The sequence below is a fragment of the Phascolarctos cinereus genome, unplaced genomic scaffold (assembly GCF_003287225.1).
Source record: "Phascolarctos cinereus isolate Bilbo 61053 unplaced genomic scaffold, phaCin_HiC Scaffold_4;HRSCAF=312, whole genome shotgun sequence".
Classification (NCBI taxonomy): Eukaryota; Metazoa; Chordata; class Mammalia; order Diprotodontia; family Phascolarctidae; genus Phascolarctos; species Phascolarctos cinereus.
The window spans coordinates 709604792-709674116 of NW_027555847.1; the positions used below are offsets into that span (position 1 = coordinate 709604792).

Sequence of the window (69325 nt, forward strand, 5' to 3'; positions counted from 1 at the left end):
GGCGCCCTTCTCCCCCTATTCTAAGGAGGGCGCCCATGCTTCCTGACTGCGTCATGTGCCCCTGGCAGCCACACCACTGCCTGGCAGGAGGATTCTACCCTTCTTCCCAGCCCCCGAGGTGCCCCCCGGTCCGCCTTCCCGGGCTCCTGCCAGCAAACCCCCCCGCTGTTAAGCGCTACCCAGAAACTCCAAACCTCGTGCAGCGGGAAAAGCAAGGGGAGGGGCCCGCTCCCTAGACCGTCGCCGTGGCAACCGACGCCGTCAGCGGTGCATTGTGGTCTGCAACAAAACGCGGGCGAAGGAGCCCGCGGGAACCATTGAGGTCGTCCGCCAATGAGAGGCGGGCAGGCAGCTAGGGCGGGCCAATGGGCGCGCGGTGTAGGGGCGGGGCGGGCGGAGAGCAGGGGGCGGGGCCGGGCTCTAGGCGGCGGCATCTGGCGTGGGGTGCCTTAGATGCGCAACGGCTTAAGCAGTGGAAGCACCTGCGAGGTCGGACGGAGTGCCTGAGCCGCGCCGCCGCCGCCGCCGCCCCCTCCCGCCGGGACCCGCCGCCAGCGCCCGCGACCCGCGGTGAGGAGCCGTGCTTGGCGCCTGCCCCTGCAGAGCGCGCGGACCCCGGGCGGGGGGGCCGGACCCCGGAGCGGGGCAGGGCGGGCGCGAGACGGCGGCGCGTGCCCCGGGCCCGTGCAGGGGGGGCGCGCGGGGAGGCCTCCGGCTAGCACGTGCCCCTGCCCCCGGCTCCCGTTTCCGGGCCCGTTCCGCGAGCGAGCGAGCGAGGCGGCGCCTAGCGTTCCAGCCCGAGCCGCCCCCTCCCCCCACCCCGGGCCGTTGCAAGGGGGGGGAAACTGAGGCCAGAGCGGGGGGAGGGCATGAGCTGGCGTTGCCGCGCCCGGGCTTCCCCGGTGGGGCGTAGCCGACCTGGGCACGAGCTTTAAAGCCCAGAAGCGCTGCGAGATGTTGTGGGCGAATTCCATCCCCTCTCTTTTTGCAGGTGGAGAAACTGAGGCAGGAGAGGGCAGGGGCTGCTGATAGTCTCGTGTCAAATATCTCTCTCCCCTTCCCTTCTCGTTTTTTGCAGGTTGGGGAAACTTAGGGCGGGGGGGAGGGGGCAGAGTTCGTAGATTTTTCTAGTCTGAGTTCCCCCCCCGCCCCCTCCTCCCGTCCCATTTTTGCAAGTGGAGAAACTGAGGGCTGGAGGGAGGGCGAGGGTCGCCGGAGTTTGCAAATATTTCTGGTTAGATTCCTCCCTCCCACCCATGCCTGTTTTTTTGCAGATGGAGAAACTGAGCGCAGGAAAGGGTTAAGGGGGTGCCTAAGTTGGTAGATGTTTCTAGCGGGGTTTCTGTTTCCCCGCCCCCTTCTGCAGAGGGGGGAAGCCTGAGGGCCGGCGAGAGAGCGGGCCGGGGTCCCGGGAGGGGCGGGGGCGGGGGGGGGGGTGCCCGGGCTGGGCTGCCAGACAAACCCCGGCAGAGTTTGGCGCCGAGTGGCGCAATCGGGGATGAATCCGAGGAGCGTTTGAAACTCTGGCGTCTTTCTTGTGATTTGGCCCCTGGTAGACTGGAACCTTCCTGAGGGCAGGGGCCTCTCCCTCCTGTTTCTGTAATGGGGGTGCTTTCAATTAAATGGGGCGGGGAGGTGGGGGATGCCTCAGTTTCAGACATCCCTTCTGATTTCCTAAACTTGGACCCCCTTCGTCCCCCGCCCTCTTCTTTGTTCCTCCCCCTCCCCTAGGTAACCATGTGTGACCGCAAAGCCGTAATCAAAAATGCGGACATGTCGGAGGAGATGCAGCAGGACTCCGTGGAGTGTGCCACCCAGGCCCTGGAGAAGTACAACATCGAGAAGGACATAGCAGCCCATATCAAGAAGGTGAGTGGTTGATGGGGGAGGGGCCAGATTTGGGATCTCGGAACAGGAAAGCTGCCAGAGGGGAGCCCCACCCTCCCCTGTTACAGATGAGGAAGCCCGAAGTCTTGGCGCTGGTCAGGTGGTCCACACAAGGAGCTGGAGAGAGAGGGGTAGCTTGAGTCTGGACTCAGTTTCTGCTGTTCACTGGGGAAGCCATTGGGGAGGGGCTGGCTACTGCTTTAATTTGCATACCCCTGTAAACATTTCTTTAACTGGTCAAATTTAAGATAGAATCACTCCTTAAAGTGAATGCTTATTTCCCTTCTGTGAACCTAAGGGAGGTGGGAAATCCCAGTTAGGAGGGCTTGGGAATTTCTAGGGTGTGAGACTAGGTCGTGGTTGGCCCTGTGAATCTTGCAAAGAACATAAGTGACATGGGTCCTTCAATACAACACCAGAAAATGCCACCTAGCAACTGTTTCTAGGTTCAGGACCGAGCAGTCCCCTCTTTCTTCTTGCATCGAAGACCCATCTGTGTGAGATCTGTTAGGAAAAACTGTGTGGGTGTTCCCAACAGAACCCTAGGGAAATCTTGTCAGCTCTCCAGTGGGGAGAATTAGCCTGCTCTGCAGGGTTTAAGAGAAAGTGGGTGGGTGATTTTGGGGGGGGGGTGTTGCTGATGGCAGTCTGTAAAAACCTAGTAAAACTGCCAAGCTCTCAGGCTTGGAAGGCAAGGAGGCTGCCAGTCTCAGCAGTGGGAGGGAGGGTTCAGTAGAGATGTGAGATAAAAGATGTTAGAACAGAAATAAATACCATTTCTGATAAACACCAGTTTGTAGCCCTTACGTAAAGGACAGCTTGTAGCTGAAAGAGAAGAGACTTAACAAGAAGGAAAAAGCAGGTTAATATGAGTGAGAGTCCCCATTGGGCAGGCACACCTGTCACCCTGTGGAACTAGGCATCGAACTGCTTTTAGGATATGTAGAAATAATACGTGGGTGTCATCCCATTAATGGCCTTAGAGCTCTGTAAAGTGAAGTGAGCTATTGAGGGTTGGCTTAATTATGTTAATCTTATGAATAGCTTAATAGAGGACATTCTCAAGTCACTGAGTTTATGAGGGATTCTTTTTCAAACCTGTTTAGTGAGTGGAGTTAATATATGTGATGAAGTGGTGTTTGTATTAAAGTTTGCAGTATCTGCATTTGATGTCATATCAGAGGCTTGTGAGATAAGTGATGGCCAGCATTATTACCTAGTTTAGCAAACCAGAAAACTTTAAAGTTTGAAATAAATAAATTTTATGTTATGGGACCATGGCTACCCAGCTAACAGATATTCGGGTTTCTCCCTTGGTGATTGAAGTCTGAAAACTGAGTTTTTAGGAGAAGTTTCTCCTTCTGATTGCAGTAGGTGGTGTAAATGGGGTAGAGTGCTTGGACCTGGAGTCAGGAAGACCCGAGTTCAAATTTTGCCTGACAACTTAACTAGCCGGGTGATCCTGGGCACACTTGTCGCTTCATCCTCTCCGCTTTAGTTACTGTGAAAGGGGGAAGGATAATCTTAGCATCTTGTTGGGTTGTTGTGAGGGGCCAAAGGAGTTAATATTTGCAAGGTTGCTTTGAAGTTCAGGTGTGCTCTATCTAGCTATCATTGTGAGGTAATTCTCTCCTATTAAAAAAAAGAATGCGAGATTTCTCAAGGATTAGCTTACCGTATTTTATATATATATATATTATCTCAGTCCTTACAACCACCCTGTGAGTTTTGGTAGAAGCAGGAATGGATGGTAAAAATAATTACCTAGAGGGCAGCTGGGTGGCACAGTGGATAAAGCACTGGCCCTGGAGTTCAAATCCAGCCTCAGACACTAGCAGTGTGCCCTAGGCAAGTCACTTAACCCCCCAGTTGCCTCCCCAAAAAAAGAAAATCACCTAAAGTAGCAAGTACTGTTTGAAACATACTTCCCTATTAAGGGTTTTGGTGGTAGCTGTGTGAACATCACTTACTCATGTTTTTGTTGTTGTTTTTTGCTTTTTAAGTGAGGTGTGATCAGGGTTAAGTGACTTGCCCAGGGTCACACAGATAGTAAGTGTTAAGTGTCTGAGGCTGGATTTGAACTTGGGTCCTCCTGACTCCGACACCAGAGCTCTGTTGACTGTGCCTCCTAGCTGCCCCCATGTGTTCTTGTGTCTGTTTTTTTCTTTAAAATCTGTGGAACCCCTTGTAATTGAAGGTGTTTGGTAGTATGACTAGCTAATGGGTAACAGGCCTTGCTAAATTTAATCTGTGGACTCCAACGAGCTGCTGCTACTAGTCACCATTCCTGCCAAGCAGTGTTGCCTGGGGCTAGTGAGAGGAACCACTAAAGAAATGGAGGTCCTGGTGCAGAAAAGCCTTGCACGCAGACGCATTGACTTGCGTGATTGTCCCCACCCACCCTCCCATGTTGCAGCCGAGCTCAGGCTTGCAAGTATGTTTGCTCGAATGCGGTATGTAGGCGCCCGGGAGCCGAGGAACATTCCTGAATACCCGGGCCCTTGGGGATGGGGGTGATGGCCAGCCGCCCTCCGCCTCTGAGGGCTGGCCCTCCTCCTTGCTCAGCCTGGCTGGTGTTGCCTTTCCAGGAGTTTGACAAGAAGTACAACCCCACCTGGCACTGCATCGTGGGGAGGAACTTCGGCAGCTACGTGACACACGAGACGAAGCACTTCATCTACTTCTACCTGGGCCAGGTCGCCATCCTCCTCTTCAAGTCTGGTTAGAGCATGGCCTGTGCCTCCTGCCCCGAGAGCCATCCAGATCACAAGGACTGCAGCCTAAATTCCAAATACCAGAGACTGAACTAGCTTCAGCATTGCCATGGGAACACCTCCAGCTTTAAGCCTTTATCGTGTTGTTGTTGTACAGGGCATCCTATGTACTAGTTTGTTGTGGTTATAAAACAGTTAGCAAAACACTGCTTACCTTGCCTATTTATTTTCTATTCCATACTCCGCTCTTCTCTCCTCACTCCAGAAAAAGCTCAGCTCCTCTTTTAAAAATAAACCTGTTGGAGACTCGTGTTACCTTTAAGAATCTTTTTAAATAATATCTAGTTAGAGCTGCTGAGGGACTGACTGCCATGTCCGGCCTGCTGCCTCTTTGTCTCTCTCCTCTTTAGTTTTTTTTACCCTGCGTATTTGTAATGCGTAATGGAGGAAGCCTTCAACCAAATAGGACCCCTTCGGAAGGGCAACTGCCAATCTGAGCTTGGACAGATTTTTGGGAGATAATGGATGATAGAAGGATCTGGTGTGCAAGGTTGTCCGTGGGTCGGGTGTCTGCACAACAAAACAATAAAAAATGGGTGTTAGGGGGTGGGGAGTGAAGGCTATTCCTAATTAGAGAGAGAGAGAGAGAGCCGTACAGCCCAGGCCTACCTTCTGTTGAGATGGGTTTTTGCTGGTGCAGTGTTCTGGGCACTGTGCCCAAGGGAGGGGAAGAGGACAGGGCAGGCGAGGCTGGAGCGACAAATGAACTCCTTCCAACTGGCCGTGTGGCTGCTCCTACCTCTGACGTCTGTAGAATGGGGATGAAATCAGGGCTGAGGAGCTGTGACAATGAGATCATGGGGGAAGTGCTTTGAGATTGGAAGATGGCTGTTCTGAAGATATCCAGGGAGAAGGAGGTCTTTAATAGGTTCCCTTTTAATCCACTGGCAGCATTGCGTACGCAGTATTGTTGATGGTAAGTCCTGGCAGGATTTTAAAACTTGCAGCCTGCTGTTAGCAGCTTTGCAGCTCGAGTCAAACCTCTAGCAACTGAGAACTGAGGGTTGGTCATCAGAGCCCAAGCATCTGAACGGTGGCTGGGGCTGAGTAACTAGTTTAAAAACTTCCTGCTCTCTATGCCATGAAGACCTCCAAGTCGTCTGCCCCTGTCCCTTTCCCAGCAATAAATGTGGGAGCAGACTAGGTGGCTGAGAGTGCAGGGGAAGGGGCTGGTCATCCTATTTTTTCTTCTCCAATTTGGGCATTTTTGCTCTGGTACTTGTCAGTTTAGATATATGCCGGAGAAGCTAGATTTGCAAAGGTTAAGCCCTGTCGCCAGAGCAAAGTGACGCTTCAAGTTGGGGCACTTACCAGATGGAAATGTTTCAAACGGTGGTCTGGTTGGTAGCTATTAACCCAAGTGTTCTTCCAGCACTGAACTTGGGGCCAGTGAAAAAGAACGGGGGCAGGATCAATTTCTTGTGGGAGTGTTAGGGGAGCGGTGACCCTGGGTCCCTGAAGACCAGTGCAGTTCATTCTCTGGGTTTTGTAATGGGGCTATGGACGTTCCTTGTCCAGTCTAGGCCGGGCTGGTTGCAAAGTGATGCTTTTTTTGGCCATGGTAATTTGTCTCAAAATCAGGAGACTGCTTTTGCTGCCTTGTGGATGGATCAGCGATCCTGAGAGAACCCTCATTTTCCATACGAGGAAACAAGCCCTGAGAAGCTGTGCCTTGGTTGCTCGTGGTGGGAGCTGGCAAGTTTTTTAGGCAGATATCGAACCCGGTGAGGATACCTATGCTTCCTGTCCCTGTTCTGCTACAAACTGCCCATCGAGGTTCCCTGAAGTGGATCAGCTACAGGAGTAATAGAAATGTGCAGATCTGCGTGGTCTTAGAACCAAATCCCCTTTCTCACTGAATCTCCTACAGCTTGGCTGTTAGGGAAAAGCACTTGCTTACTGAGTGAGCCAGCAAGGCCATCGCTATCTATAGGCTCAAAGAATCGAGGGGCTTCACGTCCATTCGCTCGTTGGAATGTAGAATGGCTCTGCTACCCAATCCAGCAATCCACTAGGTAGGCACGAGCTAGGTTTCTCAGCATACAGCCCAAATACCAATGAACCCCATCTCCGCAACACCCCTGCGAATTGAGATTTTGATGTGACCTTAGTCTGTTTCTTGCCAGCAAACGGGGGCAGATCACTAAAATCTATTTTTGATTCTGATGTGAGAATATATGTTCCCCTGGAGATGAGACAGGGCTGCCTGCTCTTCCCTGTCACGAACGCCCAGAGGGGTTGGAGCAGAAGACTTTTAAACAGAGTCACAGCCTATTAATATCTGATCGAGATTTAATTGCTGTTCTGTGGTCAACATGTTGGAAAGGAATCTTGACATCTTCCTTCGCTGGCGTTCCATGATACAGGTATGACAAGCTCTGGTTTTGAAATGATTATCACGGGCTGGAATTTGGTGTTGGGTGTAAGGATGGGACCAGCAACAGTGGGGTAGGTCCTGGCTAGGGTGCAGCACATCTCTATGCACTTTCAAGCATGATTACACTATTATTCACCACAAGGAAGCTGCTAAACAGGTCATACCCAGGTGACTTTCTCTAACTTTCTTAGTCAAAGAACCTCAAACTAGGAACTCAAAATGCAAAGTGCTCTTCACGGCACTGGGAGCCGCCTGTTGAAAGCTTTCAATCTGATGAAAGACAGGACAGGGGGTCAGGTTAGAGATTCTGAGGGTGTCTGGCCTACTCTCGACATTTTACAGGGGAGGAAACTGGCCCAGGGAGTATAGAAATGACTTGGCCAAGGTGTAACACTGACAACGAGTCACAGAGCTGGAATGCGAATTCTGGGCTCTTCCTACAACTCCGTGTTGCCTTGCCAGAAGTATCCAGAATTCAGTCTAACTTCTTTAAAGAAGGTAGCCCTGATGGCAAGATGAGCTGTCATATTTTCCAGGCCATTATTAATCTTGATTACCAGTATGGAGTTAGGTATCTTCACCTGGGAAAGACCTAAGCCCTCCTGGCACCTGTGAAAAGTGTAAAGGACAGCAGAGAAGTCAGACACAAGTCAACTCTTTAATCTGCCATCCAGGCTCAGACCTCACATCGCAGCCCAGGCACAGTCAGCTCACCCTTTGACTTGGGCAGATTACACAGGCCTAGGACTTAAGGAGGACCTAGGCGTGTCCTTGGGAGGAGGTTCCACCTTTCCATTCACCCATGAGGCATGAAGGTCTACTTATTTCCCTTTTGGTATGACGTGGTGGGGAGGCAGAGGCCACAAAACCTGTTTCAGTCTGAATTTCTGGGCTCATTCCCCCCTCCCCCCCACCGCACATCCAAGAAAAACGAACAGAAGGCGTTCTATGGCAAATTAACCAAATGCCACCCTGGGAAAAGGTCCCAGATAGCACCAGCTGATTGTCAGAGAAATACCGTGCCTTCTTCCCCAGCAGGCCGGGGATCACTTCAGCCCCCTGCGCCTGAGGCTGGAGCTCTGAAGGAGCAGCGCACACCCTAGTCTTTTCTACGGGACTGCCACAGGAAGAAGTGTGCTGTGCTGGAGTCACAGCTTGAAGCCTGAGTGTATTGCCACGATGCCTGATGTGAGGCTCTCATAGGTCACCTTCTGAAAGCCAGCATCTTCGATCATCTCCTTGAATTCTTCCTAAAATGCAGGAGAAAAAAATTAGAAGACCTCGAATTTGGCTCCTCTGCTTTTTAGGGGAGTGGGTGGGGTTACTCACTTGTGGGGGGAAACGTCGGATGCTCTCCACAAGGTACTGGTACGACTTCCAGTCCCCTGCAATGACTTCTCCCATGACTGGAATGACCTGGAAGCTATACAGGTCATAGAGCCTGAACAGAAAGGCAAATGGCAAAGGTTGGGCTGAGCCCCACTGACTCCCCACCTCCTCAGGAATCTTCAGGCTCTGTGTCAGTACAAATACCTGTCTGCTATGACTCTCCTGCTCTTGAAGGGCCTTGGACTGAAAAGGAGGTAGTGACTCTCCCTGTCATGCCAGGGGATGCCTGGGCCATCAGCTCCTCCCTCCACCAGCATTATCTAAGGGCCTACTATGTACTAGAACCTAGCCCAGGGAGTAGACTGTGCCTACCTGGAGATGATGGGGTTGCTCACTTGGCTAAACTCCAGACACAGAAACCGGCCTCCTGGTTTCAGGACCCGATAGGCCTCTTGAAGTGCCTAAGAGGGACAAGAAAACAAGAGAGTCCTTTTAGGGGGAGGCCTCACTCAATGCCATGAAGGTGAAGCCGAAGCCAGACAGTCCCTCCACCATGTGTCTGGAAAGAAGGAAACTACGCTCTTTCCCGTGCCACCCAGATTCTTCCAAAGGGTGACAGAGGGGAGGACAAGCAGGTGGGCTTAAAACACAATCCTGTCCCTCCAGGCTCAGAGTGACTCTAGTCTCCCACAGCTCCAAGATTCCATGAGTCTAGTCGAGGACCAGACCATCCTACGGGGCTTGGCAAAGGATTCCGTTTCTAGTTTTGGAGCGAAGATAGTGACAAATCTACTGGGATCACTTAAAAAATCACTGAGTCAGCCAAACTGACTTAGTGAAGCAACCACCTGAAGTTACAGGCTAGAATCTATAGTACAAGTCAAGAAATGAGCCCAGCTGTGGCTGTGCTTGTCGGTGTGGGACACTGAAGACGTGGGACATGACTGACCCTTCAGAGTTTGGCTGATAATCCTTCTTTCTCCCAGTCATGACTAAGTCTGCTGATCAAGTCTACCACACAGGCCCCAAGCATCCCTCCAGGCTCACCCTGTCGATGTGTGTGACATTTCGGATCCCAAAAGCAATGGTGTAAACATCGAACTTGTCATCATCAAAGGGCAGCTCCTCGGCATCGCCCACCACCCAAGCCAGGCCTGAAAGAGAACAACCGGTGAGCTGCACCCCAGCCCCAGGAGCTCCCCTCTGTCCCCAGGAAGATGATCTGTGGTCAGTGCTGCCCTTCCCCTTAAGGACTACAGTCCACCTGGAATTTGTTTTATGTGATCCACTCATGAAACAAACATTTATTAAGGGTCTGCCCAGTGAGGGCAGACCCTCAGGTCGGAAAGGACCCAGGGCCAGCTAAGGCCAGTCCACATCTGACCCAGAAGTTCCTGATGGATCCAATCATCTCCGTCTAGTTAAAGACCTCTAGAGGAAGGGAGAACCCATTTCCTAGAGGCAGCCAATTCCACTTTGGACAGCTCTGTTAGAAACGTTTTTCTTTTATTGTATCTCAATCTGCCTTTCTGCAATTCGATCCCACTGCTGATCACGAGATCACAGATCACTAGAGCGGAAATCTGGGGCCACCTGGTCTAACACCTTCATTCTATGGACGAGGAAACTGACTTGTCTGTGACTCAGCACATGATCCCACTGGCGGTAATCATCAAGGTCAGGGCAGGGCTCTTCCACCACACTACATGGTCCCTCCTCCTGTCCTCGGGGGTCAAGCAGAATCATCCAGACCCTCCTTCAGCATCATGCCCCTTCCCTCGTCTCCATGTGCCCAGAATAAACTTCACCTGGGCTCCTTTCAATGGTTGAGGTGCCACGTGACCCTCCCCCATCACTGCTGGCCCCATGGACATTTCAGGCAATGCTCTGGTTCTCCAGATGTGCTCCATGGGGCAGGCACCCTGTTTCTAGCCCCTAGTAAGGCCTCGATTAATGCAGCCCCAGATGGCACTGACTCTTCTGGACGCCCAGAGGTTAGCGCTAAGCACTAAGCAAGACACGAGGTTAGGCAGAACATGACCCTGCAGGCCCCCGGGGTCATCAGAACCTAGTAGAGGGCGAAGACACCAACACCGATAACCACAACAAACAATCTAATAAGATACATGGCCTTGCTCTGATTCCAGCTGACTCAGAAGGTCCCTAAACCTGGAGATCTCACCAGCAAACATGGGGCTTGCCCTTTACTAGGCAGCGGCTAAGCCAGATTACTGTATTTCCATCTTATGAAATATGAGTTGTGTTGGAAACTCCATTAACAACCCAGAAAACCATAGGCTCTTCCTCCAGTGCTTCTACCCCAGGAGTAAGATATACTACCATGGACACAGACATAGTTTTCTCATACCTTTTTAAAAAAAAATAATTTCTACTCCATGCTCTTATCTCATCCCCACTTTACTTGGATTGGGCTTATTTTTGGCAAGGGATGTGTGTACTATAAAAGGACAGGTGATGGGGCGAAGGAGAAAAGTGAAAGGGGAGTTATGTGCCAAGGTGGATAGAGCTCTGGACTTGGGAGTCAGGAAGTCCTGAGTTCAAATCAGACCCCACACACTTACTGGCTGTGCAAATCTGAATAAATCTCTTAACCTGCTTCTGTTTCTTGATCTGTAAAACGGGGATAATAACAGCATCTACTCAAATAAGCCAATAGTCACAAAGTACTTTGAAAACCTTAAAATGCTATAGAAATGCTAGCTACTATTAAGTAGCAAGGCCTACAATATTAAATCAATCTCTGACACTGTGATTTAGAGACCTATGACGATGTATACCACACAGAAGTCGGTTTAGAGAAGCTTAGAGTTCACGTGATCTATGTTCCCATCATTTTACATATGAGGAAATGGAGGCACAGAGAGCAGCTGTGACTTAGCCATGCTCATTCAGTGAATTCATGGGTGGCAGAGGCCAGAGCAGAAGCCCCATCTCCAGACTCCCAGCCCCATCACAGGAAAGGGACACAGGTCCATGGGATGTACCTTTCATTTCCTGAGGCTGGCCACCTTAGGAGCCAAGTCCAAAGCACAGAGCTTCACAGGGGGTCATATTCTGCTAGACTCCTCCTCTAGACACCCCAAAGCTATGTTCCAGAGATGAGATAATAGTCAGCATTTCGGCACTCTTGACACCAGGAAGGTAGAAGGGCAGGCGCCTCATTCCTCATGGAGGAACTCCACAGAGGAGGGAAACACAGTGCTTTTGTCTAAATACACTAGCAACTGTCCATCTTCTGAACGGTGTTGAAGGGTAACAAAAGAATCCTTCATCCTTGGGACTAAGTGGGCTGATACTGAGACAAGCGGGTGGCCCAGGGCTTGCAGAAGCAGTTCCTGCTGGGGGTGGTAGGAGGAGAAAGAAGGACTGACATAAACAAGGAGCAAAGGCAAATGCAGAAGGAAAGGCCCTAGGCATGGCTAATGTTTGTGTACGACGTGCCCCCCACAACAAAGGTCCAATGGGACCAGCTGGGCAATGGGGGGCACGTGCAGATGGAATTCATGTGACAAGCACCAGTAAACTGGGTCATCAGGGTGGCTTGGAATTGGAACCAGACCCTTCTCTGGCTTCACAGAGCCAGGTCACCCTTTCACCTATAACTCCTCCCTGTGGGGACTCCCCCATGAGTCTAAAATTCAACACATTCCAATCCTTTGATGATATTCCCAGAGTTTTCCCTCCCCAGAATTCCCTTCACCTACTTCTGGCAGGACCCACCTCTTTTGTGGCCTAATGTCTGTGCCTTCTTCTTTCCAACCTTGAGCATTTCCTTGTTAATGTCACAGATGACCACATGGGATTCCCCTAAGGGACTCCGGCTGTTCTGGTACCACTTGCCAATCTCTTCCCAGGATAAATTTTGGTGGGATTTCAGCTCCCTCTGCTGCTGCCTCTGGTTCTGAGCTTTGATGTAATTAAGGAATCGGAAGGCAATGTCTCCTGTGTAACCAAACAAAAGGAGGGGTGAATCAGAGCGCTCTCTGAACATGGGATGGACCATTCAAAAGTCTGTGGGAGCTCAAGGCCCTCTCCGCACCAAACTAATTTCTTAATCTATATGACTTTCTACAGATCTGAGATAAACTTATTTGTTGCCAGTTAATAGCATTTTAAAAAGCTGTTAGTAAATGGACTAGCATATTTAGTCCCAAACTCCTGGGATGAACTATTTGTAGAAAATACTGGGATGAAACAAGGCCATAATAGGTACAATGTTTGAATCCCTGCTTAGACACTTAAAAGCTGTGTGATTGTGAGCAACCTCTCTCAGCCCTAGACATCTCTTCTGCAAAAGTGATAATGGTATCTTTGGCATGCACCACCCCGGGCTGTAGTAAGGATCTCAAGAGATAAGGTAAATAAGGCATTTTGTACAGTGGCTTTTTCAGACCAGACTGCTGGCATTCTGGCCATTATCAGGATCCCCCTCCCACCAGAACACTGGACTCTGCCCCTGAAACCACCATGGCTTTGATAGGCGAGCACAGCCTGGCCCCTCGGACATGCTGAGTAAACACATTTGATCACTTATCCATTCCTATCATCCAGGATGAGGAGAATGAAGCCAGTGATAGCTTTTAAAGATTTACCAAGTACCTATTTTCCTCACAGCCACCTTCTAGTCCCAGCTCTCAGGTACAAGTATCCTTATTTTTCAAAACACTGCATTATGTGATGGATACAAAGGAATTTTAGGATAGCTGGTTATATCAGAAAAGGCAACCAGGAAAGGAAATGTAATATAATAACAATAATGCTTTACTATTTTTTTCCTTCTGTTTTTGTTTTGTTTCCTCTTTCTGGTGGTTCCTCCTATTGGTTCTAATTCTTCCTTATAAACATGACTAATGTGAAAATGCTTTATACAGAGTCTTACACATAACAAACACTTAGTAAACATCTGCTGAGTTGTACTGACAGCTTAAAAGAGCTGTGACTTCAGTGGTGCGGATTACAGAATCTGAAATAAGTAAAGGCACCCCCATTATCTCAAGTGTGGCAATTATCAATTGAAAAAAACAAAGTCAGATCTGGTGGTCAACCAGTGATAAGCCTGGAGGAGCTTAGCCAGATTTATCTTGACACGCCTTATGTCAATCACTGGGTCTATACTAGGAGCCTTTCTGACTAGGTAAGGTGGGCCAGGGTCATGCTTTTCAAGTTGTCACGCCCTCTGAGAAGCCAAGCCACCTCCAGGCCACAAGGGGGTGGCTGGTATGGGTGAGGAGGATGAAGAATATCATGACGATGATATACACACTGCCTATCTACAGAGAGTGCCTAATGGCTTACCAAAGTATCCCCTGAAATCAATGCCCAGAGACTCACCCAACGCCGCCTAGCTAGAAGGCCTGGCTCCAAATATGCCTCTTTCTACTATATTACAATGGCCAATAAGGGTGAAGAAACAATAAAAAATAAAACAAGTTATGTTAAAAAATGAAACAGAAGAATAATAACTTAGTTTGAAAGCTTTTGTGGGAATAAAAACGACTGTTTTGTTTTATAATTCTGTCACCACTAACACCGCTCCGAGCACACAGCAGACTCCTCCATTTTGGTCCACACCACTCAACTCAACACCTACAAAAGGAAGGCTTTGTAGTTTAGGTTAGAGGCACCAAAATGAAGGTGCTTAAAGTCCCTGCCCTTAAAAAGCTTCTGTCTGAAGGGAAAGAATAATTAATAGCTTATCCCATTTCTATGGGGCATTCCTATTGAACAGACTTTCTATTTCCAGCTCTGGCCTAATAGTAGATGAATGAGGCTACTCCAAGAGGGACCCACTTATCTGAACAAGATAAGTCACGGTACAAAATCAGGTAGTACCTGTGCCTCCAGCCACATCAAGGAGCTTGGTCCCAGAAAAAGGGTGCATCTTCTGTAGCAACAAATCCTTCCAAACCCGGTGAAGCCCCAGACTCATTGAGTCGTTCATCACGTCGTACTTTTCGGCCACACTTTCAAACACCTGGTAAACTAAAGTGGGTTAAAAAACAGCCCATCACAAGTGTGTTACTGAGAGGCAATTAATTGAGAAGTTTTTTTTCATGAAAAAGACTTAGATAAGACCATTTGTGTCTGGACACTTGTCAGTCTGGTACCCCCAGGCAGTCCCTTCATATATCTGCTCTCCAGCTCACCTCACTGCCAACAGCCTGACCAAGAATGTTCTTTTGGATCAGACCTGAAATTTCAGGGATTCCCGAGAAGAAAACTTCTCAACCAACGCAAATCAGCAACAAGGTCTTAAAAGAACTTTCAACTCTTTCCTCAAATGCTACTGCTTTCACCAAAGGTCCTCCCCGACAGCGCGCTTCTCCTTCCTCTAAACAAAGCACTTCATACCACTCTTACTGTGGTCAAAGGCAGTCACAGAATCTGAGAGATGGAAGGAGCCTTGGCACTCATCCTGTCTGACCCGCACCTAGTACAAGACACCTGACAAGTGGTCATCCGGCATTTGCTTGGAGACCTCTAATGAAGAAGCCATGACGCTCCATGCCAGCTCATTCCCAATCATTAGGAAGTTGTTCCAGCCATCCAGCCTAAATTTTCCTCTTTTAACTGTCTCCCCACCCCCCATTTCTTCCAGTTCTGTTCTCTGAGGTCAAGCAAAATAAGACTAATCTCTCTTCTACATGATAACCATCTCCTTTATTACTCCGTAAGTTTCAGGGGGCCGGGGACTATTCTCTGTCCTTTCTCTCCTTTAAGCCCAAACACAGTAGGAACATAATAAACAGTCTTGAAAGAATGGCCCTAAGGCCTCTAGGTCCTCAAATGCAGCCCTTTGACTGAATCCAAACTTCACAGAACAAATCCCCTTAATAAAGGAACTGTTCTGTAAAACGGACTGGAGGACCTAGAAGACCAAATGTAGCCACAGGTTCCCCACCCCTGCTCTAGGCCAAGTCTATTTTTTTATTTTGCTGCACTTTTAAAACACAAAACTTAAAAAGCCTAGATGCAAGGAATCAGACCCAGTGGGACAATTTTTACCTGCTTTTCATTAGCGGGCATTTTTTGTTTAGTTTCTTTAAGTCTATGATTGCTTGGCCTGCCCCACTCCACTCCTGACAGTCACTATCTAGATCTCTAGATACCACCTCAGGCCCTTTATCCAATCAAATAAGTAAATGAGATATCTGTAAAGCACTTTGCAAATCTTAAAGCATCATATAAATGCTATTATTACTATTATTCAGTTCCTCAGACTCCAGACTTCATCCCCTTAAACCCTTCACACAGCCTCTATCCCTTACCTGACCTCATTCAGACCCTTTTCTAGCCCCTCATGCTGCTTGGACACTCCCAGTGTCTCAGACTTCTCAATCCTGTCATCCCAAACCCTCATAACCTCAGACTCCTAATCCCTAGATCTCTCCCCCCATTCCCTTCAGACCCCTCATTCCTTACATTCTTTCTTTCTTTCTTTCTTTTTTTCCCCCTTTTTAGGCAATTGGGGTTAAGTGACTTGCCCAGGGTCACACAGCTAGTAAGAGTCAAGTGTTTGGTCTGAGGCTGGATTTGAATTCAGGTCCTTCTGATTTCAGGGCCGGTGCTCTATCCACTGTACCACCTAGCTGCCCCCATTCCTTACATTCTTGGCCCCTCACTTCAAACTCCTCTCCACTTCCCAGACCCTCAATGAGGGGAACTCATATTCCCAGGGCTTAGGTTCTTCATGCCTTTCACCCATAACTCCCCCCTCCTCCTCCCATCAGCCCCCTTCCCTATTCCTCTGGCCCCCTCCCCTCCAATCCACTAGGACCCTACCCATTCAAATGGGTTACTTATAAGGTGTTCAGCACAATGCCTAGCACACAGTAGGTCTCATACTTAAGGCTTAAGCCTTCTTTCTTGTTTCCTTCCCTGTCCCCAGCCCTTCAGCTCCCACAGACCCTCTCCCATCAGGCTTTTCCCCTTCCCCTTCAAGCCCCTCCCCATTCCTTGATCCTCCCCCTCTCCCATCCTCAAACTGTACTCTCGCCTTTGGGCCCCGTCCCTCGCTTGACGCAGACTCCGCCTCTCCCCCTTGGGCCCCGCCCCCCCACCCTTAGTCCCCGCCCCTTCCCTTCTTCACCTTTGCCCCCCTTCTCTTCCTCCGACACCGTTTCAAACCCAAAATGCGTGTGCGCCCCTGGCTTCTCGGTGGACATCGGCCGGGCCCAGCCCCAAGGCGGCCGCAGAGACAGCAGGGCCCGACTCCAGCCCCGGCCGCTCAGCTGCCACAGCGCCCGGCTCCTGCGCGCCGCCATGACGACCCAAGCACCAACACACTAGGCGGCACGGGGACGTTCGGACGCGTGACGTCATAGACAGTCCTGGCCAATCACCACGGGCTCCGGAGCCACCTCCCTGGAAATCAAGAGCCTGGGAAACAGGAAGCCTGGGGGCGGAGCTTAGAGGTGATGCTTCTGCCGCTCTTGTACGCTCTGAGAGTGTGGTCCTTCCAGAGGTTTGCACATCTGGATGGAGCTCTCGTCTGCCCTCTGCAGGGATGAGGCGGGTGCTGCCCATCCCATGGGGAGGCAGCGGTGAAAGCGCTTTGCAAATCCTACGCAGCATAGAAAAGCCGGCTTCCTAGGCTGATTGTTGCTTTATTCCTATCCTTATTACTCACCTCATCTTTTATTGGATTGAATTCAGATAGAAGTTGGTATCCTGGGACAAGACATAATACTATATTGTTCTTCTGTTCAATGTTGAGAGGTGACAGAGTGCTGGACCTCGAGTCAGGAAGACCTGATTTCAAATGCTGCCTCAGACAATTGCTGACTGTGTGACCCAGGGCAAGTCATTTAACTTGCCTGCCTCAGTTTCCCTACCTGTAAAATGGAGATAATAAAATGGTAACAACAACAACAATAATAACACCTCCCAGGGTAGTTGTGAAGGATAAATTTATATACTATTTGTGAAATGCACTTTGCAAACCTTAAAGCCTTCTACAAATGCTAGCATTGTTATTAATATTCTATGGACTGTTACATAGATGGATGGAATAACTGATTTTTTGTAACTGAATAAAAGTTGGGGTGCAAGTTTGTCTTCTTTAGGTCCACTGAAAGCATCTTCTATTGTTTTTACTGGTTTTTTTATATTTTGAAAGCTTTTCCACTTTATTTGGAGTTTACGAACGTTTGGGATGACAATAAGCATCTCTTTTTAAAAGCTGTCCTTAGATTTTGTATGTGTCATAAAGAGACGGCCTCATGATGCTGTGCTTTCAGTGGATTCTTTGTTGAATTCCCAAGCATATTTGGGGGCAGGGTTTGAATTTGTTGTCTTGTGATTTGACATGTTGGTGAGCTGCCTGTGTATATTCTGACCACTTGATAGTTTCTTCCCAGGTATTTTCTTGGTGTCATATTTTTGTAACTTGAAGAGATATGTTGCATGAAGAGAAATGTTCTACCATTTCCTTGAAAAATCAGTATCAAGCGATCTGGACTTCGTTAGGATGACCCTTCTGCAATTTCTGGGAGTAATGACCTGGTTTTATATGGCTATTGTTGTTGTTATTATTATTGATGGTCTTTCTATATATAGCCTATTTTTAGTGATATCTTGTTCACATCATCTTAGCATTGGAAAGGACCTCGAAGGCCATGTAGTCCAACATATACCTGCCCAAGAATTCCCATGACAATAGTCAGCCCATCAATAAGCATTTATTAAACTCCTGTATGCTAAATTCTAGCCATACATATAAAGGCATAAAACTGGTCCCTGCTCTCAAGGAGCTCACATTTTAATGTAGGAAGACAACATGCGAACAACTATGAACAGGTTACAGACAGGATATATTGGAGATAATCAGCAGAGATAAAGAGCATACTGACAAGGGGTCATTTAGCTTTTGCTGAAGTCTTCCAAGGAGGGGGAATTTACTATTGCCTGTGACATCACATTTCACTGTTGGATAGCTCTAAGAGGAAGTTTTTCTTTTCATATAGGAAATTTTCTGCTGGATTTGGCTTTGCTTCACAACCCACAATTTCAGTGGATTTGCCTTGTTACCTCCCAATGTATGCTTCCCCACAAATCTGCTGATTTGCATACCTCTGGGGAGGCTGATAAGTGGCATAGTAAATAGAGCACCTGCCTGGAGTCAGGAGGACCTGAGTTTCAAATCTGGTCTCAGATATTTCCTAGCTGGGTGGCCTTGGGCAAGTCACTTCACCCTGTTTGCCTCAGTTTCCTCATGTGTAGAATGAGCTAGAGAAGGAAATGGTACACCACTAGCTGTGTGGCCCTGGGCAAGTCACTTCACCCTGTTTGCCTTAGTTTCCTCATCGGTAAAATGAGCTGGAGAAGAAAATGGCAAACCACTGCAATATCTTTGCCAAGAAAAACTCCAGAGTTGGGTGCTACTGAACACTGGGAGGCTGACTGGTATTGGTGATTCCTTTAGGGTGTTCTACAGTTATTAATTCTCATCACAGCATTTCTCCTACCAGCTCATTTTATCCTCATTATACCTTTCAGAAACAGATAGGGTTTTGGGGTAGCTAGGTGGTACAGTGGATAGAGCACCGGCCCTGAATTCAGGAGGACCCGAGTTCAAATCTGGTCTCAGACACATAACACTTAGCTGTGTGACCCTGGGCAACTCACTTAACTCCATAGTGTAGCCAAAAAGAAAAAAAAAAGAAATGGATAGGTTGTTTGTTTGTTTGTTTTTGCTATGAGTTTGTCCAAAGGGAAATCGAGGTTTAGTGACTAGAGCTTAGTACAATGCCTGGAACACAGTAGGTGCTTAATAAATGCTTGTTGGCTATAGCTAAGATCAGATCATTGTCACAGTATCCTTACCCCATCCATGAGGCCAGTCATTGGATTTAGAGCTGGAAGAACTTTAGATTATCCTTTTCAACCCCTTCATTTTATTTTTCACATAGCTGAAGCCCGGAGAGGGGACGTGATTTGGCTAAAATCATCCCGGTAGTGCGTGTAGAGGTAAGTATTGAACTAAGGTTTTCCTACTGCAAATTCACTGCCTCCCACTCTTCCTTCTGAAGGTGGCACAGTGGATAGGATGCTAGATCTGAAGTCAGGAAGACCTGTGAGCTGGACCCTGGGTAAGTCACTTAACCTCTGCCTGCCTCAGTCTCCTCATCTGTAAAAGGGGGAATCATAATAATATCCTTGTTTCTTGTGAGAATAAAATGAGATGATATTTGTTAAGCTCTTTGCAAGATTTAAAGAACTGTGTAAGTGCTGTTGTTATTTCCCCAATCAGTCTTTCCCCAATCAGAATGTTTTCTGCTTCCAAAAAAAAAAAAAAGTCTGGACAACAATACTCCTTGAACAGAGTGGTTACAAGTGTCCCACCTCCTTTATGAGGTTTCCTGGGTGGGCAGGGGCTGGATGTGTGGTGTGCCAAGCACTAGCCGCGTGGTTTTCCATTTACAAGTTCGAACCAGCCAGCACATATCCTCCCACGCCCATTTCCTGCTGCCACAAGCTTGCATCTTCAGCTCCACTTGGCTCTGTATAGGCGTTTTCCTCACCCCCATCCTTTTCACATTCTGTGTTTATGGAAGGGAGGGTGCAGACCATCTTGAGCGAAAGGAGGAAGGGGGTGGCGAGTTTTGTCTACTTTTCCATGTGTTTCCTTTCTGAGTCTTGTTTTTGATATATGTATGTTGTAAATGTTTCTCAGAGTTCTTAGAGAAAGCGCACAAGACCCCAAGAGCTTATTGTGAAATGGAAAAAAAAACTTCTGGAAGACAGATACAATCTGTCTTGATTTGCAGAGACGAGAAACGAGGCAAAAGAAAAACCAGCTGTAACTAGCACTTTTTGCAGCTGGGGAGAGCGGCTGGAGGCAGCATCAGCTGTGGAGGTGTGCCCTCCTCAGGGGCGGGACGCAGGATTAACTCCGGGATGAGGCAGCCACTGCTCCTGCCATCCCTGGGGTGGGGGAGGATGGTCCTGTAGGTATCTTGTAAATTGCTTCCTGTGCTGAGCCTGCTGGCACATCCCTGCAATGCCTGCTACTGCGAAGACTGAGGCTGCTGGGTATCTTGAGCTGCAGTGGGTGGCCACTGAGAGTCTGCACCAAGCTCAACGTGAATGTGATGAAAGCCGGGAAGGAGAGGGCCACAAGGGTGCCTAAGGAGGGGGGAACCAGCCTAGATCGGAAGTGGAATGGGACTCATGAGTGAAGTTCCTGCACTTCCAGCCTGGGCAAGATCAAGAAACCTGGCTATTCATAGCTAGATGGAGCGATAGGCAGAGATGGATAGATAGCCAACCCAAGGCAAACAAAGGTCTTGTCTGGGGCAGCTAGGTGGTGTAGTGGATAGAACACCAGCCCTGGCTTCAGGAGGACCAGAGTTCAAATTCGACCTCAGACACATAACACTTACTAACTGTGTCACCCTGGGCAAGTCGCTTAACCCCACTGCCTAGCCAAAAAAAAAAAATAGTTCTCATCCTCTTGCTCTGGTTATGGGACTGACACCTTCCAAGTCATTTTGGAAATGATTTGGGAGAGAATCATTTAACTAAATCAAGTTGAATTGTTTTGGGGGAAGGTGCGGTGGGAGATGAGGAGAGAAGGAAGAAGTCTGATTCTTCTTTTTCAATTGTCTGTTAAAAGAAAGAGAAACCAGCCAGGGTGCCCTAATCGTCGAATCTAATCATAGATCTAGAGTTTGAAGAGCCTTTACAAAAACAAAACAATTCCTGCTCCCAAGTCACTTACTTTTAATGGAAGAGACAATAGGTACAGTACACAGTTAATGCACTTGCATGCACACATACATGTATATCCAAACAAATTAGTTAAATACAAGGTAGTTTTTGGAGGGGACTGATAGCTGGGGGTGGTCAGGCAATCAGCCCCTTTATTTTACTTGAGATTTATTTAGATTTTTAGATCTTTAGGTTTTTACTTTAGATTTGTTTTATTTTAGGGGATGATACTGAGTCCCCAGACAGGTGAAGAGTCTGGTCCAGGGTCACAGAGGTGTGTGAGAGGTAAGATTAGAACTCGAGTCTTCCTGGCTGTATTAGGTCCAAAACTTCAGTCATAAAGCCTCGTTGCCTCTTAGACATAATAGAGGAACAATTCAAAACAGAAAGGCAGAGACACCTAGACCTTGGGCCTCTTGGCTGTATCTTTTGAGGGTGGAATAAGTTTCCAGAGGACTCAGGATGCAGCTATGGGCTTCTTTCATTGTCCTTTATAGATGGAACTGGATAAAATGGAAGTGGCCAAGCAGAATAAGCCCCTGCCATTCCTACTGAGCTGAAGAGGTTTTGTAGTTCCTGGCAGTAGACTGTGTTTATCAATCAATAATCAATAAACATTTATTAAGCACCTACAGTGTGTCAGGCACTGTGCTAAGCATGTTTGTTGAATGAGGACAAGCCTCTGCTAAATCTGGGGAACCTTATCACTGTAAGGTTGGCTACAAGATTTCTTTTTTTTGGGGGTGGAAGGGGGAGGAAATCAGGTTAGATGACTTGTCCAGGGTCACACAGCTAATAAATGTTTGTGATTAGATTTGAACTCAGGTCCTCCTAACTCTAGAGCTGGTACTCTATCACCTAGCTACCCTTAAGATGGGTTCTTTATTCGGCCACATCAGTTTAATGAATACTATTTACTAAGTAAGGCATTGAAGAAGTGCCCACATTGATGGTGAAATCACTCATTCTCCTTAGGTCTAAATTCCTTCATTTTAAAAATGAAGGGGACTTGGACCAGATTCCCCCAAGCACCCCAGAGGGGGGGTCTTCCAGCTCTAGAGCTAAGATCTTGGGATGAAATCTAGGCTCCTTGAAATACTGAAGTGCAGATCAGTGGAAGCCCTGACTTCATGGTTAAGCTTTCATTCATTAGCATCATTTGCCTTAAAAAGTTGGTGTACAGGGGGCAGCCAGGTGGCGCAGTGGATAAAGCACTGGCCCTGAAGTCAGGAAGACCTGAGTTCAAATTTGACCTCAAACACTTGACACTTACTAGCTGTGTGACTCTGGTTAAGTCACTTAACCCTAATTGCCCCAAAATAAATAAGTAAATAAATGAATGTATGAATAAATAAATAAAAAGTTGGTATACAGGAGAAGGATTCAGCTCAACAGGTCAATGAACATTTATTGTTGAATTCAGCTGATCATTTCTGAATTCAGATGGCATAATGCCTTTGTTAATGCCTCTTGTCTCTAATGTATCACAAGCTCCAGAGATCAGTTAGGTATATTGGACAAGAAGCTAGGTGGCACTGTAGTGGAGAGTAGACACTCAACTAGCATGTGACCCTGGGCAAGTCATGTAGCCTCTGTCTGCCTCAGTTTTCTCATATGTAAAATGGGAATAATAATAATAATAATACTTACCTCCCAGGTTTGTTGTAAGGATCAAATGAAATATCTGTAGAGAGCTTTTTTAGCCTTAAACTGTTATGCAAAGGCTATCAGTGAGAGAGTCATTCTTTTCCTCTTCCTTTGTAGCAATCCCACTGTCTGGTGGTTTTGAATGGACTTGCTAATGTCTTCCAATGAATGGGGAGAAGTTGGTCCTTCCCTATGATTTCATTAGTGTGACCCAAACTTTCTGCTGTCGAAACTCCTTCTATTTCTAATGAAGATTACCCACTTCATCTGGAGTTGACAGTCTTAGCTGCCTGGAGTCACAGAAATGACTCGCCCAGGGTCACACAGATAATATGTGTCAGAGAAAGGACTTGAACCCGGGTTTTCCAGAATCCAAAGCCAGTTATCAACTATGACATGGTCTTTCTTTTGGTCATGTAACTTCTAAGTCATTTATTTTCTTTTGAAAATATTTAAATATTTAAAAAATATTTTGATAGCTTTTTTTTTTGCATCACCTGTCATTTTCCAGCGTACGTCCCTCCCCTTCCCACCAGTCTAAAAGAATGAAAAAGAGGTGGAAGGAATGCAGCTCAGCAAAATTAACAACCATCAACCTCACAGAGCACTGCATGCAACATTCCACCCCCATGGTCCTCCACCTCTGCAAAGAAGAGAGCCTTTTGTCTCTTCTTTGGGACCTGATGTAGTCAGTATAATTACCTAAAGTTCAGTTTTATGACAATAGCTGGCATTTACATAGCACTTTAACGTTTACAAAGCACTGTCTCCATTGAGCCTCTGTCTCTTATTTTTGTGTGTGTGTGAGGCCGTTAGGATTAAGTGACTTGCCCAGTATCACACAGTTAATGTCAACTGTCTGAGGCTGGATTTGAACTCGGGTCTTCCTAACTCCAGGGCCTGTGCTCTATCCACCACGCAACCTTGGCCAACCAAGTCTAATGGCTCTTTCAGAGATTGCTTCAAGAGCAGTGGCTCCACAGGTTAGCTCAGGGACCTTGAACTCAGGCAGTGCGGCCAAAGGGATTCAGCACTGGACCTGGAGTCATGAAGACCTGGGTCAAACCTCACTTGGCACATTTAGGTGCTACCACTGGTCATCCGTTTAATCTCCTTTAGCCTCAGTTTCTTCCTTTGAACAGTTGGCATAATATACCCAGCAGACCTATCTGCTAAGGTTGTAGCAATGCCAGTTAAGGACTTTGTAAACTTTAAATTGTTCCATAAATGTGCTGGGGGAAGGGAGGAAAATGAACAAAGCAGGATCTCTGTTCGTGGTTATCTTCCATCAACTGCTCTTTTTCCCCTGGTAGATAAGAGCTTATTGGTGCTACCGTAGTTCTGATCGCAGATGGACGTGGAATCGTCTCGTTTTGCTGAATTGGGACCCTTTTTAAAAATGTTGTTGCTGTTAGACATCTAATGATGATTTCTCAGAATGTATCAATCATCTTGTTGAAAACTAGAAACAGCGCCATGATTAGAAGGGACCACTTATGATTTGCCAATGTACACTTGGATGAGATGCTGATTTCATAGCTATCCAAGTCAGCCAAAGGAAACACAGAGGTACTGCTGCTGTCCAGTCTCCAACTCATTTTAGAGATGAGGAAACTGAGGCAGACAGGGTGAAGTGACTTGCCCAGGGTCACATAACTAGTAAGTGTCAGAGGTTGGATTTTAACTCAGGTGTTCTTGACTCCTTGTGCACCACTCTACCCACTCCGCCACCCAGCTGCCTCTCCATCAGTTTCCTGTAAAATAAAGAGATTGAATTAGATGATTTTTGTTTCCTTCTAGTTTGCTATTCTATGCTTTTGTGAATGTAAAATGGGGAGGTGGGGTGAATTTGATGATCTCTTAGGGTCTCTCCCTTCTAGGTCTGATACGCTTAAGGCTTCTATTGCTCCTATAACTACATGTATGTCCCTCAGGGGATAACACTACCTTCTCCATCAGACCAAATAGACCACCAGTTCTCAAACATTCTGCTCTTAGGACTCCTTTACACTCTTAAAAATTTTTGAGGATGCATGTCCTTTGATCCAGCAATACCACTGTGAGGTCTATATTCTAAAGACATAAAAAAAAAAAGGAAAAGGACATATTTGTACAAAAATATTTATAGCAGCTGTTTTTGTGGTGGCTAAGAATTGGAAATCGAAGGGATGCCCATCAATTGGGGAATGGCTGAACAAGTTGTGGTATATGATTATTACAGAATATTATTGTGCTATAAGAAATGACAAGCAGAATGATTTCAGAAAAACCTGGAAAGACTTATATGAACTGATGCAGAATGAAGTAAACAGAACTAGGAGAACGTTGTACACAGTAACAGCAATACTGTTTGATGAAGAATTGTGAATGACTTAGCTATTCTCAGCAATTCAATGATCGGAGATAATCCCAAACGACTCATGATGAAGCATGCTGTCTTCCTCCAGAGAAAGAACTAATATTGTTTGAATACAGACTGAAGCAGGCTATTTTTCACTTTCTTTTTTTTTTTAATTTTAATCAAGACTTGTACAAAATGACTAATATGGAAATGTTTTACATGATTGTACATGTGTAACCTGTATCTGATTGCTTACCCTCTCAGGGAGGGGGAGGGGAAGGAGGGAGGGAGGGAAGAATAGAATTTGGAACTCAAAACTTTAAATAAAAATGGCAATACAAGAAAAATTATTGAGGAGTCCACTCCCCTGAGAACTTCTGTTTGTGTGGGTTACATTTGTTTATGTTTACTGTATTAGAAATTAAAATGTCTTTATTATTGTGAAAATAATTTTGACCTCAAGGACTCCCTGAAAGGGTCTCAGGGATTTCCTGAGTACAATTTGAGAGCTGTGTTTATGCTTTCCTTGATGACTTTTTTTTTTAGTGAGGTAATTGGAGTTAAGTGACTTGCCTAGGGTCATACAGCTGAGAAGTGTCAAGTGTCTGAGGCCAGATTTGAACTCACATCCTCCTGACTCCAAGGCCAGAGCTCTATACATGGCACTACCTAGCTGCCACTCTTTGATGACTCTCTGAGCAATCCTGTGTACTGTGGTTTTCGGTATTTATGTTTCATCCTCTCCAGCAAGTTCCAGGAAGGCCAGGGTTGTGCCTAGATTAAGTGTGGGGCCCAGTGCGCTCCATACAGTTGATGCTGAATCATTTGCTGCTGTTGCTTTGTTGGGGGCTGTCTCATTGTAGACAGCAAGTCTGTGATAAGTGGACTGACCAAATCCATTACTCAGCTACAGAAAAGGGTGGAACTCATGCTAACCAGGAGGCAGCAGCTTGCAGTAAAAAGAGCAGTGGAGTTAAAGTGGGAGGTTTTGGGATCACATCCCGGTTCTTCTGATACCAATATGACTTTGGGAAAGTCATTTCCCCTCTCTGGACGTCAGTTTACACTTTAAACAAAAATTTACAGTTTAAATAAAAAAATAAGGTTGGACAGGTTGGATTTCCAGTTCCCTTAGGATCACTGACCTTAGAGGTCATCTGGTCAACTCTTTTATTTTATAGAAGAGGCACTTACTATCTCTGATACCAGATCCAGTACTTTTTCCACCCAGATTCTATGCTCTAAAGTCCTTCTGTCTCTGAATCATATTTACTATAGATTTGTTTTAATGGCTATGGGCTGTGATATTCAAGTGACACAGTTCTATGGCCGGGGCCAAGAGCCCCAAATCGAGGCTGGTGGGGATGGGAAGAAGAAAGCTGTGAATCTTCCTGAAAGATACACATATGTGTATATATTGCTGCATGTACACAATATGTATTTACATATCTATATCTATATATATATATACATATGTATTTATTTTATATGCACATATATAAAACCCAAAGGTAAGTATGCCTGGCTTATTAGGTGCTTCAAGCTTGTTGAATTAAATTCAGCATATACAGAGACATAGAGATAAACGTGTATTTAAATACATAACACACATGCGCACACACAAAGGGATAGGTACTGTGCTGGGCACACAGTAGGCACTTAAAGTCCAAACATAGTACTCATGCACTGATGTACCAATATTTATGTAGGTATGTGTGTACAAGTGCAACGCTTGGCCCAGAGTAATAACTTAATAATAAATGTTAATTCAATTGAATAGAAACAACTAGGTGCATATATGAATGCCTAAATAGACACACGCATGTGCACGCACACATGTCTATTGCAGGCACATCACCTGGCAGACAGTACGAACAAGTGCTTCTTCAACTAAACTGCACGCGCGCGCACACCCCCCACACCCCCCACACCCACCCACACCCACCCCACCCCCTCTCTCATCCCATGCCCCCCTCCTCCCCTTAGCGACGCTGTTTGTCCACGTGGCTCTTCTTCCCGCGAGAGCAGTTCCCAAGCCGTCCACAACACCTAGCAAGCCCGCTGGTCTGGTCTCGTGCCCTTGTGAACTACAACCCCCATAAGGCCGTGCTGTGGGGGCCGGCTGATGACGGGTAGACGCCCGGGAGGTTGGGCTGTGTATTTGTGCGGGAAGGTGGCAGGGGGGCGGGAGAGGAAGTCGGGCCAAACTACATTTCCCGGGATGCTCCTGGCTGGGCGTCCCCGCTATAAATAGTGCATCCGGGTTCTCGGCGGCGCTGTTTGGCGACTCGTCGCCATTCCCGGAGCAGCTCGGCCTCGGCCCCGGCCCTGAGGCGAGGCGAGTTCCCGACTCCCGCCCCGCTACCCTCTCCCCTGCCCCGCGGCGGGAGAGCGAGAGTGTCCGGCCGGCCGGCGGGCGGGGCTCGCGGTCCCTCCATCTCGCCCCCGTCCTCCTTCCCCTTCCTCCTCCCTATCCTCCCTCTCTCCCTCCGCTCCGCCCCGCTCCGCCAGGCCCGGCCCGGACGTCCGAGCGCCGCCGCCGGCCTTCGCCGCCAGGCCCGAGCCGCGCCGAGCCCGGGAGCCCTCCGCGCACCGCGCCCGCCCCGTTTGAGAAGCCGAGGAAGGAAGCGAGGACAATGTCGCCATGAAGGCCGAGAACCGCTGCCGCCGCCCCCGCCGTCCGCCGCCGGCCCCCAACGCCATGAGCCTGGCTCCCCGCCGCGCCCGCTCCGCTCCGACCGAAGCCGCCGCCGCCTCCCCCGCCTCCGCCTCCCCCGCCGCCGCCGCCCTCGAGGCCCCCGTTGATGCCGCACAGCTCGCCCAGCAGCAGCAGCGCCGCCCCCGACATGGACAAGAACAGCGGGCCCCCCAGCTCCTCGTCAGCCTCTGGGGGCTGCAGCAGCAAAGGACAGCAGCCGCCCCGCGCAGCCTCGGCGGGGCCTGCCGGCGAGTCTAAACCCAAGAGCGGTAAGGGAAGGGAGCGCGCACGCGGGCGGGCGAGCAGCTAGCTGCAAGGGTCTCCCCCAGGGCGGAGGCAGCCCTTCCGCGTCCAGGTCGGCCTCCGCCCCTTTTTGGCCTCTCTTGGCCTCTTTAGTGCCTCCCCGGCACGAGGAGACGGTGGGGCTCTTTGAGTCCCAGAGGGGGCTAGGTGGTGGATTTGCAGTCAGGAAGACCGGGTTCGAATGCTGCCCCTGACACTAGCAGTGTGACCCCGAACGAGCCTCCCCAGTTCTCTTTTTCCCTGGTCTTGTGAGATTAGCCACTAATATTCGCTGAGTATCTTGGAAAGAATTCTGAATTCTAGATTGGAAGCCTCAGGATTTGGGTTCTAATCCGGGCTAGTTTAGCATGGTATGGAGTGCTGAAATTCAAGGAAATTGGTCGTCAAATCACTCCTCCCACGTTTCATAGCTGCATGACCCCTGACTAATCAAATAACCTCCTCTCCGCCTTAGTTTTTTAATCTGTAAAGTGGGAATAATAATAGTATCTAGCTAGCTAGATGGGGAAGTGGATAGAGCTTTGGGCCTGCAGTCAGGAAGGCCTGAGTACACATCTGGCCTCAGACATTTATTAAGTGTGTGACCCTGGACTAGTCACTTAACCTTTTTGTCTTAGTTCGCTGGGGAAGGAAATGGCAAACCACCCCAGAATCTTTGCCCAGAAAACACCAGATAGGGTCACAGAGAGACAGACGCCACTGAACAGCAACAGTGGTACCTATCTCTGGGGTCCTTGTGAAGAAGAGATAGCAGGCCATCTGAAAACAGTTTACAGATGAGCTCTTAGCATTTTCTGTCTGCACCTGAGACCATCAGCTTTCTTTGCCTATGCAAATCTTCTGACTTTTTTGCCGTTTGTAAATTTGGAGACTTATCTCTCCACTGCCCCAGACTTGTCCACCAAGATTTAGCGATCCATTTATGTTTGAGGCTGGACTTTAACAAACTAAGGCTTGCTGCATTTTAAGCTATTGATAATATTGATGTCATTTGTAGTAATACTTGTGTGACCTCAAGCAAGTGTCTTTCCGAAGGCCAAGGTTTACTTTCCTTCTTTATTTACCTGAGAAGGTGGGACTAGGCTCCTTCTGGCTTTACAGTCTGTGAGCTTGTGGCTGGGGGGAGCAGGGGTGGGATGACAGCTCACCTCTGAGGTGAAAGGGCAGAGCAGTATCAGACAAAGAAGGCTGGATTTGGCGTCCAGGTCCAGAGCTCCATGTTTCTGCCAGACACAGCTCACAGCTGTTTGGTTTTGGACCAGACGCTCTTCCTTGTCCCGGGTCTGTTTCCTTCTCTATGAAATGATCGGATTGGACTAGGTCATCTCAGTGGGCCCCTCTCACATGCCTGGGCAGGGGCTGAGGTGGCAGCTCGCTGTGGCTCTGGAAGCTGTCCCGGCCAGTTACCAGCTGTTTGAGTAGTCACGTTCCTTTGTCCTGGGTGGGTGGGTGGGATTGGGCTAGATGAAAGCCGAGTCTCACTCTCAGTTTTAAAGGTATGGGACTCTCCCCAAGGTTGGGTGATGATCTGGATTTGGAGAGAGGGGATGTGCACCCTGCCCACAGCTCTTTACCTCGAGTCCTTGAATTTGTGGGCCTCATTTTCCTCCCCTGGGGTTGGATTCCCTAGCACTTGGATGAGGTGATTTCTAAGGTCTTATTCTCCATGCAGGTGGGATGGGGCTGACCAGATGGTGCATCTCTTAAGTCAGGAGAGCTGAAGTGGCAGTTGCAGATTCTTGGGGCTGTGATCCTGGCCTTGCCACTCAGCCTTTGTGTGCTGTGGGGCTGGTCATTGAACTTCTTTGGGTCTCACTTTCCTTGATTAAAGTAGATTCTCTCCTAGTGCCCCTTGCCTTTCAAAGCAGTGACCTGGGAGTACGTGTGGGGTGGGGCTGCCTTCAGACCTGGTGATTCACTTCTAAGGCAGGAAGACTGAGGAGGCCTCACTTGCAATCCTGCTTTTGCTGTTGACTGAAATCATTGTCTTAATGATATTATATAGCTTCCATTGAAGTTTGAGTCTCTTCTTTAAATCGATTATTGATTATAATTCGCTTATTTCAGTTTTTCTTCCCTAACACGTGGTCAGTGTTGGAAAGGTAACGTACAAGCTGAGAAATGTTGACTCCTTCCAGTTCCCATTCATTTAGTGCCAGAAATTGGTTATAGCTAACTTGAGTGGAATTCTGTTCAAGTGCTTAACTTATTTCTTTATAGGCTGTTGGAGTGTCTAGGTCTAAAAGGGGCTCTGCTGTTTGCTAGCTGTGTGACTTTGGCAAGTCTCCACCTTCCTCTCTGCCCCCCAGCTGGGGTTGGACTAGATAATCCCCAGGGTCTCATGGCCACCCTACTTTCCAGTCCTGCCTTTGCCAGTGTCTGCCTGTGACCTTGGATAAGTCACTTCTCTCTGCTTCTGATTCCTGCTTCTGATGGGGGAAGGGGAGATTGGATTAGATGGCCTCTGAAGGCCATCTCTTCCCATCTGGGGCCGGTTGCAGGGCACAGTGGATGGAGTGCCAGGCCTGGAGTCAGGAAGACCTCGGTTCAGATGTGACCTCAGACACGAGCTATGTGACCCGAGCAAGTCACTTCACCCTGTTTGCATCTGTTTCCTCATCTGGGGAAGGAAATGGCAGACCGCTCCAGCCTCTGCCAAGAAAACCCCAAATGGGTCCACAGAGTCAGACAGTGGAGGCCCCTTGCAGCTCTAAATCTCTGATCCTATTATCTGTGTGATTGGGAGGAGTTGGATTAGTAGTGACTGATATTTATATGGTGCCTTAGGGGCCCTTTTATCTAACTGTCCTTCCAACTCTAAATCTATGACCTTCTGGTCTGGGTTACTTTGAGCAGGTCACTTCCCCATCTTTGGCCATAGTAAAATGAAGGGGTGGGATTAGATCATCTCTTGTTCCTTCCAGTTGTAACATTCTCTTAGTAGCAGGCCCTTTTCCAGGATTTTCTAATTCCAGACTCAAAGTTGTTGGGGCCATGTTGCTCTTGAAGAAAGTTATTTCCTTCTCTCAGTCATTGAGGTAGGTGATCAAAGGGTGATTATCTTTATTTCTCAGATGGTGAAACTGAGGTCAAAGGTAGATCTGAGCTTTGGAGCTGGGAGAGCTCAGATTTTAAGAACGAACTTTATTAACAGCTGGAACAAAAGGGTTTACCCTACATGGGGAGCAAGTATCAGAGCCAGGATTAGAACCAGGGTCTGCTTTAACCTTCATCTGAGGCTAGCTGTCAGAGTCCTTATCCACCTCTCCCCTTTACTAGATCTGGAAGAAGCACATGTTCCACTGTGCCCACATTTCTGAGAGAACCAGTGCCCTTTCCATCATCTCTACCACCATATTAGGCTGATGCCTTTCCTTCCTTGGACCTGTTTCCTCTGGAACCTGAGAATGTTGCGCCCTATGGTCTTTACTGACCCTTCCATTTCGTTCAGTGACCTTGTCTTTTCAGCTGTTCCTTCCTTCTCCCCAGAAAGGGGAGGGACAGAGAGGTAACTCAGCAGAGCTTCTGGTCACCAGGATTTCCCTAGTGAATGTATGCAGTCCTAAAGCACTCTTTAAACTGGGCACCTGGGTCCTAGCTTAGAGTTTCAGAGAACTTTGTCTACTAACTTTGTCTGTAATGTGTAAATTTGCTGTTCTGATGCTTGCCTTGTCCCAGCTACAACATTTCAGGGTAGATGAGGACTCAGATTTTAGCTCAGTAGAAGAGGATTTAGAACTGGACCTTGGAGGTTGGCTGGTCAGATATCTTCATTATACAGATGGGGAAGCTGGGGGCCAGGAGGAATTGAGTGGCCCCAGGTTAGAACTAGGTAGTAGGTGTCAGAACCAGGCTTTCTGGACTCCAGAGCTCTTTTTGCAGAACATTGCTGCCTCATGAGGGCTCTTTCTAGTTTCTACCACCAGCTAATGGTGAATGGGGCCTCAGTTTCTTCATCTGTAAAATGAGGGATTTGAACTAGATGGTTTTCAAGTTCCTTGTTTATAAGGGGTAACTCTGCCCTTGTGCCTGCTTATCATAGAGAATTCTAAAGCTTCAAGGAATGCTGAAGATCATTTAGTCCAGCTCCATTATTTTACATAGTAGGAAACTAAAACCCAGAGATGGGGAGTGACACCAAGCCCCAGGCTGCTGCCAAGTCCCATCTTCCTTCCTGTTGTGTCCAGGCTCCATTTCCCATCTCCTCCTCCTCTGCTCCCTCCATTCACTTTCATTTTAATTGACTTTGCAGTAAGCTAAACCAAATTCAGACAAATTAGGATTAGAACATGGGTTAGTACTGGAATACAGGCACATCTACAAAAGTTGAGATTTATTTCAGAGTCTGAGAAACAGGATAGCGATGCCTAAACTGATATTAGGTTGGTAATGTAGCAGCGAATCTCAGAAGCTTAGAATAAAGGCGTAGATAGTTTGGTTTTAGGCAGCTTTAATATTCTCTCTTTAAAGAACACAAAATGGGGCGAGAGAGCATCAGACAGCACCCCTTTACAGAGCAAAGGTCTCCAAATGAGGTGTTCCCTTTGTTTGAGTTCAGAAACAAATTCTAACAGGGCCATGGATGTAAGCTGCCTTGTACCTTGGCACACTGGTTTATCGCATGCTTTCAGGTTCACAAAGTGCTTGATGTGCGTTTGTAAACTGCTCACTGTTTATTCCATTTGACATTTGCTTATGAAACCTGGGTAATAAGACAACGGATCTAATTGTGTTGTTTCAGAACATATGTGAACAGACTGAGCCAGTTTATAAAATGACAGAAATGTCTCAAGCACATTAGTGTCCTTTCCTAAGCTGTGACCCACAAGTGCAGTGAACAGCAGGCCTGAGTCTCGGATTTTGTACACGTGGGATTTAATCACAGATCCTCTTTGAATTTGAGTATGGATCACCAGGTCAGCCAGCACTGGAGAGATTCGATGGTCTGGGCAAGGGATTGGAAAACGTTAAAGGTGCCATAAGGAGCCTCATTCTCTTGATGAAAAGAGAAGGGAAGGAATGTTTTCCTTTTGCACTCTTACCCTCAGGTCAGAGCTGTCTGACCTGTGACTCTCCCGTTTCGGGCCTCCAAATTTTCGGCTACTTTTTCTAAGTCTCTATTTATGAAGCTTCTGTGTTTCTGATCCAGCTGTTAACAAAGTCCTTAAGTGTGTCCACTAGGGAGAAAGTATATGAAAGTCAGCAACACTGTTAAAAATGATGTTTTATTGAAGGTGTGTTATCTGTGCTCTGCTGCCCTGAAATTTGTTAGGTAAATGACCTGAGTTTTGCTTTTGTCTCTAGGATGGTAGAGACTTGGGTTATAGCCTCATACAAGCAAATATTTGTATTAACTTGTTGGCAAGTTATATGCTGGATAAATATGGATTTATTCTGATTACCTAATAGGGATTCTCCTCTGTCCTTAAAATTCAATACATATCTTTTTCCAAGATGTTACCTTAAATTTTTTGGTATGGAAATGAAAAGTTATGGAATGTACTGAGAATTTTATAACCAGAGGCCTTCACTTTTCTGAGTCCTGTGTAAACACACGGATGACAGTCTCTTAACAAAAGTTTTGGTTAAGATAACTTGTTTGAAAACAAAGAAACCTCACACAGATCTGCTTGTGTTTACCAGTGCCTTCTTCTATCTGCTGTTACTTAGATGCTCAGGGAAAAAAGAGACTCCTGGTGTGTGCTTGCCGTGAGAGTTAGTTCCCTACCAAACATGACTCCTATAAACCTAACAGAAAGGTTAAAGCATAAAGTTCACTCTGTGTGTTTTAAGTATTGGCAGATGTTCAGGGTTGTATTGAATTATGACTCAGCTGTTGGTTGAAGGTAGCTTGCGTGTCTGTTTAACATAAAACTTAAGAAATGCGTTGACAGCCATGTTGTGTTGATAGCCTTTCCCCCAAATGAAAGAATGGGAATGGAGTTCCAAGTGACTTCTGCTTCATAAGCAGGTCTTGAGCCCTTTGGAAGCTCCTGTCCTCTGAGCAGTCTTTGTTTCCTCAAGGGCATTAAGAAGCAGGAGTTGGGGAGGGGCTCGGGACTGTGAGGAGCACTTCAGGCTTCATAGCTTTCCAACCCTTCCTTTCCCCATGTCTTACCAAAAATCACACCAAAGCTGCCTCTAGTTTAAAATGTCTAACTTGGGGAGATTGAAAATGGTTACATTGTCTTAGTTTTTTTTAATTTTTATTTTTTTTTTATTTTTTTGGCTAGGCAGTGGAGTTAAGTGACTTGCCCAGGGTCACACAGCTAGTATATCATGTGTCTGAGGCCGGATTTGAACTTAGGTCCTCCTGAATCCAGAGCCGGTGCTCCATCCCCCGCCCCACCTATCTGCCCCACATTGTCTTAGTTTTAACCCACAAGCTCAGTTGCCTTCATTCCTGCCCTCTGTTGGGGATGAAGCAGTGTGGCTTAGGAGACAGCGCTGGCCTTGGTTTAAGGAGAACCCGTGTTCCTGATGCTGCTCTCTTTGAGCCCCACTTTCCTCTGTAGCGTAGACATGTTGAGACTCAAATGAGGTAGCGTATGAGGCAGCCTTGAAAAAGTGCTTTGTAAATGTCTGCCATTATCATGTGTCCACCTTTCATTGGAATACTAGAAATAGGTAAACCCCAAAATCTCCTTGGCCTTTAAAATTGGAACGGCCCATTCTTTTCTCCAGTTACAGCACGATGGGTTTTTCCAGATAAGCTCCCTTACCTTTGTTGTATTTGTGTAGCTGACATTTGTGGAGGCTTTGGATTTGGATTATAGCTTCTTTCCAGTAATAATGATAGATGTTGTAACTCTTGTGGTAAAGAATTAAAAGACACTGTTCTAAGAACTTTCAACAGGGAAATATTCCATGAGCATTGCCCAGAAAAAAGTAGGAGAGAGGAGAAATTAAGGCAAATGAATAGGAAGAAGGAAGCTTAGCTTTGTGTAGTGAGCATGCGGCAAAGCCCAGTTGTTGCACCAGAGATAAGACTCTTGCCCCATCCTACTGGAGGGTGGACCCAGTCACTGTTGAGGCTAGCAGAAGTTCAGGTATTGAGGCAGTTCTTTCAGGTTAATAACGGGGCCTTCTGTTCTTCCTGTTCATTTACTGTGTGTCAGAAGTTTGCTAGTGCAAACTTATTCGCCTTTAAGAAGCCTCAGAATTATACAGGAAGTTTGAGATGATGATGATGGCCTCAGAAAGTGGAATGACTCGAATCCAAACTTCTTTAAGAATATTTGTGTCTTCTAATGTGTAGGACTCTTACTGTGTAGGAACTCAATAGGTGCTGCTTGGGGAAAAAACTTGGATTTTTTACTCAGGTCTGAGGAGCTTACATGGCCTCTTTCTGCTCTCCCACAAACTAGGGAGCCAGCCCTTCAGGGTGTCTATCACCTGTCCACACGGCCTCCAGTCCCCAAACCTTGGCTACATATATTCCTTTTAGTATTTCTAGTCATCCCATTGAAGTCCTAAATAAATTAGGTTAGCTAGCCTTGTAGCATACCCCTGTGCTGAGTCTTGTGGGTAAGGAACTGGACCATGATCCTCCCGTGAATCAGCAGTAATGACTTCCTAGCTGGTGCTGTGACCTAAGTAGTGCCACCTGTCCGTGCTTTCACAATGGAGTTATATGTGGGTATCATGTTGCCAAATAATTTGTTGTGACTCTTGTTGAAAATGATATATATGGAGCCCTTAATTTGGAGGTGGGGAAAGAGACTCTTAGGCAGAGATCTTATCATTGCTGTGGAGAAGGTAAATGGGCAGGGGCTCTGTAGTCAGCTTTGGAGGCCCCGCCTTGTTGACCATCACAGATCTGGAGCTTCGAATTTGGGCCAGTTAACCAGTTAACCTCGTCTTGTTTTGGAGCATTAGTTAGGACTAAGTGCTTCCTTCAGGGAGGGGTCCATCCAGTGCTGTGATCTTGCTTAAAATTAACTCTTCCTGCTAAACAGTCTGAAAATGAATCCCTATCGGCTAGTCACTGTCTGGCTAAGAAAAATTTGCCCTAATGTTATCCTAGCCAGCTTTCCACAAACAAACAGCCTCCTTGCAAAAATAGTGCTATGAGCTTTATCTCTGAGCCCCAGGCCTGGCTGCACCTTCAATCTTTCTGCTGCCGGGTGTGCAGTGTTAGAGATAACATACCCAGACCCTCAGTTCTGCTGAATTGACTTGCTGGCCGTAGCGGAATGGAAGCAGAGAGGTTGGGGTGGAAGAGGTAGCAGTAATAAGATCGTGTATTTGTAACTCGGTCAGTTGCAGAGTCTCTGGTGTTTCAGAACTAAGTACTTCCCGGACTTGCTTTCTATCAGAGTGATTCTTTAAGTGTTATGAAATTGTTCCTTGTCAGTGTTGTAATGGGTGGGGGAAGTCTTGAGTAATGGGTGGGGGAAGTCTTGAAGATTGGCCTTCTGGGTGAGTTGACAGGTCGATGCAAATCAGGAACCATGCTCACCAGTCCTTTTATTTCACAGTGACTCCTAACATGCATGTAACTTGCCAGTGCCCTAAGAAATGTTGAAATATTTGTGCTCATCTCTAGAAGTAAAAATTTGGCCATGTGCTGCTCTTTTCATTGCCCCTACCCCCCCCATTTTTTTCCCTCTTTTCTCAAGATTAATTCCGGGGAAATGAACAGTCAGAAGTATCTCCTGAATTTTCAGCTTTTTGAGGGATTAACAACATAATTTTCATGGATCCAGGGGGATTTCCATGATCAACATCAAATTCACCTTTGAAAATTGGATCCTTTTCAGTTTGTAGGACGTTTGTGACAGCCCTCTTGGAATCAGATATAAATGAGTAACAAGACTTAGTTTTCAACTTCAGTCAAGAGTTTGAAAATTGTAGACACTGCTTTTGACCAGAATTATTGGGAATGTCAGTATGAGTGAACCCAGGGGATCCCCTTGTTGTTGACCATCCAGTCAGACCTGCTGGCTGCTGTCATTTTGCCCAAATGGTAGCAATTGGTCTGGCTCTTCAGTGCCGCAAGGGGATGAGATGGGGAGCAGATTTGTGGGTGATGGAGCCCACCTGAAGAAGCTGACCAAGCATGGGGGCTGGTGCCCACCCCTGCAGCTGAAATGTAAAGGACCTTTGCTGATCCTCAGGTTTCAATTTTTTTGGGAAGCCTCCGTCTGCGTCTATTTGGCATTCAGCTTTGAAAGTCAACTAAGCCTTCCTGACTTCTGAAAATTGTCTTTTTCTAGTTTATAAGGCTAATGTTGGTTTGAGTCATACAGTTTGGGGAGAAAGCCCTGCAGAGCTTTGATTCCCTTCATTGGGCAATTAAGGGTCCCCCCTTCTGTTTTCATGAAGTATTGAATAACTTGTGGTTTTGACTTGGTTTAGATAAATTTTTACTAAAGGGGAAATTTTCATTTTTCTTGAAACTTTTGTGCATTGCTACATATATTGCAGGGTGGAATTGCCAAAATTTCTGTTTACATTTTACTAGTTACAAAGTAGACCTGTGATTTCATTTCTGTAGGGAACCTCCAGGTGAGGAAATTCCCTCTACCAGTGAAGCTTGGCACCTTCTCTGCAACATCATGGTCTTAGATGTCTGGAACCCTGAGAAGTTCAAGGTCTTACTTGCCCAGGGTTACAGCCAGTGTATGTCATAGGTGGGAGTTGAGCCTAGGCCTTCCTGGTTTGGAAGCCAGCTCTTTAGCTTCTAAGCCAAACTGCTTCTCTCATTTTTCATAAGATTTTTTGAAAATATCCACAATTTTGCTTCACTTAGCCACTTCCCTTCTTGCATTGGAACGTACACATGGAATGAACAAATGAATTAGGAATAGAGTGGTTATAGAAGGCGTATAAGATTCAGAACTGGAGAAGGACCTCGAGATTATCCTGTTGAATTGCCTTATTCTACAAATGAGGAAAATGAGCCCCAGTGAGGTTGTGACTTACCAAGTCCCACGGGTAGTAAATAGCAGAGCCAATTGAACCAGAGACCTCTGACTCCAAGTCCAGGCTTCTTCCTCTTATGATTTTGGTGTTGGTTCCAAATCAGCTTTGATATAACTGAAGTATAAGAGCGGTACCTTCTCCCCTTTTTTGCTGCGGGCTGCTTTGGGAACTCCTCCCCTCTTCGCTAACTTTGAATTTGGTAATATCTCAGGTGTCAGGCTTGGGGCACGTGGTTGAAAGGCCCAGTAAGTATTCAGTTTAGAGTTAAAGATCATAGTCATACATTAGGTTTCCTAAAGTTTTGTTCACCCTGACTTTTATTTAAATCCATTAATGATATTCTGATAATATCGATTTCCATAGTCTAAACTAGGAAACTTTATTAGGTTGTCTTGTCTTTCTGCCTAGTTTATAGATATGTATGAAAGGTCTAGGCTAAAGTTACACTTAATGGTTTAAAGAACGTATGTTAGCTCAAAACCGAAATTTTCTAGGTAAAATGTGTATTCTCCTATTCCCTTGAATTCCCTGAATTTAGCTTTCCTCTTCCCTTACATGTGTGTTGTGTGTTCGAGTGCTTCAACTTGAATAATCTGGAAACAGCATTGTTAATTAGGTATTTGACTTGGGTTTTATTGTATTTCATTGATTTCTTGTTTTACAGTTTTGTAGTCATTGTGATGTTGCTATTAATTTTGCAGCAGTTACTATGAGTCTTCCTAGTTTTTTTAAAAATTTCTCCCTATTTCATCATTTCTTACAGCTCAGTAATATTTACTTTCACTGGGTCCTGCACTGTTTCCATGAGTGTTTCTAAGAGCAGTGGCTATTAATTCTGTAGAGGGAGTACAGTTATGAGAATCAACCCTTGAAACTATTCCATAAGAACCCCAATCATTAAAAATGCTGAGGGTCCATAGACCATAATGCCAAAATTGGAATAGGATCATGGGAAAGTTATAGCAGCACATAGTTGTGTTCATCCTAACTCCAGAAGAAACCAGTAGAACCAGCACGGATTTGTAATTAGTGCAGCTAGTCTAGCCTTGGCTTTTTGTAATCTGTTAATGAAGGCCACCAGCTTGGCCCAAACCCAGCCATGGGGATGGGGGGGGAGTTATGAGAAGCGGAGACTCTTCACAAAGCTTTAATTTGTGTCTTCTTGCTTTTTAGATGGAAAGAATGCAAGCACATCCAAACGTTATAACCGTAAACGTGAAACTTCCTATCCCAAGAATGAAAACTTTACCAACCAGTCCCGTCGCTCCAACTCACAGAAAAGCAAAACTTTTAACAAGATGCCCCCTCAGAGGGGCGGCGGCAGCAGCAAACTCTTTAGCTCTTCTTCTAATGGTGGAAGACGAGATGAGGTAAGGCTTCTGTGAAGGTTCCCTGGACTCTGAGAAGCATGGCAGCCTGCCAACTGTGTCTCCACTTTGTGAAGATCACCGAAGTATCACCTTGAGTGCTTGTGGGAAAGCCCTGCCATTCTTGAAACGCTTGCTCCTTCTTCCTCAGAAGGTGGTGAACATGCCTTTGGAGACGGGAACGTGTTTTCAGGATGGCTGCGAATCACAGCATCCGTAATCGCTGGGTTTTGAGGTGTTTTGGATGATTTGGTTAACTTTAGCTTTGTGTAGAGGCTCTTCTTGAAGTAGGAAGGATAATATCCTCTTTAGAATTTCTTAGTTGTAGAATGACATTTAAGATATGTCGTGGCCGGCTCTAAGTCACACTTGGGTGGCATGACAATGTCTTTCATGATGGAAAACCTGCAGGCTGGGCCATGTGCTTTTACAGTATGTGTGAGAGACATAGGATTTCTTTCAGATGATTGTGTGTTTGTACCACTTGTTAAATTGGTTTTTAATTTGATGCTGATAAGATTTATTTCTAGCCTGGGAATTAGTCAGCCCACAAGTCGTAATTCTGTCAGTTTCAATTAAAAATGAGTAGAGATGTGTCTGAGAGTCTTTTCTGGCAGGATCCTTAAGCTTGTGGGAGGGAGCCACAGCAGGTTGGTCTCCCAGGGAGCTCAGCTCCAAGGGGCAGTGTCAGCTGAGGCTGGCCCAGGGAGCAAGTAGCTAACAAGGGTGAGGAGGAGATGGGCATCTTGCTGCAGGCTTTTGTTTAAAGGAGAAAATAAAATAAAAACCTCTCTGTACCCAGATTTGCACAACAGAGGTTCCTGCTGTTTTCTGTTCTTAGATGACTTATTGCCCTGTAGGAGGGCAGACTGGCTTCGTCAAAACAGTCAGCACAATACAGATTTCCCGCTCCAGTTTTTGGGGGCCCTTTTACTTGGCCTGATTTTAGACTGTTCTCTTTGGAGTGGGCAAATGCTTTGTTTCTGTCTGTTTTAATCTGTTAGCTACGGCTTCATTTTGTCCAGTGGCCAGAGTAGAATTTAATGAGTAGTGGGGGTGTTGTACTGGCATCTGAGCGAAATCAGTGCTCGGGTCATCTTCAGCTAAAATGGTGCTATTTTTTTCTCAAGGTAGCAGAGGCTCGACGGGCAGAGTTCAGCCCTGCCCAGTTCTCTGGTCCTAAGAAGATAAATCTAAACCACTTACTGAACTTCACTTTTGAGCCCCGTGGCCAGGCGGGCCACGTGGAAGGCAGCAGCCACGGCAGCTGGGGGAAGAGGAACAGATGGGGACAAAAGCCTTTTAACAAGGAGCTCTTCTTGCAGGCCAAGTGAGTAGGCGGGGGATTCTCTCCTTCTCCGCTGCTTGTGAGGGGCACCTGTGCTTGTGTGCTGGGGGCGGGAGGCGCGGGGGGAGCGAGGCACCCATTGGCGCGGTAAGGACCGGACCGGTGGGGCCACGTCTGGGGTAGAACTGCCTTCTTACTCAGATCTCCCTCTCTCGAACACCGATAAAATCTGCTTGTTGTTCTAAAGATGTGTGGGGCTAACCGTAGGACGAGGCTTGAATCTGATTGCAGGCTGGGCAGCCATTTGGTTTACTTCCCTGTTTCCCAAGTCCAGCCTCCAGGGACAAAACTGGCTGCTTGGCCCTTGACAAAGCAGCATTCTGGGCTATTTTTAGTTCTAGAGAGGCTTGGGGGAGGGGCTGGACTGGCTTTTGCGATGGTGGAAATTGAGTTCAGTGGTTCTTATTAAACTCAAGTCCATGGGGCCCTTTTGTAACCTTTCAAAGTAGAGGTTCTGTGCGGTACCCCAGTGTAGAGTTCTGTGTACAAGATAGTATATGGGACTGCTTTTGACTTGAAATTGGACAGCATGGCTATCGTTTGCCAGATCTACTGATGGGCTGCTCTTTTCCTCCCCCAATTCCCCTTCCAGCTGCCAGTTTGTTGTGTCCGAAGACCAAGACTACACAGTGCATTTTGCTGACCCTGACACCTTGGTCAACTGGGACTTTGTGGAACAAGTGGTCAGTAGCACAGCTCAGCTTGTTGACAGGGGGTGGGTGAAGAAATTCAAGGGGTTCTTCCCTCCCTTCCTCTGTCAGGTCAAGTTTCTGTTGAGACTTCTGTGTCCTCCAGGGGAGAATCTTAGTTATGAAGTTTTAACCCCATTTTCCAGGGATAAGGAATTCAGTGTGTAGCTGGGGAATCAGCACTGGTTCTGGGTGTAGTTGGGTTAGAGCAGCCTCAGTTGTAGCCTCAAGCTCTAGTAAAAGGTCTAATTGTGTCAGAAAGCAATAGCCAATTGGACTTCGGGGAGGGGGTGAGTTGACTTTTAGACCCAGAAGGTGATGATTGCATGGAACATGATTTCATTTGCAGCTGACTGTTTGGACACAAGGCTTGTTATGCAAATATTTGGACCCAATCAAAGTAAAAATATCCCCAAACTTAGTCTCCAGGGACAGAGCCAGCAGATGATTGAGCCACACAGCTGTATTTCCTCATCAAGAGAAGGGAAAAATAAAATCATAGAGTCATAGCTGTTTTCAGTATTCATTATGAATGCTAAAAGTTCTGGAAAGCCTTTGAACAGTCTCTTGCTGAATCATACCAGTGGGCCTGATTTATCTTGTAGATCTTCTCTAAAGAGAAAGGAGTCCTCGAAGGAATCACCTTTCTTCTCTCCCTACCTTGGAAAAAGCGTGGGTTCTTGTTGGTATAGAACTCAGTGCATTTAAAGGCAAACTGAAGCTGCTTCTCAGCAGATTTGAATTAGAATTCTGCTGGGCATAAACACAGTTTAACTTCATGTCATCTGCCAGGGCGAGAGCTGTCTTGAAATGTAACAGATTTGCTTGTAAATGGCATTTATAAATGGTTTCTCTCGTGCACAATAGAAGGTATGAACGTGCAAAGATTTTTTTGAGGAGTGTCTGGGATGGTCAGGGAGGGGCAGGTTGGTGAGCTCTGCCCCGTCTCATTCTTGTGCCTCTCTAGCGCATCTGTAGTCATGAGGTGCCGTCCTGCCCATATGCCTTTACCCACCAACTGCAGCCAAGATCACACGCTGCGGGCACATTTTCTGCTGGGCGTGCATACTGCACTACCTTCATTGAGCGAGAAGACCTGGAGTAAATGTCCCATCTGCTACAGTTCCGTTCACAAGAAGGATCTCAAGAGGTGAGGCTGACAGGCAGTGCACCAGTCCGTAGCGCTTCAGGTGCACGTTATCTCCGCTTGACAGTTCTCTTCCCGCATTACAGTGTTGTTGCTACAGAGTCACGCCAATACGTTGTTGGCGATACCATCACCATGCAGCTCATGAGAAGGGAGAAGGGTGTGTTAGTGGCTTTGCCCAAATCCAAATGGATGAATGTAGATCAGCCTATTCACCTTGGAGGTGAGTTACCTGCTTAATTAATAGTACCTTGGCACAACCTCTCCAGAGCCTCCTAACTAGGACGTTTGACTTCTGAGTTGGTAGACCAGGGATATCAACCCTGAGGCCCACGAGGTGTCCCCAAACTCCCAGGTGCGGCCAGAACCACATCCCAGTGTAATTGGGAAATGTTTAACAAGATAAATAGAAATACGGTACAATCTAGATGATGTTAATCTAGTTTTCTAAGTCACTGTGCAGCCATAGGGATCCTCTGTTTGAGTTTAACACTGCTGTGAGAGGCAGCCCTAATCTGGTCCAGTCCCACTTGTGCTTGCTGGATGTGGGTTTTCTTGTTGGTGTCACGAGACCAGCAAAGTGAAGCGATCTTCAGCGTCCAGGCCTGATTACATCTTATGTGCAGTGATTGCAGCCCTGATAGTGACAGATATTGGTTTTGGTTGTGCGTCATTGGTATTAATGAGTTTACCAAGTTGGGGTCTGGGTTTTTTCCCCTTGGACAGATGACCAGCACAGCCAATACTCTAAACTCCTGCTGGCCTCCAAGGAGCAGGTGCTACAGAGAGTGATTCTAGAAGAGAAGGCTGCCCTGGAGCAGCAGCTGGCAGAGGAGAAGCACTCTCCTGAGGCGTGCTTTGTGGAGGCCGCCCTCCAGGAGCTCAAGGTGAGGAGACCGAGCAGAAGGGGCGTCAGAGAGACAAGCTGGGAGAGGGAGTCAGTGTTGAAATCACACACAAAGGCAAATCAGGGGCTTTTCGGTGTGCCTCACTTTCTGTTTCCCATGAATTAGTTTTGTGCTGTGGCTTCATTAGAATATGATCCTGAATCCTTAAAGGAATGTTCAGTTGTTGGGTGGATTTATTGCAATTAAACCCCTCAGCAGCTTATCTGTTTACTGATGTGTTTGCTGATGCCTGCTTTGTTTGAAGCACAGCCAGATTCCATGAGGGGGGAAAAGATGAATAAAATGTGGTCCCTGCAGTCACGGAGCTGACCCTGGAGTAGTAGCTGGTGTAATTAGAAGCAGATCCGAGGCCCTCCAGTGTGTCGTTGGTGGGATGACAAGACAGGTGCAGACATCCTGGCGGGTCATGTAACTGTGTCACAAAACTGATCTGACCTGACTCAGTCCCATCCCCGAGACTTTATTACAAAATCACGAATGGATCTATAGGGAAAAGATAGCTATTCTAAATGTAATAGCAAAACATTGGAAATGGCCCGTGTGTCTGACAATTGGAGAAGAGTGCCATTAAAAAGCAAAGGAAACATCTAAGGAAATGTGGAAAGATGTATGTGAAACCAGAACTGTACACAGATTTCAGATATACTTTGCATGTAATGCAGTTTACAATCCTTTTTTAGGAAGAGAGAAAAACGAGGTAAAAGGATTTCTAGACAGACTTGTAAGTCACAGAAAGGCATCTTCGTTTTAATTCCTTCAGTTCTTCCTTATTAAAAGCTAAGAGGAGCCTTGGAGTCAAGCCTTGAGGGATGGGTGTGGTGTTTGTGGACTGAGATGCTGAGGTGAGGGCAGCTTGTGGGATTACCAACAGGGGATCAACATGTTACTCATAGGGTAGGGACAGCAGAAGAGGCACAGAGGGGAAAGACAGGGCCCCAGGGAAGTCCAGTTTGGCCAGAGTATAAAGGTGTGAGGGAGGGATGATGGGAGAAGGATAGTTAGGACCAGCTTGTTCACATCTTAGATGAGTGTTAAGGACACTGAAGTGCTTGAAGAATTCTGAGTAAAGGCCACATCAATATTTAGTATCAGTTAGAGGAAAGAGCCCTGGTACTGATGGGTTTTCTTGCTTCTAGTGATAGTTCCAGTGACAGATAATGAGGGTCTGAAGCAGGTTAGAAGCAGGAGGATTTAACAAGGTAGGACAGATGTGACGAAGCATTTCAGAGGTGGCATAGTTAGGCCTTGTTGCCTCAAGGGGCAAGGGAGGAAGGAAGAGAAGGGAGAGAAAGATGACTCTCGATCTCAAGCCAGGGGGCCTGGGAAGAGGAGGCGACCATGGGCACAAGAAGCAGGCTTGACTTGTTGAGTTGGAAGGACGGATTCTGGTGCCCCGATGGCACTTAGGCTCAGAATTAATCTACACTTCTCTAAGAGGAGGAGGGGCAGCATGGAGCAGCTGTTTCTTAAGGTCCCTTCCTGTCTACACATGCTGTCCGATTTTAGAAGAATCTTTTACAAAAAGAAATTTTAAACATTTTCATTCGTATCAGACAAAACGGTACATCCCAGAAACCTGTCTAATAAATACATTCCCCCAAAACATTCACTTTATTGATGACCAGAAGGGAAGGATGTGTCCTTTGCCTTGGATATTATAGTTGTCTCTCTGAGTTGGCTTTATGTTGGCATAGTCACATGGTTTGGTTTTTTGGCTCCGCTCTCTTCATTCTGTATATGCCTAATTAAGCCATAGTCCCTTTATTCCTGAAGCATTCTGGTTAATTGACAGACATTTTTCCTGTGGAGCACTTCACACTTGAAGGTTTTCCAAGTACCTTTGGGAGAATTTGAGCCTGGAGGAAATTGCCTCTATTTTAGGCTGCTAGGTTTCCCTCTGGTGACCCCTGCTGGACATTGAGAGCATCGAGGGAATTTTGCCCAGGTGTTCTCTGTTTCTTAGGGGTCTGGTTCTCAAATTAAAATTACGTACTTAATTCGTGTCCTTTAATTTTGCCACTACTGTCCAGTCTTTGGTTTTCATCACAAAAACTTGTCTTGTCGTATTGAAGTCAAGTCCTCTGTCCAGAGGACTGTATGCTGGGGAAGCATTCTTGGTAAAGCAGTCTACCGTCGGCCTTTTGGGCTGTAAACATGAGTGGCGAGTGTCCTTGTTGTTCTAACAAGACCTCTATTGATTATGCTCATTCGCTGATAGTGACAGCTTTGGGCAGAGATGCCAACAGGCCTTAGCTGGCAGGACTAGTTAGAGAAAGAGGCAGGGGCCAGTCCAGTGAAGCAGCCTGCCCCACCCACTGTGGAAGGGCATCTCTGGCCACCAGAGAGCTTTCACGTTGTGTTCCCTTTTCCTGTGGGCTGAACAGCCTGCTTGGTTAGACTACATGGCTGTCCTTGTGTTGCTCCTGGGAGAGGATATTATGGTTCCTTTCCCTGCAAAAAGGATTTTCTTTTTCAACAAGATGGGATGAACCCCACGTTTCTCTCTGGCATTAGGCTCGAGAGGAAGCTTTATCAGGATTGGATGCAGCCAGAAGTGGCCAGGTCACTGATGTTGTGACAGCTGTAGAAGAGTTGGTCCTGATAGCGGCCCCCTTGGACAAAGAGCCACTGCTCCAGCCTAGACCCCAGGTGGGTGTGTTCCTTGATGCTAATTAGCCCATGTCATTGCTTACCTATTACTATTAATGAGCTTGCAGACGTGCACCTTGTCTCGGTTGACTGGGGCTCCCTAAACCCTTAAGCATGTGCCCATTCGTTTTTCACATCTCTGACATAGAGAGGAGTAGGTGGTCAGTTTCCCACTTTTAGTCTAGGGGAAACAGAATCCTCTAGAGGCCAGCTAAGTGATTTACCAGAAAGAAGACAGAGGGAGTGCTAGAATCCAGATGGTAGCTCCCAGGCCTGTGTCTTTTCCACGGGATGGTGCTGATATGTCTTCTTAGCAGGAAGTGGATTTGCTGTTGATTAGCTTTTGTTTCAGCAGTGTATACTGGAGTATCTGTCTGCTTTTGATGAAGAAATTGTGGACCCTTGCCCTAGAGGATCTCCTTCTCTTCCTCTTCCTTCTCCCCACCTGGTGGAAGAGGAGGAGGCAGGGACTGAGCTGGAGCCTGGGGTGGTAACAGAGGTATATGACTCGGAGACACTGGATGGAAATGGTATAGAAGGGACCACATGCAGCAAAATCAGCCAGCAGGAGCCCAAGGCCACCCTTGGTGCCAGATCCTTGGGCAGCTCTCCTTGTTACTACTTCTATCAAGGTTAGTGGCACTCAGGAGGGCGGGGCTTCTCTGCAATTGCTTTGATCAGACTACCAAAGGGCTCTGTTCCTATTCTGAGCCATTGGGAGGGCTTCGAGACTTGAGAGGAAAGAAGGCTGGGGAATGGTGATGGTGACTCTTGCCCACAGCGGAGGATGGCCAGTACATGTTTCTGCATCCTGTGAATGTGCGCTGCCTGGTGCGGGAGTACGGGAGCCTGGAGCAGAGCCCCGAGAAGATCACAGCCACAGTGGTGGAGATCGCTGGCTACTCTATATCGGAGGTGAGGGCGGGTGTTGTGTGTGCAGACACTGCTCCTGCTTCTTTGAATTCTGAAGACTAGTGGAGACGGAGCTGAAATGCACTGCCAGGCCCTGGCAGTGTCCTGAGCACAAGGCAGCAGGGGGACCGCTTCCTCAGAGCTGCTGCGGTTTTTGTGCCCAGGGCTTTGTGGACTGTTTGCAGTGCGGTGCTTAGGCCTTTGTTGAACTTTGGCTCCCCTTTGCACTGTAGGATGTTCGGCAGCGGCATCGTTACCTCTGCCATTTGCCTCTCACCTGTGAATTCAGCATCTGTGAACTGGCTCTGCAGCCGCCTGTTGTTTCCAAGGAAACTCTGGAAATGTTTTCAGGTAAGCATCTCTCCCTGGGGGGCTCCACGTTCTTTTTTTATGGCTAGAAAACCAATGAGTGACAGCTGCTTCAGCCCCAGTCAGTCATGTTGGGGGAGGAGCTTACCTCTGTCTGACCCGTCTGTGGGCATTGCTGCTTGGGAGTGGGAAAGGGTGTGGGACCAGACTTGGTGCTGAGCGCTTGGCTCACGTTTCCTGACTCTGACCCACAGATGACATTGAGAAGAGGCGTCGGCTACGGCAGAAAAAGGCTCGGGAGGAGAGACGGAGGGAGCGTCGCATTGAGATGGAAGAAAACAAGAAGCAGGGCAGGTGTAAGTTAGAAGGCCTGTCTTCCCTGGGCCCAGAGGGGGCTTTGGAGGGTACCACTGAATTGGGTCCCCAAGGCCCCTAGTGCAGCCTCATTTTACAAGAAGCTCCCTCACAGAAGGCCTGTGGCCTCCCCGTGGCCACACACACACTCGGGGGTCAACGTTGAGGCTCCACATGAGCTCTTCTCAGTGTAGCTCCACGGGCTTAGAGACCAGATGAGCAAGGTGGGGGTCTTAGAGGAGAGGGTGAAGTAAATCTCCTGGCATTCTTTCTGCCATCCGTCATGCTGGTCGGGGAGGGGATGAGAGGGTGTTGTAGGCCCTTCTGAACCCTACTGGTCTTGCCCTGGGCCCCAGGTGTTAGAAGGAGACTGTCAGAACGGTCAGCACAGGCTTTTGGTGCCAGAGGTACACTGTTCAGGAAAACAACATTCGGGCTGGGAGGTTCGCTTCCTGGTGCTCTTGGGGACTGATGAGCACCCATCCTCTGCCTGTTTCTCTTGGGCATGATTTTGGCTTTGGGGGCTGTGATGCTGTGATTGTGGTCCAGCTTGGGCTCTGGGGGAGAGTTTGAGGTCCTGGCTGAGACCAAATTGTCCTACCCTTCCTTCGTAGATCCTGAAGTCCACATCGCTCTAGAGAACCTCCAGCAGTTTCCTGCCTTCAATGCCTGCTCTCCTGATCCTTCTTTGGTTCTCGCCAGCGCTGAGGACCATGGTTCCTTCTCACAGTCTCCTCTTAGCAGAAGCCCAGGGTCCCATGCAGGTGAGGCTGTCAAGTCATCGTCCCCCAGTTGGTCACAGGTTACAGAAGTTATCAGACATGCAGCCCATTACTAAACACCTCAGCTAAAGTTATTAGTCTCTCCTACCAGAACATGTCACCTCAGTTTAAGGTATAATTTTGTTGTTTTCATGATAGATTTTCCAAAGGTCAAGAAGACCACCTTTAGAGTAGGCCAAGGTGACTGGCTCAGGCATTGGTTCTCAGTGTCAGTACTGGACAGTGAACTGGGAGTGAACAGGAGCAATTCATTTTATCCCAGCTGGTTCTCACCATCACATCCTTAGAGTCATGAATGGACATCACAGGGAGGCATTTCAAGTTGACATAAGAAAAAATTTCTTTACCATTGAAGTGATTACAAAATGAAGGAGCTGCATTGGGAGATAATGGTTCCTCTTCATTGGAGGTCTTCAAGTGGAGTCTGGTTGGCTGACGACTTGTCCTGTGCAGTAGATTTCTTGTTCAGCTGTGAGTTGTACTAGATGGCTCCACGTAGACCTTGTATGTGCAGTATACCACCTTGAGGAGCGTGGTGAGGCTTGATGTGCCCAGCTCAGCTCCAGCTACACTTCGTTTTTACTCTGGGCAAACATAACCAGTCTGCCTGTTTCGGATCTGCCAGGTGGGGATTCTTGTATCAAACTGTCCTTGTCTAGAGTGGTGACGGGTATAGGACGCTCCTGAGCTTGGGAGCCAGCCTCAGCATTTCAGATGAGAAGGAAGAGAGTTTATGCACATGAAGGAGTCTCTGTTTTAGAATTCAGTTCCTCTGTGAACAACTTCTCAAACTCCTTATGTGCATGGATAGACCAAGCTTTTTAGCTTCTTTATGAGGAAGATGAAAAGGCAAAGTGGATTAATGTTTGATAATACATTTAATTTGGTTACTATCTTCTCTTTGGATTATTTAGGTCATGTTCTCGTTTTCTTCCTTTTCTGAGGAAAACAACGGCTTTCATTAAGTTACTGTTATGATTAAGTCTACGGTCCTTCCTTTGCAGACTCCACATTGGCTTCTTTGTCACCCACTGATGGTCAGGGCAACCCTTCATTCTGCGTGGGGAGCCTGGAAGAAGAGTCTCCCTTTCCTTCCTTTGCCCAGGTAAACTTTTTGCTGTTGGAGAAGCAGAAGGGTATTTGGCACTACTGCTCATTCTGTCTGAAAGGGGCCTGGTGAACGAGGTCATCTGTTACCATGGGTCCCAAACCCGGATGCCTGACTCCCTGGGCTTCTCTGTATGTGTGTCACTGAGAGCCGGCTGTAAGAACTTCCCCTCTGCATTCCCCTTTTTGAAAATGGTAGCAATCCAAGTTAATGTAATAGCAGTGCTTCCTCTGATGACCATTATTGAATGGGAATGCTTAGAGTTGGAACAAGTGGGAGATGGTTCTAGTTTGTGTGGGTGAAGAGCCAGCAGGGGCCTTGTGGAAGAGAAGGGCATGGATGAACTTTGAAGGTTATTGAATTGTGGGTGTAAAATGTACAGTGGGGTTCCCGTCCCTTCTCTTCAGTACCTGGGCAGGGATGGGGTGGGGTGGAGATTGGTTTTATATAAAGGTGGTTTTAGGTAAAAACCCTTGGCAGCCAAGCCCACCGGTTTTAGCTGGTAGAATATTCAGAGAATAGAGCAGTGTAACTATAGCCAAGTCAGTTTTATGGGATAGTTACTTAATGTTCAGATAGCTAGTGAAGAGTATTCTGTGGCTGAAGTTTTTTGAGAGTGACAATTTATTTCTCCCTGGCTGCTAGTTTAGTAGGTCAGCCAGTTTAGAGTCTTGGTCAGGGATAGTTCCTTGGAGCAGCTAGCATTGGCCTTCACAAAGAAGGTTCAAGCTGGCGTTGCTTAGTAATGGATGGAAGTTGAACATTGGAATATGACAAAGTGGGGTTGGTGATGATGGGAGGGGGTTGTGGTGTTCAACTCTTAGATGTGGGAGCTGGCAGGCCATGGGCCTGAGAGTCTGGCAGTTGTCTTAGTTTTGTTGATACTCCTTCTTTTGAAATCAGATTATCCTTGAGCTTGAGCATGTTAAAAATCTAGGTGGCATGTGTACTTGAACAAAATTCCCATTAAACGGAGAAGAACATCTGTCTGGATCAGAAAGCAAAGCGATACATTACTGGAAAGTGAAGGGCACCTGTTAGAACCAGGAAATTCCACCTAAGAATTATTCTTTGTCCCTGTCACTAAGCTTTAAGTCGTTCTTCTTAGAAGAACAAAAAACCTGCTTGCTTTTCTAGCGTGTGATAGCTTCTAAACGTGTCTGCTTATGACATTCTTGGCAAATGGCAGACGGCTTGGAGTGGCTTGTGAGCATTACTAACCCGGCCTGGTCCGACTGGAGGGGTGTGCCTGCTGCCATCCATGCACTTTTCTTTCTGCCTGGAGGTGGGCGTGGGGGCAGAGCTCTGATTTCAAATGCTCGTGGGAGAAATGTAAAGGCCAAGTCTCAGAAAAGTCAGTGGCTGTTAAAAGGGGAAAGTTACAGCTTGAAATTAAGGGGAGTGAACAGTTTGAGGGCGGTGAGATTGCAGTGTGTTTGAGAAGAATGGGCAGGCTGAAGAGGTGACCCTACCATAAGGCAGCTAGGTTGAAGAGGCACTTATTAAGCACCTACTGTGCTCTTTGCAAAGCACTTTACAATGATCAATCTCACTTATCCTCAAAACAAGGCAGGTGTTATTATCCCCATTTTACGTTTGAGGAAACTGAGGCTCACAGGTTAGGTGTGTGTGACTTACCCCAGGTCCCACAGCCAGCATATGTCTGAGGTCGAGTTTGAGCTCTGGTCGCAGGCCCAGCGCTCTGCCCACCTTACCACCTCACTTCAACTGGAACCACAATACAGACATGACAGCTGCTTGTCACATCCAAGTTTCTACTCGAGGTGGGCAGAGCACTGTTGAATGGAGGGCCTTTGGTAGACGACATTTCAGGAACTAACCTAAGAGACTGTAGCAAGAACTACATATTGACATTATTGTGGACCTCTTAGGCCCTTTCTGAATGCTTTAGATTCTTTTTAATCACGGAAGAAATTCATCTAGGTCTCTAGGCTTGCTTTAGCCTGGACTGTTTGTTGAATAATGATCTGATCTAGGCTTAGTAGTAAATATTTCCCTTTGTTAGCCCAGAGTCAAGGTGAGAGTGCAGAGCTGGATCAGAAACGGGAATATGCTAGGCGAAACTTAATTGTTGTCCTGGCTAACCACACCTTTTCTTTGGCAGATGCTGAGGGTTGGAAAAGCAAAGGCAGATATGTGGCCCAAACCTGCTTCCAAAAAAGGTGAGGTGGGTGGAAGGTTGTTTAGAACCCTGCCTGTGAGGGGAGTGTCTCATGGGTCTAGGTGGCTCAGGTCCTTGCCCTGAGAGTGTTGTGGCGTTTTCTAGATGAGAACACTCTAGCTCCTCCTGCCTCTGTGGACAGTGACGGGGAAAGTGACAACTCAGACCGTGTACCTGTGCCCAGCTTCCAGAATTCCTTCAGCCAAGCGATTGAAGCAGCCTTCCTGAAACTGGACACACCGGCCTCCTCGAACCTCCTCTCTGGTAAGGGCAGAGAAGCCGGCCTACTCAGTACCTTGTGCCTGAACGTGCAATTCTCATTCAACACTGGGAGGGTTACCTGTTAAAAGTTTGTGGCCCCATTTTTACATGGGCCTAATTGTCAAAAAGGGCCGCAGACTAAAAGGAATTCATCTCTCTGAGGCTTATTATTAGCTCACATTTCTGCCACCCTTTGAAGACCCTTTCTTAATGCCACCCCTGCTTGAATCACCGTGTCTGGATCTTTGCCTGCATGACATCCTCAGAGAAAGGACTCTGGTCATCTGTGGGTCTACATTTTCCTAGTCGATGATAAGCTCTTTGGGCCTTCCCCAGAGCAGGTGCTTAAATAGACACCCAGTGGTGGCTTCAGCCTCCCTGGCTCTGGTTACTTGAGCCCCGAGTCATAGCTGAGTCCTGTCTTTGTACTTCCTTTGGCAGAAGAGAAGGGAGGAAAGAAAAGGAAGAAACAGAAGAAGAAGCTGTTGTTCAGCACCTCAGTGGTCCACACCAAGTGACGCTCCGCCCCCAAGTCCTCTCCAGCTGCTGGTTTCTTTTTTCCTTTGCTTTGTTTTGCTGCTATAGTTTTTAAGGACTTGAGTTTGCACAGATTAGCTCTGTGGGGGGGGGGGAGGAAGGGTTTCCACAGATCAAGGGGGAAACCAAAGGAGCTAATTTAAATACATTGTTATTTTCCAGCTTCCAATATTCACACCAGAATAAAGTATTGCCACTCACATAAATGAACCTTCAGTCAAGGTTTCTAGCTCGTGCCAATTCCATCTCTTGGCCTATGTGCAGGTGGTCTTAGCATTGTAGCTCAGCTTCTGGTGCCTGGGCAGCTTGAGAGCCATCGAGGCACCTCCGTAGTGTGGGCTCTGAGGCACAGCTGTGCTCATCTGATGCCCCCTTCCCTGCTGCGTATCTCCCAGGGTTCTAGAGGACACACTAACCACAGTTCACATCTTTTTCTTTTTCTTTACAAGTTAGTCTCTTCTACCTGTTCTGGATTTTCTCTTTCTTTTTAAAGAACAGAAGGGTGTGGGCATAGATTGGATTTAGGACATCCAGCTCAAGTTGCAATTGTTTTTCTTCTGACCGGCAGAGAGCCTGTAGTGCCAAGTTCAGAGGGCTTAAGGTCTCCAAGTACACAGCAGTTGGATTTTGGACTTGCCTGGGAGAGGGAAGGCTTCTCCATGAACCTCTAAACCTAACTCCTCTCTACCTAATGGCTCAGCAAGGAAAAGCTGTTAACTCTGATTGGTTAGAAAGCTGCAGTGACCACGTGCCTACCTCATGGTTGGCATGGAGGTACCAGTGGGACAGGTCTGAGGGACAAAACTGGTAGAGGAAACCACTGCTATTGAGCTAGGACCTCCGGCTGGGATGCAGGAGGCGCGTGGGCTTGATACTGAGCTGGGCTGAAAGCAGTAAGGCCCTGTACGTCTGCATCTCTCCCCTTCTGGAGCAGTCTCATCACGTGCTGCTTGGGGTTTGGTTTGAAGCTGCGTTTCAGTGATGTGGATTGTTGTTGTTGAATAAAGTGACCTCTAGGTGTAACGTAATGGCGAAGGCAAACAGTTGCAATAAATCATATGCACAAGAGGAAGCGTGAGCCTTCTTTTTTGAACAAAAAACAAACCTAGGACTGTTGGCCAAACTGCACCCCAGGTAATCGTCTCCAGTAGAGCTCAAAAACACATCTGCAGCTTCCTTTCTTTTGCCTTCCCCTCCTTTTGGATCAAGCTGGGCCGTACACAATCAGAGCAGGCCAGAAGCTGGCCTGAGGAAGGGGCCGCTATGAGACATTGGGAGAAGTGACACATTCTTTCCACACAACCAAGAGGGCAGGAAGGAGCTGTGGCACAGGCCCAGTGATTCAGGCTGGGTTTCCTTGCCCAGCAGCTGAAACCTAGGGTGTGTTGGCTTTCTGCAATGATACTGGCCCTTGTGTTTCTCGGGAAGAAGTCCAACTGACCAGGAAAAGGCAGGCCTAGCCCCTGGTTTCTTTGGAGCTAAGTGCAACCCATTAAGGTAACTTAATCCCGTTCCAAGACCAACCAGGAAAACCAACAGGTAGTTTAATAAAAATTACATTCAGCATGAAAGTCAAAACAAATGCGTTCTTGCTCTCACGTACCTGTCCTAGAAATTCCTAAGAGCAGGGGAAGAATGACCTCACGAGGGAGGGTTAGTGTGAATAACTGGTCTGTTTTTGGTGGTAGGTGGGGGAAGGGGAGTCCTTTTCCCAGATTCCAGTGGGGCCAAATTCATTGGATTGTTCTGCCTGTGGCTTCAATGAAAACTGAGGAACCATTACAGGGAGGGAGAGGGCATTTGTTCACAGCCACAAAAATTATATTGAAAGGGGATAAGCAGCAGGAAATTCGGTTTAAAACAGTTCTTGCTTCATAAGGTCATGGTTTTCCACCACAGGGATTTTACTCCCGAATCTTCTGAGGCAGAGAACAGAGAGGCTTTGCTACCTGCCTTAGGAGACGGGGTTGAAGCCACCTTGAGCTGGGTAGAGGTGGTGAGCAGCAACTTGACTGCATCTGTGAGAGGGCTTAGCTTCCCTGCAGATATATACTCATTCCATCTCTGTGGCATCCTCTTCACTTCCACTTTCTGAAAGCTGGTCTTCCTGCGGTTCTTCTAACGAACAGCTCATGACTGACTTTCTGATGGACTCCCGTTCCTCTGCGGAAAATCAAAAGCAGGGTAATCATGAAAGACGTCTCTGGCGTGCATGCTTTTGTTAGTTTCTTCTCACTCCGCCTCAGTAGGTGAGGCTTGCCAGACAATCCCTGGCGCAGGGCCACCTACCTCCATCGGGGCAATTCTGCAGTAAGATCAGAAGCTGTCGCCTGTTGTACTGAATCAAGAACTTCTGACAGGTTCTGATGGTCCCTGACAAATCAAAGGAAAGGATTTTGTGGTCACCAGCAGAGCTGGAGTGCTTCTTGTGGGGGAGGTCCCCCTTTGATCAAGGGCTGTGAGCCAGCTCTGAGGATCGCTTTTCCGCCATCTCACTCACCTCCCACGTGCAGTGTGTTGAAGAAGCAGGGATAGCGCTGTCCCTTGTTCTCTAAATGAGTAATAAAGGGCAGAGCTGACCACAGCAGCTGGTAGAATTCCTTCCGACATCGAAGGAGCACTACCCCAGTGTAGGCATTGAGGTACTTCACTAGGAGGAAAACAGCTGTCTCAGAACATGCATGTGTCCAGAGGTTTTTATGAATTTACGAACGCCTGCCGACCTGCCCGCCCACGCCTGATCGGCAGCTGATATTGACAGAGCAGAGGCTGCTGGGATCCTGACCATGAATTGTAAGGATGTCCTTTCTAGAGTTTAAGGCCTCTGCCCCACCTCGCCCCACAGCCCCGCCCACACCCCAGGTGGCTCGTCCTGGCAGGCCAGGCTTTGGCACAGAGCACGGCCCAGGAAAGCTAAGGTCGGAGAACCCGTCTCCAGGTTGGTTCCGAGGTCTCTCTCTTTCTGGCCACAGCAGTTCTTAATGATCAAGTTTAAAGGCAAGAGATGTGCTGCAGCTTCTGCGCTCTCCACTAGGAGGCAGCAGTGTGGTCCCTCTGTTCACCAGGGAAAGCAGAAGCCAGGATGGACTGGATTCAGCTCTTTGGGACAAGTGGTGATCACCCTGTACCATTAACAGCACATGTATACAGCCAGGAACCATGGTGGTGCTCTCACTGCGCCACCAGATGGAAGCAGCAGAGTCGTGCTAGGGATCCTCCGCAGGGTGGAAGGTGGGGAGGGGTGGAGGTGTCCGAGACCACGTGAAACTGACAGAAGGCCAGTGAAGCCCATCCCACAGGAAGTGTATCAGAGGGTTACACAACAAAGTGCCGAGTGAGTTCTGAGAGGGAAGACTGTTACCAGTGGGGAGAGGTGGCGGGACCAGGGAAAGCTTCCCCGAATTTAGGAATGACAAGTGAAGAAAGGATGAATTAGTGTGGGAGCTGGAAGGGCCCTCAGCCCTCTAGTCCAAACCAAACACAAAAGGAATACCCACTAAGACATACCTAAGACCTTGGGCCAGGGTGGGGTGGGGGCAGCCAGCCTCTTGAGGCCAAACAGAATCAGTCTGTCTGATCTCCAAATACTAGAAAAAGGTCTCATGTCCCGAGTCTTCTCCAGGCTAAAGAGGCCCACCTCTTTCGACAGATCTCGTTTCTACCAGCCCAGCTGTTCTCTTGGACACTATCTGGCTTATCGACATCCTTAGATGTGCACCCCCCACTGAACACTACCTACTCCAGAAAGGGGCTGATAAAGACCATACCGTGGGAGCTATGGCCCTCTTAATGCAGCCTGAAATTGTACCGGTTTGCAGTCTACTAAACCCCCAGATCCTTCCCTTTTTAAAAAGCGATACCTGCTGCCTATGCATGCATGCCTCCGCCGTCTTGGGTTGGTGAAGTTGCTTATTTTTGTGCCCCAGTAGCCGAGCTGGCGCTCAGGTCTGGTCGACTCCCATCTCCTCAGAGTCAGCCTGTGCTCGCTAGCCTATCCCAAACCTTTTGGATTCTGTGGCTCTCCCTTCCTACTTTGGGTCATCCGCACAATGGATTAATATAGCATTCCCATCCTCATCTAAGTCGTGGATAACAGGAAGCTACTTGAAGTTCTTAAGAAAAGGAGTGATGTAGCCAGACTGGAGTTTAAGTTTGTAGTATGAAAGGCTGGAGGATTAGGATGTGACCCTGGGCAAATGACTGGACACAAGAAATGTGTTAACCCCCAGGCTATGAAAGCAAGTGACCAGTGCTGCCACAGACCTAATGAAAGCAGAAGGCGTAGGGGAAAAGAGGACCTCTGTTCTAGACCTCCTGAGGGTGAAGTGCTAGTATACAGTTCATTGACAGGCATGGGTTTAGATCTCAGGAGAGCTTAGGATTAGAAATAGAGGTGATGGTTAAAGCCCTGGAAGAGAATGAAACTGCCAAGAGTCTAGTGAAGGAAAGAGGGCCTGGGGAAAACCCTCAGGGTACACTTGCATTCAGGTGTGTAGAAGAGGTCAGAAAGGCGGAGCAGAACAAGGAGACCAGTGCTGCTGATGCAGTAAGGAAGGGGGTGTCAATTATATTACAAGCTACAGAGGCAGACTTAACGTCTTTGTATTGCAGCCACCTAGCTATCCCCATGCTCTGCTTATTGTATTTCTCGAACTGTAAGAGAACCACTGAATTTAGTAATTAAAAATGCTGATCTTTGGAGAGAGCAATATGAGTCTCGGTGAGAGCAGGAGGGAAGTTTCAAGGGGCTGAAGAGAGGAACAGTAAGGAGGTTTGGCAGGAAGAGTCAGGTGTAGGACACTTTTTCAAGTTACAGCATTTCAGTTAGAAACCTCAAAGGACATCTAATTCAATCCATACGTGAGCAAGGATCCTCTCTACAGCAAAGGCTGGATGATCTGCAGTGAATGAACCCTCACTATCCTTCTGGCTAATGGGGGGTCTTAACCTCCATTAAGCCTGCCTGCCTCTTAGCAAATCCCAGCTACTATTCCTAGTTCTGTGTTGTGGAACCACGCAAAAAAAGCCAAATTCCTCTTCCAAATGACAGCGAAAAGGAGGAGAGAGATGGGAAAGTAACTGGATGTGAGGAAAAAAAATGAAGATTTAGGACTAGAGGAAAGTAGGACATGTTTGCGGGAGCAAAGATAGAAACAGAGAGCAAACTGATACTAGACCCAGAAGGGAATGAGATCAAGGGCTTAGGAAGAGCTACTGGAGAAGTAAGGACATCTCTGACTAGACAAAAGGAGAAAGTAAATGATGATTCTGAGAAAAGGAGGAAGGGAGCTGAGGGAGTGCATGTCAGCCAGACTTCCTGCATCTGACTAGTGAAGAAAGATGCTAGTTATCTGTTAAGGCATGTGGGCCGCTGGAGGGTGGTGAGAGGAGAAAAGAAAACTTTATAACTGGCCTGGGGGAATTAAATAGGAGTTTTTAAAAGGGAGACTACAAAGATTGTCAAATAGCCACAAGGGCACAGCTCTGGCTGCATGTCACATAGATTCAAACTGGGAAGGAAGTATCAGCAAGGCAGTGCCAGCGAAACAGTGAGGTAGAGGTTGGGTACAGAAGCCATCCTGAGGAAGAAGGGGGGTAGCAGGGTACAACAGAGAGTTCTAGACTAGTCATCAATCGTGTATGACTCTGTGATCCCATCTGGGGTTTTCTTAGCAAAGGTAATGGAGTGGTTTGCCATTTCCTTTTCCAGGTCATTTTACAGATAAAGAAACTGAGGCAAACAGGGTGAAGTGACTTGCTCAGGGTCACAGAGCTGGTATGTGTCCAGGGCCAGATTTGAACTCAGGAAGGCGAATCTTCCTGATTTCACGGCAGACAACCTATGCACTGAAACCAGTTAGCTGCCCCAAATCAGGTGAGACCTGAGTTCAAATCCCACTTTTTAATAAAAAGTATTAGCTGTTATGATTATGAGAGAGTCACAACCCCTTCAATTTCTTTATCGGTAAAAGGAGGCTGATGATCCTACCTGCAGTCCCTATGTCCCAGGGCTGTTGGGAGAATCTGAATGACTGTATCTAAGATTTTGTAAATCATAAACCTAAATAAATGTCAGCCCTTTCTATGCAGGGTTTAAAACCAAATTTAATTAAAGTATGAGGATGACAGACATGGGCTGGAAGAGGGCTGAACCCAGCACCGTGGGAGGTCACCAGGTGAGCCGGGGTTTCCTCACCTGTAACTGACGGGGCTGGACCCAGCTAGGAGGTTGGGATCACGCAGTTTCCTCCCAAAGTGGGCTAATTCCCGAAAAGCCAAGGCTAGGAATCCCCATGCCCCGAGGGCGATGAAGAGGAGAAAAGTCAGAACCTAACGAGGGTGCTGGGGACCTGAGTCTGGGCTGCCTCGGACACGGACAAGCACTCGGTAGGCGCCCGCTGCGCGCCAAGCGCCGGGGACCCCCGGAATGACCACGGCGGGGTCTCCGTCCTCGCCGAGCTCAAAGTCCGGCGAGCAGGGCCGAGGAGGGGCATTCCCCCGGCCGGGGCACCCTCCCGTCCGGCTCCGGCCTCACCTGTGAAGGCCACGGCGCAGGCGGCCGCGCCGAAGGCTCCGTGCGCCCGGGCGATGGCGTCCCGCACGAGGCCGAAGAGGACCCGCTCCTCTAGGCAGGCGCGGCAGCGGGGGTCCTCCGACACCAGCTCGCACAGCAGGTACCTGAGGCGGGGACGAGCGGAGAAGCGAGTGAGCGGGGGGGGGGGCCGGGACCGGGCCGGGGCCGGGGCGGCAAGCGAGCGAGAACGGGCGCTGGGAAACCTCACCTGTGTTTGAATCGCACCATCTCCACAGCGACGCCACGGGCCGGACCGGAAATCCGGGGTCCCCGGATGGACCAGCATCCTGACCAATGGCAGCAGAGCCGCTTCGGCACGGCAGCCACTGAGATCTCGCGGCGACAGAGGTGGGGCGGGGTTTAAGACGCAGGTTGTTCGCCCGCTCCGCGCGTGCGCGAGCTAGCGCCTGACTTTGGGATCGATTTGCCCCCAGGCCCGGCGGCTGCGCTGCGCACGCGCTCTGCGCACCCGCAGGCAGTCTACCTGCTTCTAGCTGCAGGCTAGGCTTGGTAGGACTTTCTGACGGCTGGGCCTTATAGCTTGCGAGGAGCGGCGAAAGTTCGGGCCTGGGTGTCCGGAGACCCCTTCATCTCCCCTCTCCGTGCCGTTGCACCGACAGCCCCCCATGCCTAGAATGCTTTCCCTCCTCCCTGATGCATTTGGCCTCCTTCAAAACTGAGCAGATAGGGGCAGCTAGGTGGCGCAGTGAATAGAGTACTTGCCCTGGAGTCAGGAGGATGAGTTCAAATGTGAACTCAGACATATAACGCTTACTAGCTGTGTGACCCTGGGCAAGTCACTTAACCCCATTGCCTAGCCAAAAAACCAAAACTCAGCAGATCTCGTCTTCCTTCTCAGGAGACCTTTCCAGGTGCCCTTGACTGCTAATGGTTTCCCCTTTCACCTACACTGTAAATATATATATTTAATTATCTACTTATGTTTATCCACTGGGCATGGAGTCAGGGAGGCCTGAGTTCAAATCAGGCATTTACTAGGAGTATGACTCTGGTGGAGTCACTTCACCCTGTTGGCCTCAGTTTCCTCATCTGTAAAATGGGTTGGAGAAGGAAATGTCAAAGCAGTCCAGTATCCTTCCGAGAAAACCCCAAATAAGCTCACAGAGTCACACACGACTCAACAAACCTCCCTTTGTAAAGCACTTTGCAGACATTAAAGTCACATATACATGCTTTATTATTATTATTATTATTATTATTATTATTATTATTATATCTTCTATCACACGTCTCCCTCATTTGAATGTACACTTCTTGAGGGCAGGAGAAGTTTTTGCCTTCTGCAGATATTTTCCTAGCTATGTTAGCTTTTACTCTATAAATGTTTATAAGTATCTTATCTACCTATAATAATAATAATAGCTAGCCATGATATAGGGTTTAAGGTTTACTTTTTGTTTTACAAATATCTCCTTTGATCCTCAGAGCAACCCTGGGAAGTAGATGCTGTTATTTCTCCCATTTTACAGATGAGGAAACTGATGAGGCAGATACCAGGGCAGTGATCCTGCGAGGCACTAGTCATATTTACACATTGTCTCCCCCATTATACTGTGAGCTGCTGGAGGGCAGGCTGTCTTTGCCTTTCTTTGTATCCCCAGAACTTAGTTCAATGCTTGGCCCACAGTAGGTGCTTAATTAATGCTTGTAGATTGTGAGCTCCTAGAGTAGAGGGATTGTTGATTTTGCCTTTCTTAGCATCCCTATTGCCTGCAACATAGCATGTTAGTTTATAAATCCTTTGTTTCATTCTTACAGCAGCCCAGGATTTCTCCTGGACAGTGTAGATTTAACAAGTAGCCGGAACTTTTTTTTCCTTTTTTTTTTCTTTTGGTGAGGCAATCAGGGTTAAGTGACTTGCCCAGGGTCACACAGCTAGTGGCAAGTGTCTTAAGGCCAGATAAGAATTCAGGTCCTCCTGACTCCAAGGCTGGAGCTCTATGCACTGTGTCACCGGGCTGCCTCAGGATTTATTTTTAGAAGTGAGTTCAAATGGTACCTGTGACTCTAATAGCTTTGTGACAATGGACAGCTATAAATTTTGGGACTGACCCCTGGCCCCAGATAAGCGGTAATATCTTCCCTATTTGTAGGATTGTAAACTTTTCTAAACTTTTTTGTATTCATTTTTCCCTCTTTAATTCATTTATTCAACAAGTATTTATTACATCAGCAGTGACCTCACAGTCTAACTAGGGGTGTTACACCTAGCCATTAGAAGTTTATAAGTATGTAAGCTAACCTTAAACGTTTAACACAGCTAGGAAAATGTCTGCACAAGAAAAAAAGTGTCTGCCCTTGAGCTTACATTCAAATGGGGGAGATAGAAGAGATGATGATGATGATGCAGAGTAGGGGGAGGGGGAGGAGGATAAACAAGTATTTATACTTGCGACTTGGGACGTTAGAAATCATTTTGTCCAATCCCGTCATTTTGCATTTTGAGAAAAATAAGGTTCAGAAAAGGCTCTTCCTCCCTCTCTTTTCTCCTGGTAGAGTGGAAGGGGCTTTGGTTGGGAGATCAGAAGCTCTGAGTTCAAATTTTGACTCAGCTCTTGATTCCCTGTAAAACCAGGTGCTTCCCTACTGGGAAGGTTGGACTAGGTGATCTCCAGATTCTTCTGCTTGAAATCCTTCGATCCAGGAATGTTCAGTTGAATGTATCGGACTCCTGGAAGATCGGTCCCTCCTCGCTGGTTCTCGCCAGCAGGGGGCCTCGGCCGCCCACAAAGCGAACAGACTGGGGACATTCTCGGCTCTGCAGGTAGATCAGGCGAAAACTTCAGAGGGGCAGAGACGAGGGTGCTTGGGGGGAAATGTTGGCTTCTGGAGGAGGAGGAGGGTGCAGAATGAGGGTCTAGCCCCAGCTTTTGATTACCTGCCCTCCCGCAGGAGACAGGGAGCTAGAAGCTAGCTGGAGAAAGAGGAAGACAGGTGGCTGGCTGAATTTGAACAGTACAACTTGATTTCGAATCCCCACTCTGCCATGACCTGTGTGACCGACCTTGAGCAAGTCACTCTCTGGGGCTCAGTTTCCACATCTGTAAAAATGAGAGTTTGGCCTTGATGATTTGTATGGTCCCTTCTAGCTTTGCATCACAGTGCCTGGCACATAGTAGGCGCTTACTAAATGCTAATTCACTTACAAACTAGACGCAAGCCTCGGGACGAGGACCTCTTGTTCAGCTCTAGGAGCCCGAAGCTCTTACGGGGACTGATGCCAGCGTCTGAGATGACCGCGACTATTCCAGCCCGCGATTCCCTGCCTCCTAGCCGGAGGGGTGAGAGGGGGCAAGACGACCGGGCTGGGAGGATGCTCCCGGGGTGGTAGGGTGCTTCGGGGCGTGCCGCCGGCGGCGCAGCCAGCTCCCAGCGGTAATTAGCGGGCTCAGTCTCCCGGCTCAGCCAGCCGCTAATTACACGTCTCCTAATGAGGCCAGGCGGCTGTTTGCAATCACCCGGGCCCCTGCCGTGCAGAGCAGGAGGCTTCGGGGGAATCGGGCTTGGGGGGGCAGGGTAGGGGGGTGTGGGGAGCCGTGTCCTTCAGGGAAGGGGAAAGGAAGGGCAGCCCAGGCTGGGGGCTTTGGGCAGAGGCGAGAAGCCAGTATATCTCACGTGGTGGTGGTGCTGGGGCACTGCGGAGAAGGGGGAGGGGGTGTCACACGGGGGCCAAGGACATAGGGTGGTCACACACACTCCTAGGGTGCATCCCCCTTTATAGGACAAAGTACATCTCCCTGGCTTCTTAAGTCCCAACTAAATCCCACCTCCTACAGAAAGCCTTCCCCAACCCGTCTTAATTCCAGTACCTTCCCTCTGTTCTTTATTTCCTATTGATCCTGTACGTAGCGTGCTTTGCATATATTTTTTTCGCATGTTGACCCTCCCATTAGATTGTAAGCTCCTTGAGGGTGGGGACTGTCTTTTGCCTCTTTGTGTCTCTAGCACTTAACACAGTGCCTGGCACACTGTAGCTGCTTAATGAAGGTTTATTGATTGATTATTTTATTAAAAAAAGTCTATAGATATCTTTTATTTCTCAATCATTTCTGGAGCCCTCCCTTGTAACAAAGTTAAGCAAAACTAAAGGAGGAAAAGACCACCTCTGGCCTTGTATGCATCATGTCTCACCCCTTTCGGGGGTTTCCCTCCTTTACCAGGGTATGTCTCAGGTAGCTGTTCTTGGGGACCAAGATTGGTCATTGGTGATTCCTCAGATAGAGTGCTGTTCACTTTCCACGTTCTTTTCATTTCAGGCTGGGGGTGGGGTGGTTTGCCCCATTTTTTTTCTTTCACATTCCTGCTGCTCCTTCTTATTTGACCCTCACAACAACCTCCAGAGGCAGGTGCTATTATTATCCCCATTTCACAGATGAAGAAATGGAGACAAATTTAGAAACAAATGCTGTTATTCAAATCAGTCCTCATCCTTCTTGATCTCTTGGTATCCTTTGACCCTCTGGACCATCTTCTCCTAGATCAGGGGTGGGGAACCTCTAGCCTTGAGGCCACATGTGGCCTTTTAGGTCCTCGGGAGCGGCCTTTTGACTGACTCCAAGTTTTACAGAACAAATCTTTTTATGAAGCGGGTTTGTTCTGTGAAGTTTGGATTCAGCCATGTGGCCTCAAGGCTGCAGGTTCCCCACCCCTGTTCTAGATTCTCTCTCCTCGCTAGGTTTACTTGATTCCTGGTTTTCTTATTCATCTGATTGCTTCTTCTCTGTCTCCTTTGCTTAATCATCACCTATAAGACTCCCTAACCATGGATTTGAAAAGGGGAAGGGAGTGGGTGGGGCATGGTGTTGAAGTCAGAAGCACAGTTGAGGGAAGAATGACTTGGGCTCCTCCTCAAAATGGAACCACTTAGAGGAACTCACCAACGGGAGAAAGGGGCCAGTATGGCAAAGCAATATTCAAGGAGAGAAGGATTGAAACCCTGATGTCATATGACCTTTACTCCTCTCTCCATCACCCCACATATCCAATTAGTTGCCAAATCTAGTAATGTCTTTCTCCACATCGTTGCTCCCACAATTTTCCCGGCACATTTCTTGTATGCACCCCCTCCTCCCTGCCACTATCACCCTAGTACAGGTCCTCCTCACCTCTCTCTAGCTATTGCCCTCTTACCTAGCTATTGCAATTGGCTTTTTTTTTTATAATTTTGATCACATTAAATTTTTTTTTTTTTGGTTGGGCAATGAGGGTTAAGTGACTTGCCCGGGGTAAGTGTTATTTGTCTGAGGCCGGATTTCACCTTAGGTCCTCCTGAATTCGGGGCTGGTGCTCTATCCACTTCACCACCTAGCTGACCTTCCAAATTGCCTTCTAATTGACCTCCCCATTGCCACCCATCCTCCACTCAGCTGCCAAAAATGATTTTCCTAAAGTACACCTTCCCCACTCTATAAACTCCAGGGGCTCCCTATTATCTGCAGGATCAAAAATAAAGTTCTCTATCTGGCATTTAAAGCCCTTCACAGCCCAGCTCCTTCCTACGTTTCCCAGGTGCAAACACTTTAGTCCCATCTACAAACCTATGATCCCGCCTTTTTGGCAGTCTTCTTGCCTGAAATGTTCTTTTTAAAATTTTATTTATTTTTAATTTTTAGGCAGTTGGGGTTAAGTGACTTGCCCAGGGTCACGCAGCTAGTAAGCGCCAAATGTTTGGTCTGAGGGCAGATCTGAACTCAGGTCCTCCTGACTCCAGGGCTGGTGCGCTGCACCACCTAGCTGCCCCTGAAGTGTTCTTCCAATTCACCTCTGACTCCTAGCTTTCCTAGTATTCTTCAAGACTCAGTTCAAATCTCCCCTGCTGTAAGAAGCCTTTCCTTGTCTCTTTCCCCAACCTCCTTTTTGAGATTACTTTTGATTTATATGTTAGACATCTCATATGTACATAGTTATTTGCACGTTTTCTCCTTCCTGTTATATGAAATCCTCAAGGATGGTAGTGATTTTGCCTTTCCTTGTATCTTCTGTGCTTAGTACAGCCAGGCAGCAAACACTGATTAAGCTCCTGCTATGTGTCAGGTGCTGTGCTGTACTATGGGGATATTGTTATTTGTCCTTGTTTTCAGAAGATCGGTGACATAATGACGTGATGTCTTGAGTTGAGAGTGAACTGGATTTTGGTGAGGCAGAGCTGCACAAAGTCAGCCTCACTCTCTCTTCCAGAGTCAATGGAGTCCAGTGGCAGGACAGAAGTCAGTATGACTGCCGATGACCCAGGATGCAATGGATGGCCTTGGCATCTTCACTGTCCAAGCTCTAAGTACTCCACAGCACCTGCTTCAAAGTTGCCTTCATGGCCATTGGAACAAATCGTTTTCTTCCACCTGTTCCATCTGGGAAAGTCTTCACATGCTTGGGGTAGAAACCCTGCTAACTTACTGATGGGTTTGAGCACCATTGGTTACCTTCAACCTGGTTTAGCCTATCTGCTGAAACAGTTTACTGGGGTGTGGCCACTGTGCATGCTACAGCTTTTTAGAGGCACAGGTAAGAGTTGAGTGGATCAGGTGGATGCCAAGGTGGATGAGCAGCCCTGAAAGGGGTTCAGCAAGCCCTCACACCAGAGATGCTAGTCTTCTCTGAACACCCCATACTTCCCTAACTGAAAGATAATTTCAAAGAGAAGGACTTGGTGGGGAGAGAGGGAGAGAACAGGAAAATGCTTCTGCAGAAGGTAGAATTTGAGCTGAGTCTTGAAGAAATCCAGGGAAGTCAGGAGGCAGAGGGGAGGAAGGGGAACGAACATGATGAATTGGAAGTAGTCAGTGCAAAGCCAGGGAGATAGAGGAGTGTCTCTGGTCCTAGACCAGAGTTGCTGAATTGGGGGGCAAACTGGAAGAAGACTGGAAAGGTAAGGAGGGACCAGGCTATTTGTTCAGTTGCTTCAGTCATGTCTGAGTCTTTATGACTTCATTTGGTCTTTTCTTGCCAAAAATATTGGAGTGGTTTGTGAAGGGATTTATAAACTAAACAGAGGAGGATTTTTATATTTGTTCCTGTGCATTTTAGGAACTACTGGAGTTCATTGAATGGGTGGGAGGGTGATGTGGTCAAACCTGAGCTTGAGGAAAATCACTGTCAGCTGAATGGAGGATGAGTGGAGACTGGAGGCAGGGAGACCCATTAGAAGGCTGCTGCAATAGTGCAGGTGAGAGGTGAGGAGAACCAGTACCAGGGTGGTGGCTGTGGGAGGTAGAGAGATTGTAATCCGAGGCAGGAGTTGAATATGAGTCCCCCTCTCAATTGAGAGCAGGATCTTTGGGAAAGACCCTGTGTGCCTTGGTTTCCTCACCTGCAAAATGAGAAGCCAATTGGACTAGATCCCATTCAATCCAGCAAACATTTTTAAGGGCTCACTTATGTTAGAGACTTTGCATAATCACTGGGGACTCAAAGGGCAAAAGGGAAAACTGCCCCTGGCCTCAAAGGAACTTTCATTCTACTGACAGGGAAATTCTGAGGGTCTCTTCTGGCTCTAGGTGGGTACTATGAGGATTAAACAAAGGAGCTGTATAAATATGGATATAATCTAGTTCATGGGCTCATGTTTCTAGAGATAGAAGGGAGTTCAGAGGTCATCTTGTCCAACCTTTTTATTTTACAAAGGAGGAAACTGAGTTTCAGAGAGGTTAAATGTCAAACGGAGGAAGTAAATGAAAGAGGGCCCATGTGAAAAAATTAATTTAGCACATAAGGTAGTGGCTGATTTGTGCCCAGTGATGAGTTCAGTCTTTTCAGTTGTGTCTCACTCTTCATGACCTTATTTGGGGTTTTCTTGGCAAAGATCCGGAAGTGGTTGGCCATTTCCTTCTACAGCTTATTTTACAGATGAGGAAACGGAGGCAAACAGGGTGAAGTGACTTGCCCAGGGTCACATAGTTTGTGTCTGAGGCTGGATTTGAATTCAGGTTTTCCTGACTCCAGACCTGGTGCTCTGATTTGTCACCTAGCTGCCCAAGTGATAAGTACAGACCAGTTGAGAAGGCAGTGTTGTGTAGTGGGTGGAGCTGGAGCCTTAGAACCAGGAAAACATGGGTTCAAATATTGCCCCAGACATTTATTACCTGTATGACCCTGGGCAAATAATTTCATCCTCTGGGCCTCAGTTTTCTCTTTTGTAAAATGTAAACCATTGAAGTTGGGGATCAACGTAAGATCTTTTCCAACTCTAAATCTATGATTCTAGGACAGTGAAGGTCAGAGGCATTTAGAAGTAGAGAAGCCACTTAGGGCCAAGGAGGTCAGGCAGTGTCCTTTGGATAGTTCTAAATACGTCTTACCTCCTTTATTATTTTGCTCTATTGCCATATTGTCAGGAGTCCAGGGATTGCAGCACCTCTAATCCTATAAACGAATTCCATGTAAAGCCCCAATAGAACATGCAAAAAAAAAAATCTGGTTAAAATTAAACCCTCCATCTGCCATCGCTAGGGGCTCTGAGAGTTTCCCCTTGGCCTCCAGCTCACTGAGGTGGAAACTGGCATCTCTGCATCTATGTGCTGTGGCCTCAGCAAAGACGACAGTTGTCCTCGAAGCCCTCCCAGAATGCCCCAGTCCACCCCTGCCACCCCAATACTGGTCTTTTTCCCCCACTGTTTTCTGCCTGGATCTCTGCTCCATTTGCTCCTAGCTCTTGGCTCCGTCTGTCACATCTTTCCCAGATACAGAGATTACACAAACACACACACACAGCTTTCCTGTACTGTTTTCTACAGACTCCCTTACTATACAAGCAGGTGATACTGTTATGCTGGGGGGGTGGGGATGGGGGAGGCCCAGGCCTACCAACCTTGGGGCGGTCATCCGGCTCTTCCTGTCCAGGCCACCCCCTTTTCCAGCCTGCGCTGTGCTTTCCTGTCTCTCCTCCTTCCTACCACTCCCCCACTTGGGAGAAGGAACTGAAAAACTGAAAGTAGCTGTCACTTTCCCAGCGTGGCTCTAGGCCAGAGGCAGGAATAGAGAATGGGTGGGCTCAGCCAGAACACACTCTGGACACTGGGACATCTGCCCTCTCCCCCTCTTCCTACTCCTCCCCGGGGGCCACAGGGGAAACCAGAGCCATTGTTTGACCTAGCTCTCTCAAAGCAAGCCTGGATGTATGGAAATTGATGCCGCATGCCACCATCAAGTCATCAGTAGCTGCCCAGCTCAGGTTTTCCCCCAGGGCTGGGTCTGATTTCATTTCCAGTTGAAATTCAAGGTATGCTTTGGGGGAGGGAGGGGATATCCTCTGTTACCTCCTTTAAAAAAACATCCATATTATTTTCAAGTTAGTATTCTTTCCCCTTCTCTCTTCTTCTTCTCCCCTCCCCCTCTTTTCTTTTCCTCCGCTCTTCTTCAGGCTGGAAGCACAGGTAAACAGGCCCTGTCATGCCCCAGTCTCACATACAGAAGGACGAATGGAGAATCAGAGGCTGTTAGGGGACCTCAGAAGCTGGACAGGATCTTAGCTGTCACATAGCCTAAGCTGCCTCATTTTACAGATGAGGAAACTGAGGCTCGGGGAATGGTAAGAACAGCCTGACTTGGCCTGTGTATCTTCGAGGAGGAATCCTGGGGTGTGAAGAAGTCTCACAGATGAAAGAAATCTTTCCACAGAGCCAGCAAAAGTTAGAGATGCTCAAAGACAAAGCCTAGCCTCCAGGAATGAACACTGGACCTTGGAGTTGAGATCTGGTTTCTAGGCTTGGAGCACCTCTGTGTGACCTTGGGTAGGTCCCTTCCTTTCTAAGTCTCAGTTGACTCATTCACAAAATGAGGGCTTTGGACCATCCCACAGCTAGGACTGTCCATTTCTGATGTTCTTTGTACTAAGATTCTAGCTCTGAAAAGTCTCTGAAAAACCTCTTCCAGCTCTGACATTCTTCATTCTAATAATCCCTTCCAGCTCTGATATTCTGTGGCCTAACATCCTGACATTCTTCTGTGTTCAGGTCTTTTCTATTTCTTTCTCTGGTTCACGATTTTTTTTCCCCTTTTTGATGCAGTGGGAGATAAGTGACTTGCCCAGGGTCACACAGCTAATAAGCACCTGAGATAGGATTTGAACTCAGGTCCTCCCAACTCCAAGGTTGATGCTCTGTCCATTACACTACCTAGCTGCCCCTGGTTCGTGATCTCTTAAGATCCCTCCCAGCTCTAACATTCT

General features: G+C 47.6%; 4 protein-coding genes across 5 annotated transcripts in view; 2 read left to right on the top strand and 2 right to left on the bottom strand.

Moving 5' to 3' along the window:
• The window catches only part of DYNLL1 (dynein light chain LC8-type 1), a 5778-nt gene extending 971 nt beyond the window's left edge, over nt 1-4807 (top strand). The window contains exons 1-3 of one of the 2 annotated variants that reach the window (XM_021007972.2): nt 431-570; nt 1732-1869; nt 4476-4807. In XM_021007972.2, the coding sequence (XP_020863631.1) occupies nt 1738-1869; nt 4476-4613 (270 nt within the window). In that variant the 5' untranslated portion in view covers nt 431-570; nt 1732-1737 and the 3' untranslated portion in view covers nt 4614-4807. Of the gene's footprint in view, nt 1-430; nt 571-1731; nt 1870-4475 lie in introns of those variants that run through there. The other variant, XM_021007974.2, reaches the window with a different exon arrangement.
• Nucleotides 4808-6935: 2128 nt separating this feature from the next.
• Nucleotides 6936-16710, bottom strand: COQ5 (coenzyme Q5, methyltransferase). Its single transcript, XM_021007971.2, has 7 exons — nt 16478-16710; nt 14221-14370; nt 12109-12330; nt 9415-9521; nt 8740-8828; nt 8368-8479; nt 6936-8288 (listed from the first exon to the last, which is right to left on the bottom strand). The coding sequence occupies exons 1-7, from the start codon at nt 16650-16652 to the stop codon at nt 8187-8189; spliced, it is 957 nt and encodes a 318-aa protein (XP_020863630.1). The 5' UTR covers nt 16653-16710; the 3' UTR covers nt 6936-8186.
• An 11108-nt stretch (nt 16711-27818) lies between these two features.
• On the top strand, nt 27819-53636 carry RNF10 (ring finger protein 10). Its single transcript, XM_078154375.1, is given in 19 exon segments — nt 27819-28054; nt 39189-39385; nt 40513-40712; nt 41323-41413; nt 42387-42417; nt 42420-42494; nt 42497-42569; nt 42653-42789; nt 43293-43453; nt 45989-46123; nt 46476-46755; nt 46905-47038; nt 47269-47386; nt 47599-47700; nt 48313-48462; nt 49485-49585; nt 51714-51771; nt 51876-52034; nt 52473-53636. Coding segments are annotated over 19 exon segments (2442 nt in total). The 5' UTR covers nt 27819-27891; the 3' UTR covers nt 52550-53636.
• On the bottom strand, nt 47596-59450 carry POP5 (POP5 ribonuclease P/MRP subunit). The gene is made up of 5 exons (XM_021008026.2): nt 59351-59450; nt 59104-59246; nt 55069-55218; nt 54858-54941; nt 47596-54731 (listed from the first exon to the last, which is right to left on the bottom strand). The coding sequence occupies exons 1-5, from the start codon at nt 59368-59370 to the stop codon at nt 54622-54624; spliced, it is 507 nt and encodes a 168-aa protein (XP_020863685.1). The 5' UTR covers nt 59371-59450; the 3' UTR covers nt 47596-54621.
• Between the last annotated feature and the right edge of the window lie 9875 nt (nt 59451-69325).

Bases quoted from the DNA above. Each gene is read 5' to 3' on its own strand.
- POP5 (XM_021008026.2), bottom strand. From the start codon at position 59,370: ATGGTGCGATTCAAACACAG. The intron at 55,219-59,103 runs GTGAGGCCGGAG...TTTTCCTCCTAG, and splicing joins CTGCGCCGTGGCCTTCACAG to TGAAGTACCTCAATGCCTAC. The intron at 54,942-55,068 runs GTGAGTGAGATG...TTGATTTGTCAG, and splicing joins CAACACACTGCACGTGGGAG to GGACCATCAGAACCTGTCAG.
- COQ5 (XM_021007971.2), bottom strand. From the start codon at position 16,652: ATGGCGGCGCGCAGGAGCCGGGCGCTGTGGCAGCTGAGCGGCCGGGGC. The intron at 9,522-12,108 runs GTGGGTCCTGCC...GTTCTCTTTCAG, and splicing joins GACATTAGGCCACAAAAGAG to GCCTGGCTTGGGTGGTGGGC. The intron at 8,829-9,414 runs GTGAGCCTGGAG...TGTCCCTCTTAG, and splicing joins ATGTCACACACATCGACAGG to GCACTTCAAGAGGCCTATCG.